Source organism: Panonychus citri, unplaced genomic scaffold, assembly GCF_014898815.1.
Source record: "Panonychus citri isolate SS breed McGregor unplaced genomic scaffold, ASM1489881v1 Contig00105, whole genome shotgun sequence".
NCBI lineage: Eukaryota > Metazoa > Arthropoda > Arachnida > Trombidiformes > Tetranychidae > Panonychus > Panonychus citri.
Genome location: NW_026515510.1, coordinates 37,800 through 108,104, shown reverse-complemented (window position 1 = coordinate 108,104; position 70,305 = coordinate 37,800). Strand labels below are relative to the sequence as shown.

The following is a 70,305-nucleotide window of genomic DNA, read 5'->3' as shown; positions in this document are numbered from 1 at the left end:
CTCTCTCTCTCTCTCTCTCTCTTCTCGTCTTGTATTCAGTTCTCAGGTGAGTGAGTCATGGAAAAGTGTTTTTATTCTTGACATCAATTAATCTTTATCTTTATTAGTATTTATACAAATTCTATATCTGTTTGAATGTTTACACTTGATTTTACATTTTCTTCGTCTTCCCCATCATATCATCAACATGGATTTTAGTAACAACGACTTGTGTAATAGTAATTCTAGTGAGAAAGGTGATTATCATGAGCGATCATCATCTCCAAGTGAACGGGAATCCGTCTCATTACCTCCTCTCAATGCAATGGCTTTTACTATTCCTTTAGATGAGCCTAAAGTTAAATGGAAAGGTAAAAGTTTCAGTATCAAAGATGCTATAAGAAAATTTGCCCCTCCGAAACCCGATACCATTGAGAAACAACGTCCAGTTAAATTGAAATCAAGTGATACAGAAAAAATTGTCTCCAAATCAAAGGATAAGAAAAAAGATGACAAAGGAAAATTACCAAAAGAACCTGAAGGTCAAGTTAGTGATAGTGCTTCTTATTTGATTCAGAGAATGTTAAATGATGAATCTCAACAGTTGCAATGGTAAATTTGTTTGTTCTATTGGTTTTTATATTTTTGTCTTATCACATTACCCAAATAACACGGAATTAATTTGTTTCTTTTTCCATAGTGATGATGATCTGGACAATGAGAACACCGAAGACAATGAAAGATCTGAGCTGAAAAGATCGGACAGTAAACGGAAAACGCGAAACTCTGATAGTAGTGGAAAAAGATGTTCATCGATTAATGGTTGTGCTGGTGAAAAAGATTCTGGTGTTTGTGATGATAAAAGTGAATCGGGAACTTACACTTTAGATAAAAATGATCCTGTTGTTGAAGAAGCGAGAAAAAGGATTGACCAAGTATTTGGTGTTCCAAGTGATTCAGAAGGACCTTTTCCGTCCCCGACAAGTTTGGACCAAGTAAAATCGTCTTTAGCCTCAATCACTGCTCTCAAATCTATTCTTTCATCTTCGAAAACTGATGTTAATATGTACAGCTCATCAACGACAATTAATCGATCATTGAATGATCACCGACGTCAATCAGACTCTAAACCTCCTCTAATCAGTTCAAGTTATTTAAATTCGCGGACTCATGCGAGTTGCCCTTCGAGTAATCCTGGCAGTGATAGTGAATCAAACAGTTATCCTATTAAACCACAGCGAAAGCAAAAGTATTTATCCCAAGATAATGATACCAATACGAAAGATGAGTGTTCCATGTGGACTCGGAGAGATTCAATGGATCGCAGTTCCATCAGGAGCCGAACCAATTCTTTCACCAAGAGATGTTCAAAATCTCCTTCATCATCTCCATCACCTTCACCAATATCAAAAGCAACACCATCAACAACAGTCCCAATCTCACCTTTGAAAAGCTACACAACAGGATCATCAACTAATCTTGTAAATCAGAGACTCGGCCGATCTCATAGTAGCCCCAGAAATGGTCCTGATCTTGATCTCGGTGATTGTGATGATACAAGCAGCTTAAAATCTGAAGCATCGAATGCATCGACTACACCAAGTTCGGGCGGTGGAAAGGGTAAAAATTGTGATTCAAATTCCAATAAAGCTTCTTCCATGCGTTTTAATCGAGCTTTCGCCCTGAGAAGAGCTAAACTTGGTATGGATACTCTTGGTGTTCCACTTAATCTTACAGCTGAACGACAAGCTCATCATTCCTCCATCTTGGAATCTCGAAGTAACCCAAGATCTACTCCTAGTCCTACATTCAATCGTAGTGACGGAGGAAGATTCAGTCTAAGGTATGAATCAGGAATAACCCTATTATCTCCCTATAAGGAAGACAGTTGTTTAAATGAACTGAGTGAGAAAGGAGAGAGAGAGAGAGAAACAAGAATAACATTGAGTTGGCAATTTCGGTTGGTAATCCTTTCCTGAAGTGACAAACTTTTAGATTGTCAATGACCTAACAGGTAGATTCACTTTTTATAATCGGATTTCTGTTAATTGTTCCGAAAGTAAAGGAGAGAATCTATTGAATAGCTGAACTTAGTTTATGTTCCTGATTCATTTGTAATCAGCTTTTTCCATAAAATCATCACAATGAGAAACATAATCAACAGAGAAAACTTATTTCAATTTATCTTTTATGATTTTCTATTTGATTTCAATAATGAGAAAATTGTAATCAAACAATAACAATTGATAACATTCAATGTCGATGTTGAAATTATCTCAATAGAAAATGAATTTTATCTAATCATCGTAACAATTATCATGACAAGTCTTTTATGAGTTGTCATGAAAAATTAAAATTAGAATCATTTAAATTGTTTATATTCAGTTGGTAACTTAAATTGTTGCATTATAATTAAATGTGAAGACAATTGGGTGAAAGAGTAATTAATGTAATTGTTAACAACAATAGAGAGATATGAAGATCGAGAGTGAAAAAAGTGATTTAATTGGGATGATCTCTTAATTTTTTACTTAAATCATTTCCCAATTGTCTTTGCCAAACCTTCAACATCAACAACAATCTACAACAATCAACAACAACTAAGATATTCCATCAAGTGTAAAGAATAAGAAAAATACAAAAAGTAAACATTTCATGAAATCAAATGATTTACTCGTTTTTTTCTGATTATCAACCTAAAGCCCGTCAATCAATTGTTGTTTACATGATTGTTATTGTAATGATCAATTTCATTTAATTATTTTCATCTTAAATCATGAACATAATGAGAGGTGGATGTTTACAATTCGCATTTTAATTATCTATCATGTCCACCCTTTCGAAAAGCTTAATTATCTTTGAATATTTCATTTCATTTCTTTATTATTTTCTTTTCCATGTCAACAATTTAAAATAGCAATTCAACTGACTACTATTGCATTTAATTCAATGATTAAATTGCAAGTTGATTGAGAAAGTAAATTATCATCTAATTAAATTTCCAAAAAAACCAGTTTATCAAGCGAGTCTTTCCAATCCGATTTACCTTGGATTTATCAGTTTCCGTTCAATTTACTGTAAATTTTGACACTTTTTTACCTGGACCACGAAGTTGTTACCTTAATTGTCTTAATTGTTTACATTGAGAGTTCTCTCTCAATGCTGATTTGATTCTGTAAAATTAGATGCAAATCTTAACCATTTGGCAATCGACTTGCTTACCTGTCCATTGTATTAACTGATTTACCTGTTGATTACTGAACTCAATTTAATCAGCTTTCCAATCGTCTTTCATTGTTTTATTAACTTAATTAGTAATCAAATACTTGTACTTGACAGTTAATCAGAATAAATCATGATTAGTTAATCGTTTGAAAACCTGGAACAGACTTAAACGAAGGTCAATTAACTTGAAGTTTCAATAACATTTTATTGTTTCCTTAATTGTTGTTGATAATTTGCATTGGAATTGTTATTGTATGAGGAGATAATTTAGTTTAGAAATTTAATGTTACCAACATTTTATCAATTAGTTGATTGTTTGAACAATTAAAGTAACTGTATTCCATGTTAATAGCTAATTCACTAATCAATTTTTCTTAATTTTAAAAAATGAAAAAAGTGACAATTTAAATTGTCGACTGATTTGATTGTTGTTGACAGTTGAACAACTTGTTGTAGCTCTTTAATTGTAAAAAAAAATAAATTGTCGCAAATGAAATGATCAACAATTAACAATTTTGCTTTAGTTGATTTGTTTCATTTACAAGTGATTGACAATCACAATTAATTAACTTCCACAACAGGTCAATTTAAATGTTTCTAATTATTAACAGAAAAGTAAAAGTTTCAAATTGGTTAATTGCTAATCAATATTATCAATCAATTGTTATTTAAATGATGATAACCAAGTCACAATTAAACAATCAACCAAATCCAGAATAGAGTAACAATCAAGATTGAAATCGTGATCACAATTAATACAGTTGACTAACAATCTTGATTACTTATTCACAATCAACTGTTCTAATGATTTAACTATTAATATTTAACTTGAGCGAAAATATTTTTAACTTAATTACTTATTCACAATTTAAATTTTTAATTCTATTTAAATCAAATTATTTACTTTAGATTTTTTTTCTGGTAACAACAATTATATCAATTGAACAATAATTATTGATTTTGATGAAAAGTGAACGTTAATTTTTTATCCAATTTCCAGCAATTTAGTTATTGATTTAATTGCGATGATAATTTTTCCACCATTTCAATTAACATCATTAGTTGATATAATTAGATTTCTATAACTATTCAACTTATCAGGTATATATTATATATATAAATTGATGATTACAATCAAGCCAAGAATCAATCAGCTATTAATATTAATTGTACTTCCGTTTGCATTTCAAATCAATTAATTGTTGATGCAAAAAATCAGAGTGAAAGCAAAACAGAAAAGATTTGATCAATCAACTATGATTAGCAAATTGTAGTAAAATCAATTGTACATGAGTATTTACAATCACGTAAATATAATAGGGTTTTGTGTTGATTCATTTAAAACAAAACAATTAAAGTTGAAGGTGAGTTAATTGTTACCTAATTAATTAAGTTGAATAAGCAATTTAAATGGCTCGTAAACAATGAAATTAACAAACAACAAACTCACATAGTTGATACTCTTGTCCCATTGACCATGAGATGCTCAATCAACTTATCGTTTCAATGATCACCCTGTAGGAGCTGAAAAAACAGAGAAATGAGTTTACAGTAGTAAAAGTTTATCCCGAGCTACAGGTAATCAGTAAATTATATCGCATTGACCTGTAACAGGTAATGTTCATTGAACCGATATTCCTCTTGGTGATTAACTTTTTTTTTCTCATTTTCCATGATAAAAGATGAACTTTTTTTTTCAGATTATCCAGTCAATGGAACTTTAAATCTCTTCTTGTCTTAATCCAAATAACAAAGTTTTTCTCATGTTAATCTTAATCCTTATTCTGAATCTGAATCACCAACACCATGAAGGAGGTTTTTTTTTCAGGGTGAAATGATTCACTCATTATGAATAACTATTGATAATTATTGATGTAAACAAAATGATAACTTGAAATAATCAAGTAAACGGCCCAACAAATTGCAATAATAATATTTACCGTTATATTATATTGTAAATACAATTGAATTTTTTGTTTCACTTTTGTGGTCCCATCTTGATTTTAACTAAATTCAAGTTAATCAATTTGGTGGATTAACTTGTTTCTATTAATATATTTAAACTTGGCTTCAATGATTATCATTACAATGAGTATCATCATCTTTAATCATAAGGGGTTGTGATTGATGATTAACACAATGTACGTTACTTTTTAAAGTTAATCTAATCTTGTCTTCACCTTAAATTGATAATTGATTATTACGAATCAATTAAATGATTGCAACTGGAAACAAGTGTGTGAAATGGTTAGTTAATGATGAACCTTATCTAACAAGGACCGTTAACAATTTAGGTCAACATTTAGGACAATTTACTAACTTGCATTATAATTAACTTGATTGTTGAACAACAAATACTTTTTCATATAATAACAATATAATCATTGGATTGACCGATTCACCGTCAGGTCAATTTAATGATGATCATTAATATCGATTGTTAGGTTTAATCATTTGGAGTGATTCTTGTAAATTTAGTTAGTTAACTTTCTAGAAAGTTAATTTTCTAGGTTAGTGGTGTCTCAAGATTTCACTAATCTGTTACTTGACATGATTGGAATTAAGCCAAATTGTAATTGAAATTGTTTATTATCGCAATTAGTACTTGATAAACTACTAAATATGTGATTATATTTAGATGTTTGTTTATTTTTTTGGAGGTTACTTGTTGAAAATTATCAACTTTCGCGTGATTAGTGTTGATAATCAACCTTAATCAACATCAGAACCATATTCACATGCTAATAATCAGTGAACAATTAACCATTCACACCCTTTCCAATTGTTTCACCTTAATCATCTTTATATTGTTTATCACTTGCATGATAATAATCATGATAAAAATTGTGTGAATTGATTGCAAACAATTTCATCTGAGACTTGATTGATTAGTTTAATCATGAAACAAATTCATGTTAATCAATATTCAATTCCTCTAATTCATGTGAATACTTAACTCAAACCCAAATTGATTAACTTTAGATTATTTAACTTCTTTGGTTGAAAGTTTAGTTTTTACAGTAGTAGTAATAGGAAAAGTAATTTAAATTAACTACAATTAACTAAATTGTTTCCCATAAAAAGATGATTAAGTTTCGTTAATATAAAGGCAAACCTTTATCTCTTTATTTGGCCAAAATGAAACAATCAAATTGTGATAATTTTGTTGATTGTAAACTTAAATTGCGCTGTAATTTATAACAATTATTATAACCAAATGATTGGTTATTTTGATTTCATCGATTGGGAATGATGATTAAATCAATTGTTATCCGAATTTAAATCAACAAACTTTAACCAATTTACTTCGACCTTTAATGTCTATCATTTGGAGTTAATTTAATTCAACAGTTTAAATCATCAATTTAATAATCACTTTTCATTTCATTCGGATTAACTTAACCTTGAACACAAACACCTACACTTTGATTAAGATTAAATTGTTAATAGTTAATTGTGTCAATTTTCACCTTTTTTTTACTGTTATATTGCAATTTGTTTGTAAATAGTTTGATGACAATCAAATTTAATCACATGAAGTAAATGTTGACATGTTTTAAATCATTTTTCCTCTTTGCTAATTGACTGAATCAACTTTTCTACTTCTCATTACAAGTTAATTGTAATTGTTATCAAATTATCGGAGCATATAATCAAAACAATCAGGCCAATCGTTGATAAAATAAAACACGATTAACAATTTCTCTTTCTGATATCAGCAACAATCAACTAATCCAGTTATTGACATTCTCTATTCATAATTAGTATTATAAAAAAAAGGATCGGCTCATTTAAATGGATTGTCCTTCCAATCGAGATAATTTCATCTGATTATCAGATTTAATTCTTGATTAAATTTCGCTTTTTTTTCCTATTGATTGTTTCATTTTTCTTTTATTGTTTATATCAACAGATTATCGAATAATAATAATAATAAAAGTTCTAACCGGAAGCCTCCAGCAGGTAATCCTAACCATTGGAGCCGTCAATCATCACCAGCACAACCTGGAACAGGAAGTAACACTCGGCAACCGGTGATAAATAAATTACGAAATTTGAGTACTTCCTCTGATACGGAGAATCGATGTTCGTCTCCTGGCCAGTCTCCATCCCGTTCGATCCGATCCATTCCCATACAGAAAAGTTCATCTTTCCATAATCCAAAAGATTCCAGTTCATTGTCATCAGTTTGTCGAGATGTTTCATCTTCGTCCAACAGTTTTCGAGGAATGTCCCCCTTTGCGATATCTAAACGATTCTTTTCAAATAATAACTCGAATCAAATGAATTACAGTGGTACTAAAACTCGAGAGACAAACAGTAGCCTCAATTTGAACAATCAAAATTCAATTTCTAACAATAATCATCACAGTTTACCTCCAATTAACCATAATTATGGTGATAGAAGAAGCAGCATGAGTGAGAGTTTGAATGATTCTAAATTGTCACGATTAACGGGATCACCGACTCGCTCCATCCAAGCCCCAACACCTTTAACATCGGCATCAGCTTATATCAAGCAAGCACCTTTGTCAACACCAACTCGAACCTATTATAATGGAGAAAGTGGTAAAAACTCATCACCAGGAAAAGAGTTGAGTGCCTTAGATAAACTTGTAATTTCAGCGATCTTTCAATTATCTCATAAACTGCGTTACAATTTACGAGCAATTTTAGACAACGAGAGACTTAAATATCCTCCTGGAAGTGAAACTCGTTTAATGATTGAAGATTTACTTCCCCAAGTCGCTGTTCAAGAGAAACGAATTCTCGATAATGGTGAAATAAGTCGAGATCTTTCGAGTATCTTGAAGAATTTGAAGAAAGTTGAACAAAGTTACGAACGTAAGTTGAAAATGGCTGACAGATTCTAAAGACAATTAACCTTTTCTCTTTTCTCTTTTCTCCTGATTTAGTGGTTACCTTGCTTCTCGCTAATGGAAACACCAACTCACTCACCAATTCATTACCAGGAGGCGATCATGACTTTTATGGAGATAACAGCATTTCTTGCACTGATTTTCAAGATGAATATTGATATTCCAACGGACAATCAGAATGATCATCACAATCAAAAGCAACAATAACAAAGAGTCTTCTCATTTTCTGTAATCAATTGAACTGCTCTTTTCTCACCTTTCACCATTTATCATGAAAATCATTCGCTGTGGTTCATATCATCCGTTGTTGCAACTCAATCCTGCCTTTTATCAAAGTCTCGGCAAATATTATCTTCTCCATCATCATGGTGACTGTTATTAGAGTATTTCTATTTTTTGAGATGAAAAGAAAAAGGAGAAAACAAATCAAATGAAAGAAAAGCCTTTTTCTTCATCCACCAGAACCTCAATCAGATTATATCCAAAGTGAACAACAATCACCATCATCAGAATAACATTCAGCACAAATTCAGTTCTTCACACTACCTTGACTCTCTAATCATGATTTTATTTTCCAGATCTTATACATTATAATATTATTATTATCATTTTATCAATCTTATCATCATCATTCTCATTAAAATTATTATTTTAAAGTTTATCAACACTCACACAAACGGTAAAGGTTCAAATTAGCGAAGTTAACAAATCGAGTCTAAATTGATCAATATTTAAGCCATTTATTGATAGAAGAGCAAATCAATTGTTGACAATTGACCAGTTTCAACTGATTTCTTAGGTGATTAGGTTTTACAATTTCTTGGCTCATCACAACTCATAATTAATTGAGTAAAATTGGTTTTCCATGATAATGTTCATCTTGACAAGAAAAAATCGCAATGTTAATCCGGAGTAAATGAAATTTGTCTAAAGAAAAATATGATGATGAAGATGAAAATATAATCGCTGGTCGAAGATCAACTCTGGTTGATTGTCTATAATTGAAAATTGACCAAATATTATTGATATGGAAAAACAATTCAAACTAATCAATTGGTAAGACACAATACTCGAGAAAAGAATTGTGAGAAATGAGATCTAATTAGAATCTTTCATAATCAATTCTAAGAACCAAAGTTTCGATGCTATTGAACTAAATGTTTATCGAGTACAAAGTGTTCCAAGTGTCTTTTTCAATTCCTTATGATTCAATTAGGCTGACCAGTGGTCACTCAACTAGAATCAAGTTTTGAAATTAATGCTCAGCTTATAATGAAGGTTGTGTTTTCATCGAGGTTTGTACTTATTCTTATGCTCTTGAGTTATTTTCTGAAATCTATTGAGATTAGTTAGTAACTTGTACGTACATAATGATTATCGATTTGCACTTTTGCCTCCAGGCCATTGTCTGAATGCGTTACACCTTCAGTTTCCTCTTTGCGCTTAATTGAAGGGATGATCGGTATTTTTGCCAAATATTTTGTCTATTTGCAGGAAAATGATCTTCTCAAAGTTATTATCAACTCGACATGATGTCCGGTGGTTTCCTCTCCTTGGAATCGCAGCACTAAAGTTATCGGAACTTTCGTTAATGGCCATATGAAAATATCTCTTCATCTTTTTTAGTTAGTAACTTGTACGTACATAATGATTATCGATGGTAATACTTTTACCTTGTTAAGAGATTTCAAAACCGCTATCGATTATCACATTAAACACCTCGAATTGGTACAGGAATTAAGTGACCGTGTTGGTGAAGGTCGAGCTTATTGGAGTCTTGGTAATGCTTTTACTGCCATTGGTAATCATAAAGAAGCTCTTAGATTTGCTTATAAATATTTAGAAATATCTAAAAAAAATGGTGATAAATTTGGTGAAGAAACTGCAACCAAGAGTATTTCAGAACTGAAACTTTTACTCAGTGAAAATAAATCTTCTTCCTCTTCAAGTGTCCCCAAACCCGACAATAAACCACCAAAGAAATTGGAAAACAAACGATTCAGCATGGAGAATATGAATCTTTTGAAATTAACTCCAACCAAGAACAACAATAGTTCCAATAATAGTAATGATGATGTTTTCATTCCAAGGATAAGCACCGCTAATTCAGTTGCTAGTGATAGTCGAAGTACCATTCATCCAATGAACAATGTCCACAACGAGGAAGAAGATTATTTCCTCGATCTATTAGTGAGATATCAAGGTAAATGAATGAATGATCAAAGGTATTCTTTAGATCCATTGGAAAATAAAGAAAATTATATACCGAAAACAACCCAAGTGAAGAAAAAAGTTGTCCCGTTGACCAATAACAATAATACTAATGTCCAAAGCTCATCTCGACAACCCTCAAGGTAAATGGCTTCCAATGATCGATCAACAAGTTTAAGTGGTGAAAATAGTAGACCAAATAATCAAGCCAATTCACAACAACAACAACAACAAAATACTCATCGTAACTCTAAATCCTCTCACCCTGATTCTGTTGGTAATTCACAAAGTAGTTCATCGGCTTATTCAACATCCGAATCAACTAATATTGTCCAAAGTTCTAATGGTCAACGGATCCTGGAACTGCGTTGATTGGACATTTAATTAGATCCATTGATCTCTTACCTGAGAATTAAATAAAACAAATATCTGAAAGCCTCTTGGAATAGAACCGAACAGATTACAATTTTTGAGTTGATTTTAATCTTAATCACGAATTTGAAAGATCAAATCATTTTGGTTATTCAAGTTGAAATTCATGAAACTTTTTGATTTCTTTAGTTATTTATAGTTCGGTAAATCAATTTTTTCATTTGTATTAACCATTTGATTTGATTATCGTTAATTGTCAATCATTATTATAAGGGTATACTAATAGTCGTTACAATAGTTAATTGTTTATGTTATTAAAAATGATTGGGAATATTAATTTTCAAGAGAATCGAGATAATCGAGAAAATTAATTAACGATTACAATTTGATCACGATCATGATCAAAGTCACACAAAAATGTCAATTAGATGATAATATTTGATTAGTAAAGTAACACATGATTTATTGATCATGTTGTTAGCAATAATTAACAATCAACAACAATTGAGAATCTAAATGAAGAAAAAAAAAAGAATCAGATTAACTTTTGAAGAGAAATTCAAACAAAAGAGAAATTGTCACATTCGTTTTACTCCAACCAAAATCAACAGAGAATATTAATAGACCAGTTAATTGTCATTGCCAAGAACGAATTTTGATGTGTACGTTAATTAACTAATTGTGAGAAATTAAATTGCTACGAAATTAAGTTAACTTTAAAAAGAAAAAAATTACAGTTGTAGATGAGGAGATTTTCCCCAAATGGGTGGAGCTTCAAATCGGAAGATTTTTTTTTCTTTTTTGTGTCAATTTCTTTTCGTTTCCAATAGTTGATCAGAATGATTTAATTAGTTTTTCAAAATTATTCTATTGTTTTTTAGATGTATTGTTGATCTTACAGTTTTAAGTTAATCTTTTGTTACTCTTGTTATGTTTTAACTGTTAATCTGTAGATAAATTTCACTGTAAAAAGAAAACACCTCAATAGGAACATTAGAATAGCAAGTAGATTGTTACACCTGTACATCTTTTGATATCCCTTTAATTATGGCCGCTGCTACAACAGCTTATTACCCGCCCGAACCCAAGTCTTACCATGGAGTGCGAATATTGGAGCCCATGTATCGAAATGTTGGTCTGTCCGTTGACCAGGTAAGGTTACGCTTTTGATTCGAGCTTTTTGAGACTTGAAGAAAATCATGTTGACACTTTTACTTTTTTGTTTTCACTCTTATGTAAATGTTTTGTTTTGTCTTCTTTTCCCTTCGCTTTCTTTTCTAGGGTAATTTTTGTTTGGTACAATTCACCGGTTTAGCTTTGGCAATGCTCTATTTTCGAGTCACCCGATTATTCAAATTCTCTGATACACAGAAACACCTGATCATGTTACTACCTGGAATTGTTTTGTGTTATTTTTGTTTCGGTTATCAGACAAGTAATTTATTTGTTCTTGCAATGTTATGTTATATTACTTTGTGTGCCTGTGACCCTCGATTTGTCCATTGTGCTGTTCTTGGCATTTCCATGCTCTATCTTTCTTACCTTCATCTAATTCGTCAAATAGAGGACTATGGTGGTTATTCTATTGACATAACTGGTCCAACCATGATTATTGTACAAAAAGTGTCCAGTCTCGCATTTTGCCTGCACGATGGTCGAGGTCGATTAGAAAAAGATCTTACACCGGAACAGAAGCAATTACGAGTTACCAGGATTCCAACACTACTTGAATTCCTATCCTATGTATTTCATTTTCCAAGTGTAATGTGTGGCCCATTAGTTTACTTTAAGAATTACTTGGAGTTTATTGATGGAACCAATTTTTCAAAGCACATTGAATCGCCTGAAGCTGAAAAGAGACCAGCTCACCCAGGCTTTGCTGTTATTAGAAAATTATCCGTCAGTTTCTTTTTCGCAATCATGATTGTCACATATGCACCAAAATTCCCAATAACCAAACTTTATGGTAAGTTTACTTTTCGAAGTTTATGTCGAAAAAATCGTAATTTGACTAACTTTCCTTTTCTTTTCTAGATGATAAGTTCCTTGCAGATTCTTCCTTCATCATGGTTATAGCTTACATGTTGGCAGCCACGGCCAGTGCTCGGTTTAAATATTATTTCGCCTGGAATTTTGGTGAAGCCTGTTGTAATGCCGCTGGTCTAGGCTTCAACGGGTTCAACTCGAAAAATGAATCGAAATGGGATCTACTTGATGCTGTTGATATCCTTCGGTTCGAGGTAAGATTATCCAAGATAATACAAACTTCCTCGTTAATCCCTTTAATTGAACACCGGATGAATATTATCAAGTTGATAATTAAATTTGACAAATTAGATAAATTCACGATCAAAAACCTTGAGCATTGAAACAAATACCTGGTTCGCTGACCAATTTAGTCTTTCGACTGTATCGAACTTTTTTTTTCTTGTTTGAGTAAATTTATTATCCTTCCTTATTGGAGCGAAGGTTAAAACTCGAGACTTTTTATATAACGGAAATTGTTGAGCAACAATTTATATTCAAACTATTCGCCTTTGCTTTCTAATTTAACAAAACAATTAACAAAAAAGATTTTATTAAGTGGGTAAGGATATTGGCAAGTAAACTATTCTATTCAAGGTTAATCTCCATAAATTGACTTAATTTCATCAGTTGATAATATTTACAATGTCTTCAATATGAATTACTTAGTTACATTAATCAACTAATGGCTGATAATTGTTGGATATTTAAATAAGTCTAAATTTCACAACTGATTGTTTCTTTCACTTAATTCATGCTTATAAGTCTCGCTAGTATTTTCTGCATAATTTATTATTCATTATAATACTTATCAAGAAAAAAGAAACTAATTGTCAATATAGTTTTACTGATTTACCTTGAAAATTCAATTCAAATGCTGGAATAAAATGATTCCATCAAGTTGCACAATCACCTCATCTTCCCATCCGGTTTCATCTCTTAATTATGACGATCTTTGCCACGTAATCGATCAGATCATTCAATTATTTCAGCCTGAATTCTGTATATATTTAACATTCCAATTAATCAACTAACTCTTTATACTAATCGTTTCTTCAGCGACAATTAAATTTTGTAACTTTCTATTTTCCTCTTTACCCTTAAGTGTGAATAACATTAAGCGCCTCGAATGGACTTTTGTTCAGTTCGTTACTATTTAATTCGCTTATTAATTAATTTCTCTTTTATTATATTCGATTTCCTCGTTTTCTTTATCGAGTTCAAATAGAATTGAGTGTTTGCTTTTAATGCTTTTACTTAAATCTGAGATGAAACATTATCAATATTGATTATTCCTCTATTTTTACCAACAAATAATATTAACTAATCAACTGAATCCTCTCAACTGATTTAACTTGATCAACACAATTATTACCGATTAAGAAAGTAACACTCGTCTTGTATTCATTGAGAGCTTTTAGTGTAATATTCATCAACGATTGTTAATTGATGAATCTAATTTTGATCATAATAGTTAATTGTGGAAATTGATGTGTGGAAAACATCAGATAATCAATAAATAAATAACAATTGCGACATATCCAATTTATAAGTTGATTACAGAGTAACAAAAAGTTCAATGTTAATCTATTAATATGGAGCCTAATTGTTTACAGATTAGATTAAATTTCATTTGGTCCAATCTCCAGTTGGACAATTGTTTGATGTAATTACCTGTTAAATTGTTTACAGTTGAGTTAACAATCTAATGATTCATTCATAAAATTGATTGGTTTTTGCTTTATTTGAAAAAAGTACTAATTATTTAACAGATGACTTATTTCTGATTGAAAATCACTAAAATTGCAAATCAATTATTTTTTTTCTCTGATTCTATTGAAATTGCGAGTAATTTAAATAGCAACTTTCGTCAGTTAATTGTTAGATATCAACAATTTATGGTGAATGAATCATTAGCCAAAACCAGGGGAAAGTCTGCTAACTAATGTTAGTATTGTCTCTGGTGATTATAATTATCGTACAACGTTAATCATTATTGTTCAGATTCACAATGAGCAATGAAATAGCATTTATCATTTGGTTGCTATGTGATGAAATACTTTATGACTTTGGATTAGTTGGTTAATTGATTGTTAATTTGTTAAAGGATAGAAAATCATCTTTGCAAATTGTTGCATTTATTCAATCACAATTGTAACTAGAACTTTTGGAACTCTGCCTATTCGTTGATCATATTAGTTGTTCAGAGTTTTCGCCATGAAATTCTTGGCATTTTACTCTAATTTTCACTCGTGTGATTAGATTTATTTTCAGTAATCAGCAGATTTTTCAATTTCCTTTCAATATCCTTGTTAGAATGATATTAGAATGATATCTATGATAATTTTCTGTTCTATTCATTTATGAACTTGATTGAACTTTTAATTGTTTTTTCGCCCTTGATTCTTAGAATTACATTGAAATGTTATTTTCAATTCTTTTGTTTTTATTGAGCAAATCAAACAGAACTTTTAATGATTGTCTTAAATTGATTGATAAAATGTTCTGATTAATTGTTTATCTCTCGCTAAAGAGATTTATTAGTTCATAAATTTATTTATTAAATTTATTTATTATTAATTTCACAATTTTACTAATTATTTTTTTCTATTTTCTTGACTTTATTCTTTTAGTTCTCGCGTAACCTTCGAGAAGCTTTGGAGGCCTGGAACAAAACTACGCAATGTTGGTTGAGACGATCGGCCTATGAAAGATCACCTAAATATCGCATGTTAGCGACCTATGTTTTATCCGCCATGTGGCATGGATTTTATCCTGGTTACTATTTAACCTTTTTATCTGGAGCTTTATTCACACAAGGAGCTCGAACAGCCCGACGATGTCTTCGTCATCACTTCCAATCAACACAATGGTTATCATTTGTCTATGATATTCTTACCTGTTTATTCACTCGAATCATGATGGCTTATCTTGTCTTCCCGTTTGTTGTTTTGACTTTAGCCGATTCTTGGAAAATTTACTGTCGAACTTATTTCTTTGGACATTTGATTGTTTTATTTGGAATCATCGTACTTCCCCTGATTGTCCGACCTCTTAAAACTGAGCGAAATGCAGTTGAGAATGGTAATAAAAAATCAAAGTCCAATTGAAATAATTTACTCTGCACTTGCGAGCACGAACAAAAAGTAAACCAAATCAATCAACCAAAAAGAATCAATTCAAAATTGTATCAACTTTTAGACTCAAACGGAAACGCACCTGATTCGATAAAAATATGACCTTAAATCCAACCAGTTCTAAAGTGATCGATCCAAAGGACAAGCAGTTTTCTGCAGCGCTACTTACTGAAAATCGAACTGTGATTTATATCATCTTCCAGTTTCTTTGGAGCATTCAATTATCGAACAACTAATGCGTTAAATCTTATTCTCTTTTTACTCTTCTTCTTAATAACAATTTGATATCATCACCGATCTGCGATTTGTTTGTTGAATACTTTCCATGCAAAACAATAATAAATCATCGACTGTCATCAACTAACGGACAACTTACCTCATCAAAATTCATCAATATCTCAAAATCATCCTTGAAATTATCGCATCAAATTAAATCAAGAAATGCTCATCACTAACAAAAGAAAACGCCAAGGAAAAAACGGAAAAAAAAATTCGCTCATTTTTCTCAATGAATCTTCTTCCAATTCCAACAACTGATTTCTACTCTTTCGATATAAAAGTAAACAAACAACGACAAAAACCCAAACAGATGACCTACAATTAGATCGATGAGTTGATTACAATCATTATTTCTGTGGTCGGAAAGGAATTGATTAATTTAACAGAAATCGTCAAACGAATCAAATTGAATGAACAATTTAACCCAAAATATTCCTGATGCAGAAAAACAAGACTAATCTCAATTAATTTTCTAATCTTTCCTTTTTCCCGCTTGATAACTGAAATTGGAAAAATATCTAAGTATCACAATTAACTTTTTTACAAGAACTGTTCTATTCCCATTCAAATGTCCTTCCAATATATTGATTGTTATCTTTTCTTTGCTAAAAATCTAAGAATGAAATTCATCGAAAAATTCAATACTTTTCAGCCTTTGCTCAGCCCATTGATTGTTTTCTATGTTGATTATTAGCAATCAATTGTAATTCTATTGTCAACAACCCTTTTTACGTGCAATTGCTACGAATAATCTTAATGTTAGTTACCCAACTATTTGCTATTTAAGTGCTAAGACCGTGAACGAATGGACAAAAGCTCTAAATGGCACTAAGATATTTTCCTCTCGTTTGCAGTCAATGTGTTTGCACGTAAACAAAGTGATTGAAGTGTCTGTTTTGATTAAAAATCTAATTTGTAGTAAATTGATCAAATTATTCCTGTAATTAAGATCTGAAGAAATCAATTAAAATGATGTTGATCCATTGCTATAACAAGGGGAATGTGCATTGAAAATTGTTCAAACTTCACCGACTCGCTCCATCTAAGCCTCAACACCTTTAACATCGGCATCAGCTTATATCAAGCAAGCACCTTTGTCAACACCAACTCGAACCTATTATAATGGAGAAAGTGGTAAAAACTCATCACCAGGAAAAGAGTTGAGTGCCTTAGATAAACTTGTGATTTCAGCGATCTTTCAATTATCTCATAAACTGCGTTACAATTTACGAGCAATTTTAGACAACGAGAGACTTAAAATTCAATTTTATCAGCGATGAAAAACAATTTTCATTTTCTATCTCATTTCCTGATCTTCCTTTCGAAAATTATTTCATGATAATAGATGAAAATATAATCGCTGGTCGAAGATCAACTCTGGTTGATTGTCTTAAAATTGAAAATTGACCAAATATCATTAATATTATTAAAAAAAACACTTCAAACCGATCAATTGATTAGACACAATACTCGAGATAAGAATTGTCAATAAGGTTGACAAATTATGGTGAGAAATGAGATCTAATTAGAATCTTTCATAATCAATTCTAAGAACCAAAGTTTCGATGCTATTGAACTAAATGTTTATCGAGTACAAAGTGTTCCAAGTGTCTTTTTCAATTCCTTATGATTCAATTAGGCTGACCAGTGGTCACTCAACTAGAATCAAGTTTTGAAATTAATACTCAGCTTATAATGAAGGTTGTGTTTTCATCGAGGTTTATACTCATTCTTATGCTCTTGAGTTATTTTCTGAAATCTATTGAGATTAGTTAGTAACTTGTACGTACATAATGATTATCGATTTGCACTTTTGCCTCCAGGCCATTGTCTGAATGCGTTACACCTTCAGTTTCCTCTTTGCGCTTAATTGAAGGGATGATCGGTATTTTTGCCAAATATTTTTGTCTATTTGCAGGAAAATGATCTTCTCAAAGTTATTATCAACTCGACATGATGTCCGGTGGTTTCCTCCCCTTGGAATCGCAGCACTAAAGTTATCGGAACTTTCGTTAATGGCCATATGAAAATATCTCTTCATCTTTTCGATTCTAGTGGAATTTATCAACCAGCAATTAGAAACTTGGGTTCTCAAATTGCAGATGCTGATTAGTAAATTGCGAACCAATAAATTATTTATCCCTGTAATTTCGTTATAAAAGTGATCTTGAAACGTTCCTAAAATCTAAAGTTCGAGGTGTTGGACTGTTCAATCATCGTATTTTCGATGTCATCTTACAGTCATTCCAGATTGACAAGACCGGTCGAACACAATAAGAAGACGGTCGACCAAAATGAGAAGACTAAGCCGAAGAGAGAAAATGTTAATTTTATTGGCTTGCAGAATGAGAAGACTACTCGCCAAAAACGGAAAACTACTCGACACAATAAGAAGACTACCTACCAATGGTCTATGTTACAAGCTTAATAGTACATTTTTCTAAATTTTCAAAAAAATTTGAATCTTCGCTTAATTAAAATTTTATCAGGTTAAAATATTAATTTGTTAATAGAAATACTTAATTATTCAAATTAATTCAGAAAAAAACTAGGATTTTCTTAAAAATTGCCAAGCATTTACCCCAATAGTCTTCTAATTGTGGTCAATAGTTTTCCTATTTTGCTGGACCGTCTTCTTATTTTGGAAACAATAAAAATTAACATATTCTCACACCGGCTTAGTCTTCTCATTTTGGTCAACCGTCTTCTTATTTTGACCGACCGGTCTTGTCAAACTGGAATGACTGTATAAGATAATACAATATAGCGTAAAAAGATATTGATTTCTTGATTCAACCTTTATGAGCTCTCTCAATTCGCATGCACCTTCATTCGGCGCCTTGGCATCTCAACAAGCACCGACCTTCGGCCAATTAGCGACCCAACAACCTCCAATCCAACAACAACAATCAACAGGCTCAATCTTTGGTGGATTCGGCGGTCAACCCGCTGCCCTCTCAACATCTCCATCTATTTTTGGCAATTCCTTTCCATCAGCTCCATCATTTGGTTCACCACAATTTTCCCAACGACGTCAATAATCAATCCAATCAACAAAAGAGAAACCAAAATGATTCAAATGAACAAGAAAATCTATCGAGTCAATTGTATTTACCAAACAAATTATTTTAATTAAATTTTTTCTATCACATTGATTTATTGAAAACAATTGACAATCCAATCAAAATTTCTTATAATAATTTCGGAAACAAACAATTGACTCGAAAAAAAAAGGTAACAAGTTAAATTAGTTGACCAACAGAAATGATAATCAACAACAATTAACCATAAATTTTATTAACAATTTTAAAAGAAAATGTAAACAAATCAATTGGATAGAAATTGTTTTAAAAAGTTTGGACTTTCAATCAATGAGTGGACATAAAGTTTCAAAGTTATGATTTGTTTTAATTGTTAATCATCATCTTAATTGTTAAGACATTGATTATCTATGGATGATAGACCCTGAGGCTATTGTCTAAAAATCAGTTACACCTTTTCACTTATTTTCTGTTCGTTGATTCCAATTGTTGCCAATTTTTTCTTTCTTTTTCTCTTCCATCATTATTTTATCTTCTTGAAAGTTACTATCAACTCACCATGATGTCCAAGGAAGAGATGAGCGAGAGAGAGAGAGAGAGAGAGAGAGAGAGAGAGAGAGAGAGAGAGAGAGAGATGAGAAAAGAATAATTTTCTTGTTCTTGCTCTAAGAAGCAAAAAACAAGAGCCGAAAATACTAATGACCAACTTTCTTGAGATTTTTTTCTCGCTTGACCAATACTCTTTTTCTTGTCCACTAGTTTTTCATTCACAATTAACTTTGATCATTAGAATCCACGATTAGTAAATTATAATCTTTCTCTTCAATTGTTGGGACAAAGGATTAAAATGATAAATTTACAATTAATTGATTATAACAGAAAGAAAATGATAAAGTTTCTTGTTAATTTTCTCAAAGTTTTAATCAATATTATCACTGTTTACATCTGGTCATCATATTGGTCAGTTTATGGCTTTTACAAAAGGATAACAATTAAGACCAACACTCTTGACGAGAAAAGGTAATTAACATTAATTAACAATCATTTGCTTGTAAATTGTTCTGATTGTTAATGATCAATCAACGAGTGAGAGAGATTATTAATTTTCCTTGTTGTTTTAGTTTATTGGTCACAAATTTTTTATTACTTATCGATGGTCAGTAAAGTTCATTGATTATCAGCTGATTGATAAATTTTAGAGTAAAATTAGTTGATTAATTTATGGGTTTAATGTATTACATTAAAAGTTGATTGGGTTACCTTTTTCTCCAAAATTTCATCTTCAATCTTTTCAATTCTCTTTCTCTCTCCTTACCTGTTTTTCTTGAAACATTTTCACCAGTATAAGGTTTACCTGTAAAGGAGTGTACGAACATAGTAAAAGATGAAAATGATGATGATGGTAGAAAGAAGATAAATTTACAGTCTCGAGAGAAAAAGAGAGAAAATTGAAGAGAAAGATGAGAAGAAAAAGAAAGAGATGAAGATAGCCTAAAGGTATGTATTGTTAAGATGAAGAGAGAGAGAGAGAGAGAGATGAAGATGAGGATGATGAAGATGAAGAGGGTGAAGAGGAGCGTTAGAGCGGGAAGAAACCTGCTGCCTTCTTATAAGGCGAAATTTTTTTCCTCTCTTGATGTTTGGAAGACACTAGACATTGGACAATATAGCGAAAGGTCAATTTGGACAGAGAGAGAATTGTGTTTACCTTTGACTCTCTCTCTCTCTCTCTCTCTCTCTCTCAAACAATAAAAATGATGAATATAAAAGAAGAGAAGAGAAAATGATGATGATGATGGAAGAAAAAAAGGTTAGGTTAAGAGAGAAAAAGCTATAAGTCACTTTCTACATTCACTTTACCTGCGAATGAATAACAGAGAAAAAAAGAAAAAGAAAAAGAAAAAGAATCAAGGACAATTTAACTTTGGAATAATTTTCTTCTCTTTTTCCATAAAGATTCAATATTTTCTTAGCTTTTAGGTTAACTGGTTCTCTTGTTGATAATCAGCGAATTGTTAATTAACAAATAGATTCATTTTCCATCAATTTTATCAATCGAATTTACTTTTCATTGATGTTTACACATTTTCCGGGTTTTTTTCATCCACCATCAGGTTAACTCTGTTACTGGAAGAGAAAAGAACAATTTTTTTATGTTTTTTCGCCATTTTTATTGGAGAAGAAAAAAAAACTTCTCAATCTTGGAATTAGGTCAATCCAAAAGTTTTTTTTTCTTTTCGAATTGATATTATTTCATCTTCTTTTTGTTTCTTTCATGCACTTTGACCTTTTTTTCCAACGCGTTCATCATTCACCTTTTTCCTTCTTGTACTAAGTGAGAGAAGGAAGATTTTTTTTCTACTTTGAATTTTCATCTATTCTCAGCATCGGTTTACCTTTTGTTTACATTTCTTTTTATTCTGATCATCGGATGAATAACATGATGGAGATTCGGTGAAATGGTGAAGGAAAAAACAGAAATTTCACTTTTATTTTTGTTCGATTGGTTTTTTTTTCTTCTTCGTAACATTTACCGTTTGCTAGAGTTTCACTTTTTCCTGTCAACTGAGTTCCTGTTGACGTTTTTTTCGTTCTTTCTTTCAATCAACTTCTCCATCTCTACCCACCAGTGTATCCACTTGATGATCGGGTCAAAGGTTGGCGATATTGTTGCTGTTCGACTGTAGTTCCAAGAGAAGAAACAAAAATTCAGGTAAGATGAACAATTTTTTTTCTCTCTCATTTTCATTCTCCTTCTCCTCTTCTTATTTTCTGATGATGTAGTAAGATGATGGAACTGGAGGTTGGCCTCTGGCCTAAGACCTTGAAGACCCTTGGGGAAGGTAAAGATGATGAAGAAGAAGAAAAAGAAGAAGCTAAATTTCGGCTTCTTCTCCTTCTTTTTTTTTCTCTTCTTCATCTTCTTATTCTTATTCTTATTCTTAGCTAAGAAAAACACAGTAGGGGGAAAGATAGAAAAGAAAATAAGAGAACCAGATAAGGTAAGAGAGAAGAAGAGAAAAAAAGAAAGACAAGTTGAGAAGAAGAAAGAAGGAGGAGAAATTTTGACGAGAAAGAGAAGAAAGAAGAATAATGATTCTCTTTCTTATCTTTCAATAGAGAAAAAGAAAGAGAGAAACAGAAGAGAAAGAGAGAGAAAGAGTCGCTCTCACTTTGGTTCGCTCTCAGTTCTCTACTCACATTTCTAAAAGATCACATTTGGATCTTTGCTTATCTTAATTCTCTGTTTTTCCAATCAAAATTTTCGCTTTAATTGTGATTCGTATTTCTAATTAATTCTCGTTAATTGTCATTAAATTGTTTTCCATTTTCTTTTTCTATTCTTTTCTAAAAGCTCAATAGAATTTGATTCAATTCTCTTCTAGTGTCAACCTTGTTTTCTACTCTCAATCCAATTGCTTTTTCTTGGTGTTTCCAATTTCTCTTGAAAAAGTGTTCATCATGAAGTGAATTGTAATTTAATTGTGACTTGAACTCTACCTGATTCAACAATTTAACATCAAATTGTTACCATTGTAAAAGGAAAACCAATTGTGTATCTAATAGTAGAAAAAGGAATCCAGATATTACTCATATTTGGGTTTTTCTTTCATTTTCATTTTCGTTTTGGTTTTGTTTTTTTCTATTCTCTTTCTCTCTGGTGAAAATACTCTTACAGTTTATCCTGTATTCCATTTTTGTTCCGGTTCCTTTATCAACCTTATGGTTTATCAATTGTTTTCTATTCTATTATAATGGATCGAAGGAACAAGAAGAGTAAAATCTCAGCAAATTTCAGTAATTATACACATCAACCTGTTCTACCTATACCTTATTCTCATGTGGCTGGGTTACATCATTTTCATCATTCTCTTCATCAGCCTCATCATTTTCACCATCAACCCTCATCCATGGCTGGTGCAGCTTCAGCCTTAATCTCACAACATGAGACATTCGGTGCAACAACAACAACAACCATGATACCCTCAGTAACTAACACTGAATCCTGGTTAAATCATCACCATAACCATCACCATCTCCTTCACCACCACCAACAGCAACAACAACAACAACAACAACTTCACCATCAAATCCATTCACAACAAACAGAACCGGTGACTAGATGTCCAACTAATCCTACCGATGGTACAAATAATAAAATGGAGATTGATACGGAATATACAAGCAATACAACGGTTGAAAATTTGTACCCAGAGATTTTGTCCATCATATTTTCATACCTTGACTTACGTTCTAAAGGTAGAGCTGCCCAGGTATGCTCAACATGGATGGAAGCCTGTTATGACAAGTCTGTTTGGAAAGGCGTTGAGGCCAAACTTCACCTTAAAAAGATAAATTCAACAATGATTGACAGTTTAAATCGTCGAGGGATTAAAAGAGTACAGGTAATGAAATATATATATTGTGTGTGAGAGAGAGAGAGGAAACAAAAACTCAAAGCTCAAATGTTGTGTATTAGAAGAGGAAGAAACAAAAATTACGATTGTACTTTTCAGCCATTTTTATCAATACATATACTGTGAATATATAGAGTGAAAGATTTAGAAGTAATATTAATATCATGAGGAATTGGAGATTTTTTCTTCATGTTATCAGGGGGGAACTTACAAAATTGGACCTGAATTCTCATCTTTGATTATATCAACTCTAAGATTTTATCCTGAAAACTTGAGATGCAAAATTTTATTACCCATTTCAGTTTTGATATAATCTCTCTATCCACTCCAATAACCTCTCAAGTTATTTACATAAATTTCATTTTTTGACATTTTACTTCTCCCTTAATTACTTTCTCTCCCATTATATAGCCTAATCTCTCTCTCTCTCCCACTTTTCTTTATCTCATATGATTCATTATGTATACAATCAATGTCACCGTGAAAATGGCTGAACCGTCAAATCAAACTTCTCAATTCTAATCACTTTGAATGATTCATTATGAAACTATTTCTTCATTAACTACAATACACTTATACTAATATTCATCTCTCTCTCTCTCTCTCTCTCTCTCTCTCTCTCTCTCTATACAGATTCTGAGTTTCCAAAAAGGTCTAAAAGAGCTGACAAACATTAGGAACCTTGAACGTCTCACACTAACTGGTTGTTATAATCTGACCGATTTACATTTATCTCAAGCCTTATCCCAAGAGATGCCTTCGTTGAAACAACTGAGCTTGGGCATGTGTAAACAAATAACCATCAATATGTACGTGTCACTTTGTCACATATTATCAAATACACCAAATATTGAGGTTCTCGATTTAGGTGGATGTAGTGAAATCACGGACGATGCTCTTACTGCCATAAGGAAATGTTTAAGAAGATTAAAGCAACTTAATATACGAAGCTGTCGATATATTACCGATTTTGGTATTTCAAGACTTTGTTTGGATAAATTAACAAATGATTTGAGTGATTGGAAACTCAATTCTAGTGATAATATTTTTAATAGACATAATCACCATAATGATACCAAAGATAAAAGTGCTCTAAGATATTCAAATTCAAAAGATGCTAACGAGCAAATTGATTCCGGTTTAACATCACTCGAACTATTGGATTTACAAGATTGTCAAACTTTAACTGACGATTCGCTTAAATTTATCTCATTTGGATTAAAAAGTTTACAATGTTTAAATTTAAGCTTTTGCGTTGGAATCACCGACATGGGACTTAAATATCTTTCCACCATGACATCATTAAAAGAAATTAACCTTCGAAGCTGTTCAAATATAACCGATATTGGCCTTCGATATTTAAGTGAATCGGGAATCCAATTGAAAATATTAGATGTATCTTTTTGCGATAAAATTGGTGACACTGGTTTAATTTATATCTCACAAGGATTAACATCCCTTGTAACCTTAAGTCTTAATTCATGTCCAATAACAGACCAAGGATTAATTAAGGTTTCCACAAGTTTAACCAATCTGAAAACCCTCAACATTGGTCAATGTAATAAGATAACCGATGTTGGTGTAGCCTCATTAGCGGAAAATTGCTTGAAATTGGAAAATATTGATCTTTATGGTTGCACGAGGATTACCCAAACCGGACAAGAGAAGATACTTCGATTACCTTTATTGAAATATCTAAACACTGGACTATGGCAAGACTTGGAAACACCAGTTTACTTTCATCCTTTTGCACCAAATTCACTGGTTCGAGATCACCATTCACCTGGATGTGTTTTACGACAATCAAATCGTAATTTTCCCTCAGCAAATCAATACAATTCTAATCAATTGCTCAACCAATATAAAAGCATCTACGCTGCTAATTGCGGGGACAATATGTTTCTACGAAACTGTATACTAACCAAACTTTGTGATTCTTGCCAAAATGTCAGTTTCCTTTTAAATCCAACTATACTCGCATCTCCCCTTTACATTGTCCTTAGACTGGATAAATCATGAAAACAACAATCAACGCCAATTAGTGTTCATTAATTAACTCTATTTTCATCGTCATCTTTTTCCCTGTGTATATATTTATCTTTTTCCATCATCATCACCACCATCACCTTCATCGTCGTCGTCATTGATAAACAAGCGAAGGAAAAAAGCAACAACAATCAAGCCAATAAAGTCTTCATTGGGAGAGAAATAAATTTAAAGAAAATCGAATTTAATTTAACTTTTTCTCTACAACTAATTGAAATTATCTTTGCCGATTATTGGTAAAAAATTAAGACAACGCCTTAAATCAGCCATCCAAATGCCGATTTCTCTCTCTCAAATTCATAATTCAATCTAAGATCATTTATCTTCCTGTATCATCGTTAATTGTCACATTTACTAACTCATCATCCAAGCGACAGTTCTTAATCAGCAGCAATTAAGCTATTTTCCATGTTGAATTGTAATATCATTGTTATAATTATGATTCTCTCAATGTTAATAGCTTTTCCAACCATCATCATCATCTAAAATCACTATTTAATCAATGATTTAGTCAAACAAACTTCCACTGTTTGATCAATGATCAAACAGTCACCTCAAGAATCTTCTTCATCATCCTCATCCTCATTTCCATCTTCATCTTCATCTTGATCGTCATAAAAAAAGAAACTTTTTTTCTACTGTAAACTTTTCTCGACAATCAACAAATCAAATTATCCAATTAATATCATTTCTGATATTATTTTGGTTACATTAACGGACTTACCTCTCGAATCTTTCTTTTTGTAAACAACTGATTCTGACTGTAAACTTTGATCAAATGATAATAATGTTTATTATTATTACTATTATTATAATTTATCCTGACAATTAATTATTATACAATTTGTAAATGTGCAAACCAAGTTATTTTGTGTAGAATTAACTAATTAAAAAAAACGCTATTTAATATCAATTGATTTTAATTAACTTTCTTTCTTTCTCGCGAATCTTAATCATGATTGAAATAGAAAACAAAAAATCAAGAAAACGACAAACTAATCAAGTAAAATCAAAGATTTAACTTTAATTGTAGAGTAGAGATCATAAAGGAAATTAAGAAGAAGGAAATTAAATTGTAAATTTAATTATAAACAAAAGAATATAAAAAGTTTCAACTAAACAAAACACGAATCTTGATTATATATGATTAAAAAACGATTTCCATTGTTGGTATCAAGTGAATTAATCACCGGAGGAAATTAAATTGTCACAATTAAGACAAGAAGCAAAAAATTAGCCATCAACAATCAGGGAAAGACAAACATACAGAGAGAGAGAGAGAGACGAACGTTAATTGTAACAATTAACCAGATTGTGGAGCTTCTTCATCAAATGAATTGAGTCTGTAATGAAAGATAAACAATCAAAGGCAAACAATTAACAGATTAATTTTCACGATAATTGTAACAATTAATAGATAATCAAACTTTTCGTTGGGAGGAAAAAGTTAGACAACAATAAGTTGTAACAACTTTTTAAGAGCTAAGAGATTAAGATAAGATTAAGGTAAGATTAAGCTTCTAGATTTAGATTTAGATTGTGATTAGTTAATTGTTGGAATTGTTTACTTACCCACAACATTGACTTTTAGCAAAACAACAGAAAACATTTCGTCCAGAGTAAGTTTGATAATCGTCGCAAGTATCACAAGCGGTTGTATTACCAAGGAAAACAAAGAAAGCGTCACTTGGTGTCGGTGTTGAGATGATTAAGATGGCGACAATTAAGACACCAATGAAACTGAATAAGATTAATTTCTCCATGATTCTTCAAGGTGGAAACGATTTTTTTCGCAAAAGAAAAAAAAACAATCAGATAACCAAAAAAAAAGAGAGAAAAAAGTAAACAATGAGTTAGAAAACAAAGAAAAGGATTGAAACTTTGGGTTTGACGAATTAGAACTTTTTTTTCTCCAAAAAGACAATCGAAATATCCTGTTTTTGTCACAAGTCTGGTCAGAATTAAGTGAACAAGATGAAGAAGATGCTATTGATGATGTCGATCGTAAAAGAGAGTGAGAGAGAGATTATAAAGATCGGCCTGATAGCTGGAAGATAAACTTTCTTTCTGATGTTATATTTGATGTTACGTTTCAAAAGGAAAGTTGAAAAATCGTCCCAACGATTTAAAAATAGAGTCAATTTAATACCTTTCTACCTGAAGGCTTGAATAGTAATTGTGATGATGATGATGATGATGAAGATTAAGATGACAGGTAAGAGAAAATCGAAAACATGTTTCCTCTTCCCCGCCCTCAACTCTCCTCATTTTTTACTTTCTTTTTCGTAAATAATTTCCATCATTAACTAAATTTCATTCTAATTCGTTGATGACAATCAACATTTTCGCCTTCATTAGTTATTTATTGTTATCCATTAAACTCCATTTGAAAGTAATTGACAATTCATTGCGAAAGGAACAAAGGAAAGTTTAATCATTACAACAAATTATCATCATAATCAACTTGTAATCAAATTATGTTAATATATTTTCTTGATTATGATTAAATGGTTTTATACTTTGATTTTGTTTCTCATCATCAACTGTGTATATAAGTGTTTCAATTGTGTATGTTTCTCATTCAAACTGGTTGATTGTTGCTGTTGTTGTTGATGTTATTTAATCTTAATTGTCGTTGACGGGGAAAATTATCTTTCCCAGTTAATTGTTTACCTCTTGTATTCAAGTTGAAATTTTAGATTTTCTTACACTTTTACTGCCAAGGTTTCTCAATGGAAACATTTTAATTTTTCTCATATTGTTCAGTGATTTTCGTTCACAATTAAAGGAGTAATTAGATTAAAGATGTACTTATATCAAGATTTTATAATACTATTACATCAATATAATCTACTGTTTAAATAGAATTAGAAAGAAAAGATTTTAATTGTAGTAATCAAAACGTTAAATCAACAAGGACGAGTTAATTTGCTTATGGAAACCTTGAAGTTTTCTTTCAAAAATCAATTCAAATTGAAACACTAGATTCATGAGAATCAGAAATCAAATGATTTAGATGAAAATTTAAATTTCTTTACGAAAAGTATTAATAATTATGATTGATCAACTATTAAAACTTTTCTTGATTGTAGTTGATGAAGTTTTAGATTGAATATAGATGGCGCTACAAGTTTTCTAATTTTAATTAGTTTTTCGATTCCTTTAATTAGTTAATTGCTACGCGTTATTGTTCATTATCACGATTGAAATTTGTACCTTTCGACGAGAGTGATGATTCATTTATCTATTTTGAAGAATATCTTTTCGTTGGAAAGTCGATCGACTAAAAGTGTTGATGAGATCGCGAACTATTATAATTTGAACTTTAGTTTGTCTTAGTGAAAATTGAAGTTCGATAACTTTTAATATCTGTATTAAGAGAAAGATTTTATTGATAATTAACTTTTCGTATCTTATTAACACTTTATCGGGAGAGAGTTTTTAATTACAATTGTAGACTGGTGTGGAAAGTTTTCTCTAATAAATTTTAGATGAATCGATAGACTAGACAAATAATATTTAAGCGATCAAATTAAATGATTAGGATAACCAAAACAACAATAGAAAGAAACAAAAATGGAAATAAACAAAATTAGAAAGTACAAAAATAAGTCAAAAGATGGCAACACAAATTTCACATGCTTCCGATTGGAAAAAGAAGCAATTGGAATAGAAAATTTTGTACAGTCAACTACCTAAAATTGTCCGATCGGTCGTGGCTCCATCTTCTTAATCGGAACTAGCCCCCATTGTCTTAATTAGAGTGATTATTTTTTTGTAATTAATTCTTATCAAATTGATTTTAAAAAAATCGAAATCAATATTTCTAGTTAAATTGCTGGTCATTTAAAAGATTTAAATAAGTTAAATATTTTTTTGATCGACAAATTTAATTAGTTTTAACCCTTTCGAATTGCCCGCTCTCTAAATCGGCCGTACAAAAAACGGACAAAATTAGGTAGTTGACTGTAATTAGAATTAATAATATAATCTTTATCCAAGTTTTCTCTCACTGAATAAATCATCAAATCAATAACTACAAATTAATTACATTCCAATTAAATCAATCATTAATTAATCATCTGAATTTTTCACCAAAAAATGTTTGAATGGTTATACCAAGAGATTGCTGGTGCATTCAGAGTAGTAAAAATAAACAATGAATGCCAAATAATTGCTGAAAATCTATCAAGTGATCAAAATGAATAAGTGAAGTCAATATACAACAATTAAATGTAAGTGAAGAAGCTATATTAATAATAATAAACTTAATCACAAAAAATTGGACAAATAATTCGGACTTCATAAAAGAGGAAGTGAATAAATTTCAACAATTAATCAATATTGTCAACAAAAACCACCAAAGAAACAACGAAAAAGAAAACATCATCATTGCCTTCAAAAATAGTTCATCTCAAAGACAAAGGGGTATGTCAACCCTAAAATCGACCTCCGTCAAACACAAAATTAACAATTGTTTTAGTTAGAGCATTCAATAAAACCTCTCTAACCGTTTTTAAAAGTTCTAAAAAAATTCTGATTAGGCCACAATCGGCGATCGAAGTTTTTTTGTTTTTCGATTATATCACGTAAACCAAACCGAATTTCATCGTGATTTTTTGCACAACTTCAGTTCTTATTAAGGTCTATCGACTGACAAAAGCTCTCGGGTTAGATATTTTTCTATCTTAGGATATGGACTTGAGGTCATTTTTCTTTCGCTAAGCTCTCATTTCGTCAGGTCACCGTCAGGAATTTATTTAAGTAGATCAAATTAAACCTCAGACATAGTTCTATAGCTGGACTCGAGCTCATTATGCTTCATATTACAAGCATACTAAAATATCAAGAGATCGAAAGTCGATTTCATTTGAATCAAATACCCAACTTTTTGTTGACACGCCCGAAATGGGGCAAATCTCACGATAAAGTCGCACACTTTCAATCTCTTGGTATTTTAGTGTGCTTGTAAACAGAAGCATAGTGATCCAACTTGGGTGATCTAATGACTTTTCATTCCGAAGTTATACGCTCTCAAAGTTGTATGTATCGAATCAGATCACCTGCTGTAGCAGGTCAAAGAAAAAGTTATCGAAAAAAGCTCGAGTCCAGCTATAGAACTATGTCTGAGGTTTAATTTGATCTACTTAAATAAATTCCTGACGGTGACCTGACGAAATGAGAGCTTAGCGAAAGAAAAATGACCTCAAGTCCATATCCTAAGATAGAAAAATATCTAACCCGAGAGCTTTTGTCAGTCGATAGACCTTAATAAGAACTGAAGTTGTGCAAAAAATCACGATGAAATTCGGTTTGGTTTACGTGATATAATCGAAAAACAAAAAAACTTCGATCGCCGATTGTGGCCTAATCAGAATTTTTTTAGAACTTTTAAAAACGGTTAGAGAGGTTTTATTGAATGCTCTAACTAAAACAATTGTTAATTTTGTGTTTGACGGAGGTCGATTTTAGGGTTGACATACCCCTTAACGAAATATTACTCAACGAATACATAAACTACTTGAACGGAAACAACAGCAACAGAAGACAAATTCATTTAACTAGTGATACTCCAAGTAATATTATTAATAATATATCAATAGTTGATAACCCAGAAATTGAATTAATAATAACTAATTGGAAAATTTATGCAACAAAAACAACCACAGAAAATAACGTGAAAGAGGTGGAAAATTAATTAAACAAAATACAGAAGGAAAGTTTATTCTTCAACAAAAAAGAATATCACCAAACTCACTACTATTAACAATAATATCACCCTGCGTAAGACTATACCAATATCTCAAATCACTGAAATGGAAAATTCTAATTAACAACGAGACACTTATTATAAAAATAAGACCATCATATAAAAAGTGCGAAAAATGTCAACACATACACACAGGATACCACCAAACATGCTTCACATAATACTAGTACAATTCAACGTCAATAAATCAAAAAGACTATCGAAAATGCTGCTTAATCTCGCTAAACAACAAGAATCAACAATAATATGTATTAATGAACCTAGTTTAACATTAACCATAAACAACATTAAAAATGACAACCATATATGGTACAACAACAGAGTACTAGCACTCACATCAAAAAACATTACAACCACGATGATTGAAGATAATCACAAAGATATGATCAATATAAAGATTAATATTAATAATTATGTAACAAATTTCATCGCAGTATATATTCAACATCAAAACAAAAACAACTATCACACAAAGAACGGTAACATCAACAACCTCTGGTACAAAATCAATCAATTAATCACGACCAACCACTCATCATCACTGGGGACTTTAATATCGATCATCAAATATGGAGTCCACTGACAAGCAGATATATTAATAATGTTAATATTAATAATCAATGGTCTTAAATCAACAATAGAACCAGCGATAGAAAAACCAACATACAACAGAAATGGAAACAAATCATGGATAGACGCTATCATGGTCAACAGTAAAATTGTTCATTTTACAGGCAAAATAGTTGAACGGCAAACTAATGACCATAATATGGTAATCTCTACAATCTATCTACCAAAGAAAACAAAAGAGATAAAAAAGAATAATCAAAATTAGAAATTACAAAATGAGAAAACTTATTATTAATGGTAATACTAATTAAATTCAAATTTAATTGAAAATTGCGAAGACATAATAAAATTTACAAATAATAACGGTTACTGGGCAGAAATATCAACTAATCATTTCAAAAATAAAAATAATAATCAAATTAACTTCAAAAAAGCAATCGAAGACTCAAAGAAAATTTGGAAAATAATCAATTCAAAACTTTTAACAAAAAGAAAAACAATGATACAAAAAAACAACCCAGAACAATATGACAAATACAAAAACTCAATCATGGAACAACTTAGCACCTTCACCAAAAATAAACCGAAACATCATGACCCTGAAAAACGAGAAAATGGAAGAAAACTTGGAAAAAATGAAATCAAAATAATAGATAAATTAATTAAGAAAAAATAAAGCAGCTTAGATGGAGATGATTTCACAGGTCCAACCTTCGAAAAATTTTACAAAACCAACAAGAATCAAATAATATTAATTATAAACGAAATACTCAAATTCAGTTGGATTCCAAGCTCGATAAGAATCTTTGGTATTGGACTAGTACCAAAACCCGATAATAAAAACATTAGATCTGTCTACAGCCCAATCTATCCACTGAAAATTGTCGACAAAATATTATCAACAAGATTACAAACAATATTACCAAAACTCATCACACGGAAGACAATATGCATTTGAGAGCAAAGAATAAAGAAAATTCTATATGGATGTCCTTAATAATATTATTAATAATCCCGAAAACTCCATCATCAAAATCGATTTACAAAAAGCATTTGATGAGGCAAATCCCAGAAATGCGATCAATGAAATAAACATACATGAAAGATATACTATGGACCATGAACCAACAAATCAATAAACAATGGACATAATGCTCGTAAGAATGGGACATAGAGAGAATACCGTATGAAATAAAAATAAACCACAAAACAGATTGGACAACAGAAATGGAAAACAAGAAAATTGAAGAAAAAATCGCTGAAATAATGAAAAAATGCTCGCTGGAAACAAAATCAATCAATTCTATCATCAATCCAAATGGGAAAAATATAAATCAACATCTATATGCTAGACATCAATGGAGGAAAAGAATCAATGAAATTAATATTATTAATGATACACCTTGTTGTGAGATCAAAAAAAAATTACATCTACCACATATTAACAGAAAAAAATCACCTAACAGAATTACTTCAAGGAGAGATAAGCTGGAATTGGGACATCACAGAATCTGAAGACTTAAATCCGCCAACAAAAATCAACCTATTGATATTAATATTCGATATAATCAAATTAAACCACTAGACTCTCAAAAACACAGATCTAAATCAATTAGGAATATGAAAAACTACATATATCTTTTAAAAATATTCCCTGAGATAATCATATTAAGATTATCTAGGCTCAAACCTACGTTTCTGTAAATCTACAGTCACTAAATAAATACCTGTTATATTCAAGTTGAAATTTTAGATTTTCTTACACTTTTACTGCCAAGGTTTCTCAATGGAAACTTTTCTTGATTGCAGTTGATGCAGTTTTAGATTGAATATTTAGATGGCGCTACAAGTTTTCTAATTTCAATTAGTTTTTCGATTCCTTTAATTAGTTAATTGCTACGCGTTATTGTTCATTATCACGATTGAAATTTGTACCTTTCGACGAGAGTGATGATTCATTTATCTATTTTGAAGAATATCTTTTCGTTGGAAAGTCGATCGACTAAAAGTGTTGATGAGATCGCGAACTATTATAATTTGAACTTTAGTTTGTCTTAGTGAAAATTGAAGTTCGATAACTTTTAATATCTGTATTAAGAGAAAGATTTTATTGATAATTAACTTTTCGTATCTTATTAACACTTTATCGGGAGAGAGTTTTTAATTACAATTGTAGACTGGTGTGGAAAGTTTTCTCTAATAAATTTTAGATGAATCGATAGACTAGACAAATAATATTTAAGCGATCAAATTAAATGATTAGAAAATGATGATTGATTAGCTGCAAAAATTTAATGAGATTCAGTTAGAGTTAAGAGTAATTATGGGTTGATTAAAGTTCATCATGAGAGTTGATTAATGGTCCTGATAATTAAAAGAAATAAACAGAAACATGAATTAGATAAGATATATGATCAATTTAATTGTTTTCTAATTGTGATTACTGACCAAAGTCCAAGCCAAAAAGTTGATGGCTCTCTGGTAGAGATGGATAATTGTCTGAACAGAATTCAAATAAGTTCTGGAAATTGAACTTTTTCATTCTCATCGAGTTCAATTCGTTCGTTGCGAATCTTGAACGAGATAAACTCCAATCTGACCAGTCGCGAGTTCCAAGATTCTCAGGTAGTCTGATGATAGAGAGAGAGAGAGAGAGAGAGAGAGAGAGAGAGAGAGAGAGAGAGAGAGAGAGAGAGAGAGAGAGAGAGAGAGAGAGAGAGAGAGTTGAATGTAACAATTAAGAAATAGAATTGAACTTCAGTGTTCGGATTAGAGAATCGTAGTTACCCTTCTTTCGCAAACGACGTCCAAATGTTCATCATAATCGAAGAGAGAATTAAATCTTCTTTTGAATAGTCGTTTGGTTGAATTAAAGGTTGACCGAAAACGGGACTGAAATCATCATTTTGACCAAACGGCGACCATTGGATCTTATCGTCGATCATTGATTTCCAAAGTTTTTGACTTTGGTAAAAAGTATAAACTTTTGCTCGACCCGTCGAAGCTAAATGAAAGGCCAACAAGTATGTCGGACAATAAACGTTAACAATACTAATTAAACGATGATTGATTCCGTAATAATTATCGGGTCTCAGATCATGAAGTAAACCGTTAAAATATTTGTGACCGCCAACAAATGATTGACCTTTAACAAACGTTGAATTGGTTGGCCAAATGGGATTGACTTCCGATCCGGATATCGATAAAATATTTCCTGGATCACTTGAAACCCCAACTAGTACATTAACATTTTCATTGAATTGACCACTGGTCAAAGCGATCTCAGGTTTGATTGGTAAAAAGTCATCACCATAAACGGGTGCAAATAAAAGTTTATCCGCTTCCGGGTATTGACCATGTTGGTACTTCGATAGACAATTGATAACATTTGTTACCTTCGAACAACCAATTTTGTTGAGAAAAATTTTCGACACATTAGAAACTTTCCAAGAATCTAAATCGTAGATTGAACCACTTTGGATAATCGCGTTTACGAACAAATTTCTCGAATAAGGTGAAATGATATGAGCCGCAACCGAAGCAGCTCCAGCATCGTGACCGTAAATGGTCACTTTTCTAGGGTCACCACCAAATCTTAAAATATTATCTCGAATCCATATCAAAGCCGTTCGCTGATCCCATAGACCCATATTCCCGTGAATATCATGTTCAGGTAAATGAAGAAATCCAAAAACACCAAGTCGATAATTGATCGTTACAATAACCACATCATGGATAACCGCTAATGCGGTACCATCGTAATTGTCTGGTTGATTAGCTGAACCATAATTAAATCCTCCTCCGTGTATGAAGACAATAACAGGTCGAACTCTGTCCAAGGTCAAACCTTGGAAATCGCCTCTCGAATGGGTCGTGAAAATGTTCAGAACCAAACAATCCTCCGAGTAGATCAAATTACCTTTCGAACCAGTTAATTGGCCCTGAGCACAAAATGGACCCCATTTGTTGGCTATTAGATGATTCACATCAGTTGACCTTGGAAATGACCTTTGAAACCGATTAGTACCAATCGGAGGCTCAGCGTATGGAATCGACAAATATTGATAAACTTTAACACCTCGGAACAATTTAACTTTAGGTTTGACCGCCGTTCCTTGAACATATAACAATTTCGGATCATTTTGGACATTCAAACTAATTTGTTGAAACGATTCACTTGTTGAATAGATAATTGTTGCAATCAAAGTGATAATTAACTTCATTTTCATCAATTTAAAACTTAGTTAATGATGGATAATCAATGAGTGATCATAATCCATTGATAATGTAATTAGAAAATCAATCAAGTCTAATAGATGGGGCCAGTTGAAAAACTTTCAATCAAATTAATCAATTAACCAATTTACTAATTGTTTACACAGTAAATCATGTTAACTCAAGTATCACAATTAATCTAGAGAAATCTATTAAATTATATACAATGGTTTGTATTATTATAAACATTATCGTATTTACATTTTCAATATTTGATTACATTTACTCATTTAATGATTATTATGATAATTAAGAGTATTAATTGTAACCAAATGAGACTAATTATTATTACAATTGAGCACAATTGATTTTCTGTTTTTCTTTGATCAAAATAAACACGGGAAATTATTGAGAACTAGTTAAGGAGATACATTATCATTAATCCACTAATTTCATGAGGATTTTGTTTGGTTTGGACGAAATTCATTAAAGATTGTGATTCTTTTTTATTTTTCTTTTTTTCTTTCGTAAGTTGATTGTTGTAATTTAGTTGATTACTGATCACGAAGAAAAACACTTTTTCCAACGTTTTTTAAGTTATACTTCCAATGGACGTTTAAAAGGACATCAGGGACACATCAACAATTAGAAGACAGCAAAAAGAGAGCGAGAGAGAGAGAGAGATTGGATTAGTGGAGGATAATCAAAGTCCTATTTATAAATCCCTTTGTTTTTGTTAATCACTTTTGTTTGATTGTATCTTAAAAATCATAAATATAAATTATGTTTGTGTAATCAAATATATACGTAATTGTGAGTTTAAGCAAATCCAATTTGATGAGAAATGGCAAAATGAGGAAATAGAGATTAATTGTTGGTTTGATTTTCTCTTCTATTCTCAACAATTTCTCTTGCTCTCTTTTTGTTAAATGGTCTTTGTTTTGATGATCATTTTCTTCAAATAATTTGCTTCTTTAAATGGATGGAAGTAGATTGATGATGATAATGATTGTAATGATGAAGATGAAGATGATATGATATTTGACAAAAATAGGGTAAAACATGGATACCATCAAGAGCTATCCCTTTGGTCATCTCCCCTGTCTCTGCTGTTACTATTACTATTACTATTGCTGTTGCTATTACTGTTGCAATTACTGTTGTTGTTACTATTATTGTTACTTGTCGTGGTACTGGTACTTGTGGAGGTGGTACTGTTGATGCTGTTGATGTTGTTGGTGGTATTTGAATTATTGTTATTGTTGTTATTGTTGCTCTCTAAAAGGTGTAGACGTTTTTCCAGAGGTAACTTGTCAAAGAATTGATGATTCAATGCTTCGGTCAATGTTATCCGACTGCTTGGTTCATATTGCAACATTTTTCCTATCAGATCGAAAAGTAATCTATGATCCTCATCATCACTTAATAAATATCTATGTAAGGGTTTACAGTTTTCTCTAACATAACGTCCAGCTGATGATTTATAATCCCAATCAAGTCTTCCATGGTGATAATATTTGGTTCTATTGAGAATATATATAAAGAGAAAATTAAAAGATAAGTATAGAAAATAAAAATGACCATTAATTAATTTACAAGGATAGGGAATGGTAAACATGAAAATAGAGAAAATGAGAATTTAAATTGGAAAGAAATTGAGAGTAGAAAAAAGTGAACCAAAGCCAAGGTGGATGCAAAAAAAGTCTTCAAAGATGTCACCAAATAATCAGGATTGATGAAACTACAAATAACAATTAAGTAATAATAGCATAATCAATTAGTAAAATGTTACTACTAGGAAATAGCAAGCATGGTGGAGATAATTAAATTAGAAGAAGTGATTAGCAAAATTAAAGAGATTTTTTTGTCATGAATTATAACGATTTGATTCTGTGTTAGACATTTTTCCTTGGCCAGGTAGAGATCGAAAGTTAAACGCATACATACACACGCACACACAATCGATCAGAAATAGAACTTTTTTTTTTGGACCACAAGACATAAATCGATACATTTGATTTTGTTTGTTTGTTTGTTCGTTTGTTGATTCTGTTTTGAGTTTTGGGTCTTACGATCGGCGACTTACTTCGTTTTACGGCACATTCTATAAGGCAAAGGTCCTAATATTCTTTCCATCATTGCCAAATGTTCACGATTGTCATGAGTTTGAAATAATGTTATTCCAAGATAAAGTTCGAATAGTATACAACCAATACTCCAAACATCACAGGGTTGAGTCCAACCTAATTCGAGTATCACTTCGGGTGCACGATAATGTCGCGTTGAGACTATTGTCGAATGATGTTCATCGTCAAAAGTGGCTGATCCAAAGTCGATCAGTTTGATATCGGTGTTTTTCACTCGTTTGACATCTTTCTTCTATCACAAAGTTATCAACCATATAATACATGTAATAATTGTAAGAATATAAGAATAGAAAGAGAAAATGGAAGAGAGAAAAGAAAGATATATAAAAAGTAAAAGAAAAGGATAAAGGCAACTGATTGTTTTGCATAAATTGCTCTGATTCGATATCCATGAAAATGGGTAAGAATGAATGTTTTGAATGGAAGGAGAGAATATAAAATAAAAAAAAAACATCAACTTGATGAATAGTAAACATCATTTTGGATCGACTATTAACCTTTTCTTTGCTTTTCTTGGAAACATAAACAACATCAAAATCGGAATCAATGAATAGGATATTCTCCGGTTTTAAATCTGTATGTGTAAGGTGATTATCGTGGAGAACTGTGAAGAAAGAGATAGAGAGAGATAAATAGAAGAGATTAATAATCGGGATTAGGAAATAAAGATCAGCTGATTCAATTGATTTCTTACACTTAACAGAGTAACATAATTGGTAACCAATGTGACGAACTTGATCAATAGGATAAGGTTGATAATTATTATCTTTCTGTGGAAGGAAAATGAGAATTGGAATTAGTGAATATTGTCCAATATGAATTAGTGCAAAAAAAGGATAAAATGATGATAATCACCAAAAAGTCAAAAACGCTTAAACCAAGCATCTCGAATGCAATACAAATATGGCCATGGTAATCAAACCAATCTAACATTTTTACACAAAGACTTTGAAAAGAGTTATCGTTGGACCAGGAGGAGAAAACAAATGGGTAAAAAAGAGATTTGAAAATACAAATTAGTGCTTTGAATATAATTAGGACCTAATTTTAATTACTTACTGTTTACAATGTGGATCTGCTTCAGCTAATTTTTCGAGAACATTAATTTCCAGTCTTGCAGCTTCTCGGTATTTGTCGACATTTTTTATTATTTTAAGAGCCACCATTTGATCACTATAATAAGAATATTAATAGAAGATAATGAAAACGTGTTAGAATTTTAGGTGTGCATTTGTGGTCATGGAAAGTGGAACGGTCAATACCTCCGAAGGTCCAAGACTCGAACGACTTTTCCAAAGGTTCCTTCACCAAGGGTCGAAAGTATCTTATCTAGAAACGGAATAGAAAAGAAAATGAGAAAAAAGAATCCAAATTGATGAAAAGATCTTTTCATAAGTAAATAGACAAAAGTAAAGGAGAGAGAGAGAGAGAGAGAGAGAGAGAGATTGATTGACGTTTACATGTATATTGTAACCATTGCACGTTGTCATGAAAGAGGAAGAGAAAATGATGATAAAAGGATAGAATTAATTTGAACCAGATCGAGACCGATAATAGAATCTTGATTAATTGGTTCAACTTTAATTCTTTATCCCCTTGATTGGATGTTTATCTTTTCCTTTCATTCTCTTTCCTTTTGTTTTCTTTATCCACTCTTACTCAATACTCTCTCATCTCTTGCTCTTTCGCTATCTCTGTCGTTTTCTCCCTCTCTCTCTCTCTCTCTCTTTTTACCAAATGTAAGTGCAAATAACACACGCTGGCAATAAGCAATTTCTTTCGTAAAGGAGGGAGAGAGAGAGAGTATTTAAAGATCAAGATTGTTATCACATCGAAAAGATAAAGGAGAGGTAAAAGGTTGAATACGTTAGATAAAAAAGGATAAGAAATGAATTACATCTTTTTTGAAGAATGTCTCCTCGGCGATATATAAGATGTCCATCTTCATCGTCATCCATATTTCTTCGACGATACCTTCTTCTCTCTGGTGATAAGTTTCTACCCTTTCTGGTTGCTATGTAAGGAGAACGCGATCGATAATTTGACATGATGTTCCAAAAGCCAAAACCAAAAGGCAAGAAGAACCGAGGGAAATTTTAATTACAGTGAAAGCCAAACACCAACCACCACCAGCCGAGAACAGAGAGAATCAGCACAATAGTTCAGACGGATCAAGAAAGTGACAGTAATTGTGATAAAAGGTGGAGATAATGATAGAATAAAGATGAGGTTGGGGTAAGAGAATAAAGGAAGGAAAATATCAACATAGAAAAAGAGAGGGTAAAGAAAAGAAGGGGATGAAAAAAGAACAAAGATGAAAATGAGAAAAAAGAACAAATTGAACCAGATGAATGGACACAGGAGAAAGAATATTGATGATAATTAGGATTGGAAAAGAAAATCAAGATGGAGTTGAAAGGCAATTAAATAAGCCAAACAAGAGAAAGAGAGAATATCAAAGTTTTCAAATGAGAGAAAAAACCAATGACAAGAAGAGATTATGATGGAGACGAAAAGAGAAAAAGTGAGAAGAAAAAAAAAGAGAAAGGGAAAAATTGGAGAAAAAAGAAAACCAAAACCAGGCCAGAAAAGAACTCAATGGAAAACCAATTTTTTAGACTCTAATCAGAGATATGGAAACAATTAATTGTGTTAACAACAAATGGAAAAGATAAACAGGTAATATGGTGACAATTAGGTGACTTGTTAGAAAGTTAATTAACAATTACATCTAATTAAGAGATACTTTTGATTTGGAAAATTGATCAACATTTTGTTTTCTTTTTTTCCAAAAAAATTCTCAATGCGCAGTATCGAGAAAAGAATAACAGATGGCAGCACATTTTCTTTTCGCAATTAATTTGAATTGTTTTTCTTTTTCCATTTAATGTAAACACTTGAGTAATAATTAATTTCTTTCGTTTAATTTTAATCAAATTAATTAACTCCAATCAAGTGGAAATTATGGATGGTCGAATAATTAAAGATCTATGTTTTGTATGGAACAAAAAGAAAAGGTTAGTTTGTTTTTCTTTTTTTTTCTTTTCTATTGTTTTGGTTTTGTATTTCTTTTTTTTTTGTTCTCTTCTGGGGTTAATTGATTTTTTCAATTTCTTTTTGATTGGCAGGTGGAAATTAATTAATCCATTGGTTTGTCGTCATCAATTATCAATGATTTTCTTTGGTCTCTCGTTGATCTGGTGATATGTTTCTCTTTTTCTCTAGTATAACTGATGATTTTCATTTTCTCGCCTTCTTCTTGGCAGAGTTGTTGGTGGAAAATAAATTCTCTCCATCTCTTGTCAGCAAAAAAAGAAAACCAGGAAAAGAGAAACATCATCACCCGTGATCATTTATTACTTATCTATTAATATCTATCAAATTTAGCTGATTGGTGTGATTTCCATCAAGAATAACATATGAAACAATTTGGTGTACTAACTCAGAGAGCAGTTAAAGAAAACTAACCAAGAATGTGTCGATCATAGTCAAGGATTACCTGATGAAATTAAGATCAATTGGAAAAGTACTTACAATTAAACTCTCATTAACTGTACAAAGGAATCACTAATCAGGTAAATAGCAAATTGTCTAATCAAGAGTTAAATATTATATATATTGAATGTTAATATCTTTTCTTTTGTTTGATTATTAGGAAAGAGCTTGGATATTTCTGATGATTTGATTTGCATTTGATTTGATTTAATTGATACCAACCTTTGAAAAAACTGTAATCCGATTGGAAAAGCGTGGCAATTTAATTTGATCAATAATCACAATGTGAAAAAAAGGAGAGAGAAATTAACAAAAACTTAGGAACAACAATTAACAAAATAGACAAGCCAATAGATGAACAATTGATTGTGGGCAGTTAAACAAGTTGAATTCAGATTAATGTGGTGAACTTTACAAACACATACAAAAAACTCAAGTTGATTATTATAATGATAATATTTGGTCAACAATTAAGGAAAATCAGTTAACTGGAAGACAAAGACAAAAGATAACCAATGATGGAGTTACAAAATGCAACAACTGAATTAAGTGATCAACAATGAAAAGGAATCAAAAAACTTAATGAAAGGCAAAAATGTAACAATCTAATCAATGATAAAACATAAACACACACACACTATGTTTTATTTTGTTTATTAATGATGAAGGCGATGATCATGATTAAGATGATAACTGTTGTTTAATGTTGATGGTAAATTGTTGACGATATAATCAACAACAGTATTAAGGTTGGGCCTGATTGTGTCTTGGGCCGGGCAAATGTATCGGTGTGGATAACCTTAGAGTAAATTTGAATTTCCTCTAAAAATATAACCGAAGATATATTCTTGATGATGATTAAGAAAACAGCATTAGCATATAAGAGAGAAATCAAAATAAACAATTAACAAAGTAAACTCCAAGTGTGAAACAACAACAACAACAACAAAAATATATTAATTAATTAGACAAAAAGGAAAAGTTAATCAAGAGAATGAAGAAGAAAAAAAAAGTTTGTTGATTCAACAATGGGAACGATGATTAACAATTTGAATAAACTTTTCTACTGTTCATTGAATTTACACCGTTTGGTAGATCGAGTTGTGGAAGTTAATTATTGGTGATAATTAAATCGTAGTGATTAAGGATTAGTGCTAAGGGTAAATGTCTTTAAAATTGTTGTTGTTTTGTCTCTTTAACTTGAAGATGAAAAAAAACATTTAAAGGAAAACGTTTTCTTCCTCATTTAGCTTAAGCTTTTTTACATTTGGCTCTCTGCCTGTGGGATGATGATGATGATGATGATGTTTATTATGGAGAAAAGATGAAGAAAGAGGCGAAAACTAAAAAGAAAGAGAATAAGATGATGAGGAAGATGAAAGATGCTAAAAGAAAATGATTCTCATCTTCATCATCTTCCTCTTCACCCTAAAACAGATTCAGCTACATTCTAATTCTTGTTTGTTGCTCAAGAGGAAAGAATCAAATTCATTTCTAATTGTACAATGATAATAAAATAAAGTCATAGAGTAACATTTTAATTTGATGAGGATGAGGATGAGGATGAAGAGATGAAGATGAGAGAGAGGGGATGAGTGCAAATCCTTTCTTTTCATATGTGATGAGAGAGTGAGAATGATGAAACTTGTGGCATCGACTTATCCCGAAATAGATATTAACAGAGATGATGATTGAGATGATGAAGATGATGAGGATGATGAGGATGACGAGAGGTGAGGGCGAAAAGCCAAAAGAAAAGTCATTCGCCAGTCTCTTTTTGATTAACTTCCTTTCTTTTTATCTTTGTTTTTCCTTCCTACTAATATTTATCATCATCATCATCTTCATCTTCATCTTCATCATTATTATATTCATCTTCTCTTGTCGTAGTCAAGTGGTATAACCCCAGTGTCCTGCCTTCTCATTGGTCAGGTTAATGCTTGGTGGTTGCGGTTCGACTCCCGGCAAGGGCAGTATACTGGTACTTTGATCCTGTACCAGGAGGAGGTCGACTAATATATATGACCTTCACGAGGGTGTCACTAGAGGGCACTCAGTCATATGACAGTCGTAAAGACTTCAAGTCTCTAACTTGAACAATCAAATCAAATTATACACTTTATCTAATGGAAAATTTAAAAAACAAAACAATCAACCAAAAATAACCAGACAAAGGAAATGGTCAAATCAAACTGATATCACAGAATCCGAAGACTTAAAACCAACAACAAAGATTATCATTCTATTATTATTATCTCCATGTATTAATATTAATATTCGATATAATTTTCATCATGTACATATATCCTTTAAAAATATTCTGTGAGATAATCATATTAAGATTATCTAGGCTTCAAACCTATGTTTCTGTAAATTTACAGTCACTCAATAAATACTAATATTTATCATCATCATCATCTTCATCTTCATCTTCATCATTATTATATTCATCTTCTCTTTCTGATAGTCATGAAAGGATGAAACTGAATTGAAACGAGATTTCTTGATTAATCAACAACACCTGATCTAAAATTAATCCTTGATTAATAATGACAAACAATCACAATTTGATTCAATGATTAACATTGATCATGAAAAGTTGATTGAAATAAACTTATCAATTACTGATTTTGTTGCTTAATCGTCACGGTTCGAGTTAAAAAGTTGATGATTTACTAGCAGTAAATCAATTAACCGTCAATCTAATTACAATTAACTTTTTCGCCATCTTGATTCACTGAGAAATATCAGTAACATGTTAGCTAATAATTTACAAGAATAACCAAAAAATTAACCCTGACATTTAAATACAATTACAATGTTTAAGTAGAATTTTTTTCCAAATATTATTCATGAATTAACATTCTCATCCTCATCCTCATCCTCATCTTCATCTTCATCTTCATCTCCATCCTCATCTTTGCTTATAAAGAATAATTAAAATTATTAATAAACCCATTGATGATGATTCTCCTCATGATGAGATACAATTTTTTGTTTTCTTTCTAATTGTCTCCATTCATTAATTACTTTGTTAATTAATTACACTTTGCATTTTAAAATTTTCTACAGTTAATTGTGTATATATATTTTTTTTACGAGAGATGATGATGATGTTGATTAGTTTAATTAGCGATTATGGTGATTATAATGTTGTTGTTTCTATCGATGAATCAAGTCGTAGAAAAAGTGATTTAATTTGGTCAACTAATTGTGATAAATCTCGAACCAGTAGGTAGTCTCGAATTAATCTTCTCGAATCATCGGAAATGTCCCGATATTCTTGGGCCATAATCTCTTGTCCGATGTGATCTTCGGGGGAAATCTCTCGATACCACATCCCTAATTGTAATTCGCACAACAATTGACGTAAATGATCCTCGATCTCTCGAAATTCATCAATCAATGAACCATCATGAAGAACTTGATCAAGATTAATTTGTTCTAAACCAACAGCGAAATATTGTAAATACTTGAAGCTTTTCCTTAAAGCATCGGGTTCCTATCGAATGAATCATAATCAATTAGTAGAATTTATTATCTGAGAAGAAAAAATGTTCGAAAATTATTTGTATGTTTACCTCGAACTGTTCAAACTCTTCGATTATCGCTTGAACCTCCGGCAGCCATTCCAATCGTAAATCGATTACTCCAGATTCAAAATCTTCGTCTCCCAAGAATTTAATCTTTACCAAAGAAATTAGATCAACAATTAAGAATATTTTTCTCTCAGGTGAACAATCAATTCTATTATTGTTAACACAATCTACTTATTGATTAACTTTTAAAAGTAAAACTATCGATTTTAATTGTGAAGATAATAAATCAAACATGATTACCTCTAAATCAGTTGTAATCCGCTATTAACTGTTGGTTGATTTAAAAGCTTGATTTATGGGAAAGAAAAGTTTATCAATACAATTGTCTAACTATTAATACAAGGACATTTTGTAACAATTTATACAATCAACTAGACAATTAATGAGACTGTTGATTAAAGTGAAATTGATTAATCGTCAGGATTATCGATCTCAATTCCCAACAATTAATCTGATTACATGTTTTCTTTTTGTTACCTTGATGGTAAATTGATTGTGTCTTAATGATCAATTGTGAAAGAAAATATTTCATGGTAATAAAATTAGAATTAGGTTATTATTATTACTAATACATGAGGTTAATTGTAATAAATTGTAAATTGTAATTCCTAATGATTAGTAATGAGAAAATCTTTATGACCTAAATCTTTGTAAATAATTAAAGGTTAATAAAGGTAATTCAAATTTCCAATGGATATTGATTGTTGTAAACAAAAATAAATGTTAGTCCAGTAAATCAATAAATTAACAACAATTAACCCAATAACCATTAGATTAATTGACTGACAAGGTTTACAATTAACGGGAAAATTGAATAATAATAATTAAAGTTAAACTTGTCTATGATTTCTGGTTGATTATTATCATGAACAATTTACTGGTTGTTAATCATTAACAGATATTCAATGAGCTGGTTAACAAATTAAAGTCTAAACTGTAATCTGATTGTTGATTATCAAACATGATTTAGAGTTAATTGTTTATCAGGTAAGAGGATATTCATTGGATAGAGATTAAGGATTATGATGATGAGTTTTGACAGATTAAGGATTGAGGCTTTCGATTGTTTTTTTTCTCGCTGATTGTGAACAATTAATACTTACGAATTGTTGTCTAATATTTTCCGATAATCCTTTCGTTGTTGAGGCCCGACGAGTGATCTTTTCGTAAATGTCTCTAACTGAAGGTTGACTTTCTTTCGTCGGTGATATGTAAATAGGAAGATTACATGGATTGACCCAAGGTGGATGAGCAACGGATTTAGATGGATTAGTGCCAAGAGGTTGTTTCGTCATGTTGATTATTAATCTGTTGTTGTTTCTCTTGTTGATACAATTACAGAGAGTTACTGACAATTATAATCTGTGAATAAACTGGAGAGAGAGAGAGAGAAGATAAATCACAACAATTAAGCAGAATTAAAGGTAATTGAGAAGAAGAGAAGAGAATTTGTTTTTTTTAGAATTCACTGTGTTCAATTGGATGTTTCATGGAAAATCAGTAATGTTATTATAACAAAGAAGATGATAACAAGATGAGTTGAAGAAGATGAAAGAAAATAAGTTAATTATAACTGTAACAATTAACGAACTTTAAAATATAATGAATAGAAAACACGAAGAAAAAAAAATTTGGTTACTTTTTCGTTCTCAAAGTTTTGTGGACTCAAATGATTCTCAATGTTGTTGGATAATTAAAGAGTTTCTATCGGGTCACAATTAACTTAATCAGTTTGAGTTTGTTGTGTGTGGAAAGTTGATCATGAATGACCGGCGAATGGTTTGACTGAATGGTAACAATTAAGAAGAAAATTAAATTACCAATTGAATTGAGTTTCTTTCGAAAGGAGCAAGAGTGGAAATCGGTTGATTGGTTACGAAGGAAACCAAAGGAATAAACATTTTCAATTCTCTTCTCGTTTTGGTAACAAAATATTCACTTAAATCATCACAATCATTAAGATTTTTTCTCCAATTATTTATAATTACTGATCAATCGATTGATTGCTGTTAAATTATTATCGTAATTCAATTTCATGTTTTAATTTTCACTTGAAACAATTCAACTCAATTGGAAAACATCAACACCCTAAACAATAATTTTACCTTTTGCTTTATCTTCAATTAGACTTACCAACCTGTGGATCTGTCAGTTGATTTATCTGGTTGATTAAATCAACTAATTGTCATTTATAGCCTTTGATAATTAACTATTATTGGGGTGATTTAAATTACCTCAGAGATATAAAGTTAATCTATCCGATTCTCAAGAAATCCTATTAACTAACATTCAATTGTGAACTTTGATTTTTGTGACATTTGCTGATCATTTTAAAATTTATACTAATTGTTCAGTTAATTGTGACTGTTTGGGTGTTAATTGTTTCAGGGAATCATGAAATAATCCAAACATCCTAATCAACGTTATATTTTTGTAATTTTCAAGTTAATTTAGATCAATGAATTTACCGTTACTTTCAAGGGAATTAATTAACTATTGAACTTTGATGAATATTAAATTAATCATTAATCAAAATCGCTTTACTATTGATCTGTTGTTTAATCATTTCCTCGTAGTCATTGATTAATTGCTGGGAAAATGTTTTCATTTATCTATTGAAGAGGAACTAAAATTAAAATTAACCTCTAACTTGATTACTTTTAATTGTCTTTTAAATTACAATTCATTCTAAATTAACGTAACCAATTAAAATTTTGATCGATATGAAATCGTTTTGTTTATTGTTTGTATCTCTTTTGGTGCTTAATATTGGACTAATTAAGGTAAGTCAATTAAATTGTTGTTCCAATAAAATTTATTCCAAGTCTTTATTACCTAAATCATTTCGATTGGTAATTAATGAGCCTTAATTAATTGTTTCCTTTCGTTGAGAGCAATACATTGGTGTTTAATTGTTTCGAAAGTTTCGTAGTTTAGTTTCTCGAAAATTGTTCTGATCAAATGAAATCTTATTCATCTTATATTCATATGATTACATTTCCCCCTGAAATCAATGACTGAGTAATTTAAATCATCTTCTGTAATTGTGTTGATTGTTTTCTCTCTGTTTAGGCTGAAAATGATCAGTCAAGTCCATTGGAACCACTTCGACGCTTAATTGTTGGTCAAGTATCTCGATTACAACGATTAGCTCCACAAGTGAATCAACCATCACAAGCAATTAACGAACAATCTGAAAGATCAATGTATTCATCTTCACGAATCATGGACTCAATTAACAAAGGAATCGCCAATGGATACAAGAAATTCAAAGGAGCAGGATCATGGAATTGATTGAATTTTAATCAAAAGCAATTAAACATTTCCATGGACTTGAGATCTTTATTTTAATTCCTCTCAATCTAATTGGTTGAGAAAATTAAAAAAAAACAACAATAGATGAAAAAAGTGATTAGTGACTTTTTGATGTGTCAAAATTAGTTGATTAGCTTAATTGTTTCAAAACAAGCAATTCGATTAAAGTGATGAGCAAATGATCATAATGAGAAATTTTAATTGATAGAAATTGAAAGCTAAGCAATTAAAAAAGTTGATTAATTTTTCTCATCGAGATCAGAATGAACTTCTGTTGATTCCTCAGCGGATTCTGAACGTTCCGGTGTTTCCTGGAAATAAATTCTGATCGCAACGAATAGATATTTCATCCGACCCTGCATTGGACTACCGATGAGGGTTTGGTCAACCGAATGTTGAAAAGAAAGGCCAACATCGTGATGGACGAACGGAGGAATGATCAGAGTTTCGATTGTTGCTATTCGTCTCTTAATTAGTTTCTCTCCAATTTGGGATGATTGGAAATTCTTATACCAATCGATAATATCCTGATGGAAAGTCTTCTGATCGAAAGCAATTGAGGATAAAATTAACTCGGGATTATGAGTGAATAATGACAAATCGCTGTTCGATGCGGCCATTAATCGTCCCATTTCGTTTGGTTTGGTACAATAGATTCTCAAAAATCTGACCATCTTGTCGATATCCTGTTTGACCCACCAAGTCCTTCGAGTTTCAAGATTTTGATTCTCAGTTTCTGGAATTAAAATTAAATTAGTTAACATGTAAGATTAAGATAATCAACTGATTGGTGATCATACCTCTCACTCTTATATCGACGGCTTGAGCATTACAAAAGTTTAGATCTTGATTAGCGATTAACCATTTCGCCGATTTATCAATTAATTGTGAAAATTTTTCTTTCGTTCTAAACGATTGTGATTCAGTTAAATCAAATTCGGGAACAAAATCAACGAGAACAATTTCATCTTCCAACCAAGAGCCGATCTGGAAGAAAACTCTGATTCCAATGAGAAAATTGGTAAATCGATTCATGTCTCGAGTCGTTTTTCCATCGGAAATATAAGTAGCGTCAATATGATAGTTCCAATCATCATTAGCACCGATTTTAATTGTTTCGATTTGTAAGATTTTCCCGTTAATCCGACCACCTTGAATCTCTTCATTAATTCCCTCGATTAGATCCTCGAGTTGTTCAAAAGACTGATCGGCTCGGCGATTGGGGACAAAATCTTTATACCAAAAGATCACATCATCGGTACAATAGTTAACGGTCTCTGACCTGCGAACCCAAAGTCGAAGAGTGTAAACATCGGCAGAATATTCAATCTCCGAGACGACAGAATGATGATATTGAGGGACAGTTTCACAGCTGATCACTTCCCAGGAGGGATTCCGGTGAAGCCATTCATTGGCGAGATTGACTAGAGAGCTGATTAAAAGAATCGAAAATTAAATTAACTGGAGAACAAAAAGAAAATTAAAATTTCGAATTTCGAATTTCGAATTTACCTGAAACTGTGATAAACAGTTCGATCTTGAACCTTTTTACAAAACGACGGGATAAAATCGACGAACGTAAATACAGTTGACTCATCGATGTGTCCATCTTTGATTATCCGATTTTGAGGTGACCTTTTGTCCTTAAATCGATCAGAATTTACCTTTCGTAAACCTTTATGGCCTCGATAAACAATTAACGCCATTAGCACAAAATGTTGATCACAATTAAACAGGAAAGATTTAATTTGTTTACAAGAAAATGATAACAAAACAATCAACTGAAATGGTAAACAAAGATGACCGGACAATGGAAATGATCAAGTCAGACTGACCAGTGAGATTGACAAACAGAGTCGATTCAGTTAACCCACATAATTAAAGTGAATCTAGTCAAGTTAAACTAATCATTAAAAGAGTCAACATAACAATCAGTTGTAGATTTCTAACCCAATTGATTAAACACTTTGTCTAATGGAAAATTTAATTAACTCGACTGTTCGTCATAGTGACGGTTCTCATGCTCTAAATAATTGCTTTCAATTGACTTGTAATTATTTAGACGATTATTGATTATCTTTAATCATCGAGCTCGAAACCAGAGAGAGAAAAAAGAAAATCAATTGAGGCGAATGTGACTCCATCTATTGTCTCATCTGTCGAACGGAAAATTTTCATTTCATATTAATCGCGATTGTTAAATGAAAGGGAAACAATTTAATTGTATTAATGAAAGTAAATTTATTTCTTTTTCTAAATAAAGTGTTTGTTAGTTACAATATTATTCTTGATAAAAGATAAGTTTGTTTGTTTTTTTCCTAATGAAATAAATAAAATGATAACATTGTATGATTGGAAAAAGTTTAACATAGATAATGAATACAATTAAGATTTAATTGTAATCGTAATTGTATTATTGTAATTGACTTTCATTCATTGATACATTTTAAATGAGTATGAGGAAATATTAACAATGTATTTTCAAGTTTAGTTGTAAGTGAAGATGAAAAAAAAAAGAGTTGAATTTATACATTTACATGTGTTTGTGCGGTGGGGAGATTTACGATGTTTTAATCAACTTCCTCAATGGTTGGTCCTTTGGCTCCAGCGGAGGCACCAGGGGCACCAGCGGCACCAAAGTCTGGCATTCCACCGGGCATTCCTCCGGGCATTCCACCAGGCATTCCACCGGGAGCTCCACCGGCACTTTGGTACATTTTGGTAACAATTGGATAGCAAACATCTTGAAGCTCTTTTTGTTTATGTTCAAATTCTTCCTTTTCGGCAAGTTGATTACTGTCCAACCATTTGATTACTTCATCGACCTTGTTAAGAACTTTAGTTTTATCATCTTCGGCAATTTTAGCGTTAGGCTCTTCCATTGTGGATTTCATGTTATAACAATAACTTTCAAGAGCATTTTTAGCGGCAACACGTTCTTTCACTTTGTCATCATCTTCCTTAAACTTCTCAGCTTCATTAACCATCTTTTCAATTTGTTCCTTAGTAAGACGACCTTTATCATTGGTGATGGTGATCTTATTTTCACGACCAGTACTCTTATCAACAGCGGTAACATTTAAGATACCATTTGCATCAATATCGAATGTCACCTCAATTTGAGGAACACCTCGAGGAGCAGGTGGAATACCGGCCAATTCAAATTTACCAAGAAGATTGTTGTCTTTGGTCATTGCTCGTTCACCTTCATAGACCTGGATTAATACACCAGGTTGATTGTCAGAATAGGTGGTGAAAATTTGTGATGTTTTGGTGGGAATGGTGGTGTTTCTTTTGATAAGAGCTGTCATGACTCCACCAGCGGTTTCAATGCCAAGAGAAAGAGGGGTAACATCAAGAAGTAATAAATCTTTAACTGTTTCATCCTTGTCACCACTAAGAATTGCTCCTTGAACAGCAGCTCCATAAGCAACAGCTTCATCAGGGTTGATAGATTTGTTAAGCTCCTTACCATTGAAAAAGTCTTGTAGAAGCTTCTGGATCTTTGGAATTCTAGTTGATCCACCAACCAATACAATTTCATTGATTTGTGCTTTGTCAATTTTAGCATCTCGAAGAGCCTTTTCAACAGGGTCCAATGTTGATCGGAAAAGATCAGAGCAAAGCTCTTCAAATCGAGCACGAGTGATTGTGGAATAAAAGTCAATACCCTCATGAAGAGAGTCAATCTCGATACTTGCTTGGGTTGAGGAAGAGAGAGTTCTCTTGGCTCGTTCACAAGCAGTTCTCAATCTTCTTACAGCTCGTTTATTAGCAACAATATCCTTCTTATGCTTACGTTTAAATTCCTCAATAAAGTGGTTAACCATTCGATTATCAAAATCTTCACCACCCAAATGAGTATCACCGGCGGTTGATTTAACCTCAAAAATACCATCATCAATTGTTAAGATGGATACATCAAAAGTACCACCACCAAGATCAAATATGAGGATATTTTGCTCACCAGCACCTTTCTTATCCAAACCGTAAGCAATAGCAGCAGCGGTGGGTTCATTGATGATTCTCAAAACATTAAGCCCAGCAATTGTACCAGCATCTTTAGTTGCTTGTCTTTGACTATCATTGAAATAAGCAGGAACAGTAATCACAGCATTGGTTACAGTCTTACCCAAATAAGCTTCAGCAGTTTCCTTCATCTTGGTAAGAACCATAGCAGAGATTTCTTCAGGGCAGAAGGTCTTAGTTTCACCCTTAAATTCAACCTGAATCTTAGGTTTGGTATCCACACTAATTACCTTGAATGGCCAATGTTTCATATCAGCTTGAACACTTGGTTCATCAAAACGTCGACCAATCAACCGTTTAGCATCGAAAACAGTGTTAGATGGATTCATGGCTACCTGATTTTTAGCAGCATCACCAATTAACCTTTCGGTATCAGTGAAACCAACATAACTGGGTGTGGTTCGGTTTCCTTGATCATTAGCAATAATTTCAACTTTTCCATGTTGAAAAACACCAACACAGGAATAAGTTGTTCCAAGATCAATACCAATACAAGGACCAGCAGACATTTTCAATTAAACAAAATTTCTTGATTTCACAAAGCAAAAGTAAACGTTCACAAAGAATAATAATTAAATAGTAAAGAGAATTAACACTTTTTAATTGAGAGTAGGTAAAGTAGAGAAAAAAACACAGAGTAAGAGTTTAAAGAGCGTTTGTTGAGAGTAAGTTAATTGTTCACAATTTGATTCAATTTCTTCAATTGCTTGTTGCTGATTCACTCGCTCTTTATATAAGTAAAACTTATTTTCTCTCGAATATTCTAGAGGCTCCGCCTTCTTTCCAGTCGTTGCCATGGTTACGCTCGTTACTTTTATTCTCTTTCATTCTCTCCAAAGTTCTTCAAGATTCTAGAAGCAACTGGAGATTGATGATTAAGGTTAAGTTCAACGAATTGTTACTAAATTTAACTGAGTAGGTTGATTATTCTAATTGTAATAGAATATTTTTCCATGACAAACTGAGGAAATATTTTTCTTTTACTCTCATAATGATCAATCTCAGTTTCTTCTGGATCATCACCTACGTAATTAGTTGATTAAATCACCAACCAACTGATGTAACAGAGGAAAAAGGTAATTGTCCATCAAGAGGAAGAGAAGGTTTTCTTTTTTTTCTCTAACCTTTATTACTTATTTATGTAAGTTTTGTTTTAAATTAATTTCTAAATGTGAGTAAACCCTTGTGCTTTTTTTTGGTTAATTGTATTAATTGTTTATTGTCTCTTCCGGGTTTTAGTATAATCATCAACAACGGATCTTTTATCGTTTTGGTTTTGTTTTAAGAGAGTCATTTCTCATTCTTTTTTTTCTGTTTGGTTGCTGCAATGGTTTTGGATTTCCAAATGGTCTCTCTTGGAAACTTGTATAATTGGATTGCTTTTTTTTACTGATGCATTCACGGGAATGCACCGTTGTCATGAATGCTGATTTAGATTTGAAAGTCAATGATGATTTACATGTATATTGGATCCTTTTGTCCGGGAGCAAACCTTTGGCTGAATGATGTCTTGTCTTGACCAATGTGTTCTGCACTTTTCTGGTCATAATACAACGAGTATGCAATATAAAGAGCGCAATCATAGAGATAATAAACGGACAAACTAGTAATATTATCAACGGGGTATAAAAAGATGAAGAATCAGGAGGAGAAGAAGCCGGTAAAGGAGTTGAAGAAGAACAAGTCTAAGAAGTCTATGTAGGAGTTTGAGGAGAAGTGATCGGTCGAGGAGTACGAGTGGGTGGAGGAAGTGGAGGTCTCAGAGAGATGATAAGTAATCAAGTTGTCATCTTCTCATTTTATCAATGGGCCTTGTCTTTCAACCATAACGATAGATAATCAATAAGGACCAGAATTCACTTCGCAAAAACGCATTGTGTTGAGGTATAATACACGAACACGTTGCCATTTTTCACGTGCAACAGGTACTCGTAGGCTCTATAAGAATAAGCTGGAGCAAAATGAACTACGTTAGGGTTCGTGTTGAGAGCTCGACTCGATGGATCAGTTGTGTAAAAATAATTTTCAGTGAAAAAGAAATAAGAAGTTTTTAAACTGTTGTTAAAAATCGGGATTATATTAGGTAAACAACTAAGTAATGGCCAAAATTTTTTCGAGCTTATATTTGGCTTGATGTTAGAAAACTTTAGATTTTTGATTAATAAATTTAGTATAATTAGAGAGGTTAGATAATAAGCTTTAACATGATACATAAACGATCCTTTTATGATGATTAGTTTAATTACAATTAAATTATATCTAAAGTGATAGAATCATAATCATTTACCATTGATTTTCCATAAAGAGCCGATTTTCATGAAGTTCTTGATTTAGAATCAAATGATTATGATTCTATCACTTTAGATATAATTTAATTGTAATTAAACTAATCATCATAAAAGGATCGTTTATGTATCATGTTAAAGCTTATTATCTAACCTCTCTAATTATACTAAATTTATTAATCAAAAATCTAAAGTTTTCTAACATCAAGCCAAATATAAGCTCGAAAAAATTTTGGCCATTACTTAGTTGTTTACCTAATAAGATGACAATTAACACCAAGTATCGATGAGAGAAATATACAAATTGAAGAAAAACTTGTCAATGAAATTAAATGAAACATTTTGTTCGAGAGAGGAAAATATTACAAACAATCTACTCTTCATTGTATCCATTGGATATCTGAACAATTTTAAAAAACAATTCGATTGCTTTTAAGGACTTGAGAAACTGGTTAATTAATCTATTAGTTAGATTAATTTCTCGACCAAACTCATCATCGTAAGGGTCAAGATCATCACATACGAAATTAATTGAATAAATCACTTAACAAATGGGATAACAATAACAAAGGAAAAAGGTAATTGTCTTCATTTTTTATTGTCTCTTCCGGGTTTTTGTATTTATAACCAATAGCAGATCTTTCATCTTATAGATTTTGTTTCAAAACATTCATTTCTCAATCTTGTTTTCTGTTTTGTTGTTGTAGTGCTCTTGGATTTCAAATGGTCTCTCTTGAAAACTTTTGGATTAATCGAATTGACTTTTTCGCTAAACAATTCACGGGAATGCACCGTTGGCATGAATGATGATCTGGATTTGAAATTTAACGATGATTTATAACGGATTCTTTGGCCCAGGAGCGAACCTTGCAATGGATGTCTTCTTGTCTTGTCAGTTTTGTCGTTTACTTTTCTGGTCACAATAAAAACAGTGATCACAATCACAGAGATAATTAAGGCGCTAACTTGTAATATTATCAAAAGGGTATAAGTAGATGAAGATTCAGGAGAAGGTGGAAGTGGTGGAGGTGGAAAAGGAGTAGGAGGTGGAGGTGGTGGAGGTGGTGGAGGTGGTGGAAGTGTCGCTAAACCGATGGCGAAAGGATTACTATAAGTGATCAAAGTTTCTTCGTCTCTTAGTTGAAATTGAAATTGTCTAAACATAGCAATAGCTAACTGATAAGGACCAGGATTCACTCGGTCGCACCTGAGGAAAACCACTGACTGCTGAGGCGAGACAGAACAATGACTAGTAATGGAAGGTGTTATGGAGTGGACCAAAGTAACGGTCAAGGGGAAAATGTTTGAATGTAATGAATGGTAACCAAGCAATTCGAAAACCAACTCAAAGCGCGGTCTGTCAGGCCTGTAGTCCAATTGAATATTAGTTGGAGTGAAACATGGATTTACTGTGTAACCTGTGGGCAAAATTTCTCTGTTGGAATGATGATGAATTAGAATTAAATCAAAGAAATAGAGAAGAGACTATTTAAATGATTACCTTGAATCAGTTGAATTAACCTCTCCGATTGAACATTCACCCGATGTTAATGAATTTCCTGGTGTCCATTGACAATATCGGAGAAAATTATCATTTTCATCATAAACTTTGGTTGTAAAACAATCAATACATGAATTGTTTAGGAAAGGACACAAAATAATTGAATCAGTGTAAGTATACTGATCAAGTGTAATTAAAACTCGTGGATGAGTAAAAGCGTAGTAATAAATTTGTGAATTTCTGTTATTTACGTTAACAATATTAGGATGATCGAACACCCTTTCGATCGGATGGATTATAGAATAATTTACACCAATAAAGTGAATTGAATATCGATATCTGGTAAATCCAAGGTCAGCGGAAAGAACGAGAAAAACGAAACCAGGAGTAAAATCGAGAGCCAGTGGAACGAAATCAACTAATTGAGTCCAAATTCCCGTTAGAATACCACCGAGATAACTTCCTCTAAAATCGCTTAGTCTCGTTGACACTTGTGTTCCGTCGTTATAAGATCGTCTATAACACCCTGGACCAGAAGAGTTGTACATATCAATCCTCCAAAATGTTGTCATATCATGACATTCGTGCAATGGCCTCTCAAATCCTTCGATTATCGAATAAAATGGAATTAAAATAAGATGATCTCTTCTATTAATACTAGAAACTTTTACTGCAATGAAAGCGGAGAACGAAGCATTTCTCATGGGAGAAAGTGAATATACAAATCGAACTTTTTCAACTGTACCATAAGTTTGTTCAAAATTAACAGAATCTAGTTCGCTGTAGTGATAAATAACCCGATCCAAATTAATCCTAATATTTGATATTCGAGAGATGAAGTAAATTGGCCTTAGATTGCTTACTGATAGTCGGCCAAACGAGTAAATATAATCACTTAACCTGAAACTCTGAAGAATTTGTAACGAGCCAACAGTAGGTTCAAATGTCGAAGTTTCCACAACACGATTACTTATGGTACGATCGTCATGAAAATGGACCAAATCAAATAACGGTAAAGGGTGAGAAGAATTCGTTACAGTGAAGTTTGATCTTAATCCCATTGCATACGACGGAGAAGCTCCTTCGTAGGAAGTCCAACGGAATACACCAGGGACTAAGTCGTTAAAGGGTTCAGAGGATATCGCAAAAAAATATTGTTCTGTAAATGTAAAATAAGCGTACACGTGACTGTTTCTTTTCTCGTGCAACAGGTACTCGTTGGGTTTACAACGACGAGAATACGCTGGAGCAAAATGATTCGCGCTGCTTCCCTGACCAACGGCTTCAGGGTTCGTGTTGAACAGTAGATTAGAGGAATTAGTAGGGTAAAAGATATCGAGATAAAAGAAATAAGGATTTGTTAAACTGTCGTTCAAAATTGGAATCCAAACATTTGATTCGTGGATTAGAAGATGACAATTAACACCAAGTATCGATGAGAGAAATATACAAATTATGGAAAAACTTGCTAAGGAAATTAAGTGAAACATTTTGTTAGAGAGAAGAAAATACAAAAAATTGGATATTTTTCTTGTTCTAATTGTGGAAACATGGATTATATTCACTGGATAATTATCGAGATTTATATTCGTCCTCGAATCCTAATGTTCACAATTTCTTAAAGTTATTTACAAATACAAATTAAATTCGTCTTAACTTTTGGTATTGGTACTGGTTCTGGATAAGATTGAATCGCAATTGGACATGAAAACTTGCTAATTAATCTAAACTACAGATTAAATGTGAATTCTGTTTACCAAAGAGTTGTTGAGGAATTATAATTGCAATTATTGTCATTATTTCCTTTGACAAATTTTGTTGTCATTCTTGATTAGTATTTGTTACTCTTGATTCTTTATTTTTAACTACTGGTTATCGCCTTATATTATTATACATTATGTGTATATATATGCTATTATTTATTTGTGAGATTAGACCAGGTCACAAATGACCTTCAACTTTGAAATATACAGAAATGGAAATCGTACTAATTTTCTTTTAACATGGTTAGGATATCGATCATTCTGATAAAATCAAGAATGAATCTTTCATCTTTTAGGTTTTATTTTAGGAGATTCTTTTCTCATTCTTTTTGACAGTTTAGGTGTCACGATGGTTTTGGTTTTTAGATTAATTGGATTGATTTTTTTGCTGATCAATTGACGGGAATAGATCTTTGGTATGAATGCTGATAGAGATTTGAAAGTTAATAATGATTTATAACGGACTCTTTGGTCAAGTCGCGATCCTTTGGCTGGATAATTTTTTCGCTTGTCCATTGCTTCCTTTAGTTTTCTGGTCGCAATATAAAATACAACGATCCCAATGATAGAGATAATGAAGGAGCAAGTTAGTAATATTATCAACAGACTATGAGAAGGTGCAAATTCAGGCGGTGAAATAGGAGGAAATGTAGGAGGAGGTAGAGGCGGACGAGTTGTTGGAGGAAGTGGAGGATAAGTAAGAGGTGGAGGAGGAGGTGGAGGTCGAGTTGGAGGTCGAGTTGGAGGAGGAGGAGGTGGAGGAGGTGGAGGAGGTGGAGGAGGTGGAGGAGGTGGAGGAGGGGAATCAATGATGAAAGGATCACTGTGAGTAATCAAGTTGTCCATGTCTATTGTTTCAAATGGACCTCGTCGTCTAGGCATAAGAATTTCTAATCTATATGTACCAGGATTCACCTGATCGCAGTTGAGATAAATCGTTGACTGACGATACCGAACAGGTGAACAATGACTATTAAAGGAAAATGTTGATCGGTCGACTAAAGTAATATTCAATGGGAAAATATTTCTATATCTTGAATGGAAACCAATGAGATCGAAGTTCAAATCAAAGTTCATTCTGTTAGGCCTGTAGTTTAATTGAATATTAGTTGTCGTGAAACATGGATTTACTGTGTAACCTGTGGACAAAATTTCTCTGTTGGAATGATGATAAGTTAGAATTAGGTAAACAGGTAAGAGAAATCATTTATACTTTTACCTCGTATCAGGGGATCGTAAATTAGGGATTGAACATCTACCCAATGTTAATGAACGTCTTTCCCATTGACAATGTCGAAGAAAATTACCATTTCTGTCATAAACTTTGGTTGTAAAGCAATCAATACATGAATTGTTCAGAAATGGACACAAAATGATTGATTCAGTGTAAGAATACTGATTAATATTAATTATGACTCGTGGATGAGTGAAACCGTAGTAATAAATTTGTGATACTGCTCGATTTACATTACCGATATTATGATGAGGGAACTCCGTTTCGTAGAAAAGGGTTGAGTCAGAATAATTTTCATCCACAAAGTGAATTGAGTATCGATATCTGGTAAAGTCAAAGTCCGCGGAAAGAACGAGGAAAACATAACCAGGAGTCGCTTCGAGAGCCAATGGAACGAAATCAATTATTCGAATCCAAGAACCATCGAGAATACGATAAAGATTAGTACTTGGGAACTCTCCTACTATCATAGATACTTCTACTCCGTCTCTTTGGCTTACACGAAGACACCCAATATCATTGTAAATATTATGATCCCAAAAAGTTTCAGTAGTTCTACAACCATCTAATGGCCTTTCAAAGTAATTGATTATCGAACTAAACGGAATTAATGCAATATAATCTCTTTCAGAAAGACGATTAGAGACTGCAATGAATGACGATAATGAAGCATTTCGCATGAGAGAAACTGAATTCACAAATCGAACTTTGTCAACTTCACCAAACCTATGGTAAAATAAAGGGGCATGCAGTTCTTTGTAGTTATAATAAGAAATTCCCGGGTTAATTATAACGTTTGATATCTGAGAGATAAAGTAAACTACTCTTTCTTGTCTAGGAAATTCTATAAGGTTGAACGAGTAAATTCTCTCATTAACCTTGAAACTCTGAAGACTTTGAAATAAGCCAACGGTGCTGTCGATTGGAGAAAAAGTACTACGAATGTACAGAAAACTTTGATCGGACAAAACAAATGTCACAAAAGAAAATAACGTTGCAGATCGTTGAGGAGTCGCTGGAACATGCGTCAAATCGAATTCGGTGGCCAATCCAATTCCATACAATGAAGTATTGAATCGAGTCCAACGATGCAGCCCGTTGACTTCATTGGGCATGTCACGTACTGAAAAAAACAGTGAATCGAGACCAATATTATAATAATGAGCGAATGATTGAGAGGCTTGCTTAGTGTGCAAAAGATATTGATTGGACCCAAGCGAATAAGAATAAGCTGGTGTGAAATAAGTCGCGCTTCTTTCTTCGCCGACTGCCCTAGGGTCCGTGTTGAGAATTTGAGTTGACATTAAGTAAAATCTATCACCAATAGCAAAGAAATAAGGATCTGTTAAACTGTTGTTAAAAATTGGCATCCAAACATTTGATTCGTGGATTAGAAGATGACAATTAACACCAAGTATCGATGAGAGAAATATACAAATTATGGAAAAACTTGCTAAGGAAATTAAGTGAAACATTTTGTTAGAGAGAAGAAAATACAAAAAATTGGATATTTTTCTTGTTCTAATTGTGGAAACATGGATTATATTCACTGGATAATTATCGAGATTTATATATTCGTCCTCGAATCCTAATGTTCACAATTTCTTAAAGTTATTTACAAATACAAATTAAATTCGTCTTAACTTTTGGTATTGGTACTGGTTCTGGATAAGATTGAATCGCAATTGGACAAAACTTGATAATTAATCTAAACTACAGATTAAATGTGAATTCTGTTGACAATCAATGACAATGTTATATTTGGGTCTTATGTTGGTCTTAGTTAAGATTCAATTATTAACTTGATGATTAACACAAATTACAGATTGAATGTGAATTCGATTTACTATAGAAATGGAAAATTAATCAACTAACTCTGGTCAATTTTGTTGGTTAAAAATCAGAAATTAATTCTAATTGGTTCGAGTTTAATTGAATCATTTCTATCGTTTTCAAACTTTTGAGTTTTACTGAATAATTGCAATTATCGTCATAATTTCCATTGACAAATTTTGTTTTCGTTCTTGATTTAATTGCGTTTCATATGAACAGTACGATACTTGTATTTGTTACTCTTGATTCTTTATTTTGAACTACTGGTTATCGACTTTTAAAAATAACCTGAACGGTTCATTTCGAATGTTCGAAAAGTTTTTATTAAACCTAACCCATGAATATTTTGTTTTTATAAATTTGAAATCACTTCATTCTGTTGATGAATTCTTGTGAACGAAGCCAATTATTCCAACCATTAGTCATGGATAGTTTTCGAAGAGGTAATTAGATCAACATGAACGAATTGATTAGCAATAAACAAAGGATATTCTTCAATGAACTTGAACCCCTCCCGATGATCACTATGATAAAGGAAAACTACTTGTCTATATAAACTAAAGGCCAAATATCGAGCAATAGAGCCCATCGTTACAAAGTCACGTTACGAGTTCCATTGAGTAAAATTGGCCGAGTGGCCAATTTCCCAGTTTGATGCTATTTTCCATAATCTATTGATTTAATTGAATTTAGTTTCTAAATGTGAATAAACCATAGCACTCTTTTGGCTAATTGTTTCTTCTGGGTTTTTGTATTTATCTGTGAGATTAGACCAGGTCACAAATGACTTTCAATTCTTAAATATACAGAAATGGAAATCGTACTAATTTTCTTTTAACATGGTTAGAATATCGATCATTCTGATAACATCAAGAATGAATCTTTCATCTTTTAGGTTTTATTTTAGGAGATTCTTTTCTCATTCTTTTTGACAGTTTGAGTGTCGCGATGGTTTTGGTTTTTAGATTAATTGGATTGATTTTTTTGCTGATCAATTGACGGGAATAGATCTTTGGTATGAATGCTGATAGAGATTTGAAAGTTAATAATGATTTAAAACGGACTTTTTGATCAAATAGCGATCCTTTGGCTGGATAATTTTTTCGCTTGTCCATTGCTTCCTTTAGTTTTCTGGCCGCAATATAAAATACAACGATCCCAATCATAGAGATAATGAAGGAGCAAGTTAGTAATATTATCATCAGGCTGTATTGATATTTAGAAGGTGTGGAGGAGGGGAATCAATGATGAAAGGATCACTGTGAGTAATCAAGTTGTCCATGTCTATTGTTTCAAATGGACCTCGTCGTCTAGGCATAAGAATTTCTAATCTATATGTACCAGGATTCACCTGATCGCAGTTGAGATAAATCGTTGACTGATGATACCGAACAGGTGAACAATGACTATTAAAGGAAAATGTTAATGGGTGGACTAAAGTAATATTCAATGGGAAAATATTTCTATATCTTGAATGGAAACCAATGAGATCGAAGTTCAAATCAAAGCTCATTCTGTTAGGCCTGTAGTTTAATTGAATATTAGTTGTCGTGAAACATGGATTTACTGTGTAACCTGTGGACAAAATTTCTCTGTTGGAATGATGATAAGTTAGAATTAGGTAAACAGGTAAGAGAAATCATTTATACTTTTACCTCGTATCAGGGGATCGTAAATTAGGGATTGAACATCTACCCAATGTTAATGAACGTCTTTCCCATTGACAATGTCGAAGAAAATTACCATTTCTGTCATAAACTTTGGTTGTAAAGCAATCAATACATGAATTGTTCAGAAATGGACACAAAATGATTGATTCAGTGTAAGAATACTGATTAATATTAATTATGACTCGTGGATGAGTGAAACCGTAGTAATAAATTTGTGATACTGCTCGATTTACATTACCGATATTATGATGATCGAAGACCCTTTCGTAGACGTGGGACCTTACAGAATAATCTTCTTCGACAAAGTGAATTGAATATCTGGTAAAGTTACTGTTAGAGGAAAGAACGAGGAAAATATAACCATGAGTCGCTTCTAGAGCCAATGGAACGAAATCAATTATTCGAGTCCAAGAATCATCGAGAATACCTGAAAGAATAGTACCTGGCAACGTCCCTACTATCATAGATACTTCTACTCCGTCTCTTTGGCTTACACGAAGACACCCAATATCATTGTAAATATTATGATCCCAAAAAGTTTCAGTAGTTCTACAACCATCCAATGGCTCTTCAAAGTAATCGATTATCGAACTAAACGGAATTAATGCAATATAATCTCTTTCAGAAAGACGATTAGAGACTGCAATGAATGACGATAATGAAGCATTTCGCATGAGAGAAACTGAATTCACAAATCGAACTTTGTCAACTTCACCAAACCTATGGTAAAATAAAGGCAAATATAGTTCTTTGTAGTTATAATAAGAAATTCCCGGGTTAATTATAACGTTTGATATCTGAGAGATAAAGTAAACTACTCTTTCTTGTCTAGGAAATTCTATAAGGTTGAACGAGTAAATTCTCAGGTTAACAGGTATAGGTAAATAACATAGAATTGGGTCTAAATTTTTTATCATCATGTTTTCATCTTAAACTTTAAACTTAATAACTTTTTTGTTTTTCAATCCTTAACTATAAAATTTTCAAGATATTTTGTTAAATGTTTGAATTACATTTAATTGAAAAAATCAAGACGATTGCATGAAAACTTACTGAGATATTCTCAATTTACTAGTCAGTCCCATAATTTTTCCGCACACGTTATAATACGAAATTCCCGGGTTAATTATAATGTTTGATATCTGAGAGATAAAGTAAACTGGTATTGATAGAGAATCCCATGTTACAAGGTTGAACGAGTAAATATTCTCATTAACCTTGAAACTCTGAAGACTTTGAAACAAGCGAACGGTGCTGTCGATTTGATAAAAAGTACCACGAATGTACAGAAAACTGCGATCGGACAAAACAAATTGCACAAAAGAAAATAAAAACATAATTGGTGGAGGAATCGTCCATTCGAATCTTTTGGCCAATCCAATTCCATATGATGAAGTATTGAATCGAGTCCAACGATTCAGCCTGTTGGCTGTGAGCGTGTCTTGTACTCCTAAAAACGCAACAAAGGGATAAATATCACGAATATTATAATAAGCGAACGATCGAGAGGCTTGTTTAATGTGCAAAAGATATTGATTGGACCCAAGCGAATAAGAATAAGCCGGTGTGAAATAAGTCGCGCTACTTCGTTCACCAACGGCGTTAGAATCCGTGTTGAGTAATCGAGTCGACGTTAAGTGAAATCTATCAGCAGTAGCAAAGAAATAAGGAGCTGATAGATTGTTGTTAAAAATCGGAATCCAAACATTTGATTCGTGGATTATAAGATTAGTATTAACACCAAGTATCCATGAAAGAAATATACAAAATGAAGAAAATCTTGTCAGTGAAATTAAATGAAACATTTTTTTCGAGAGAGGAAAATATTACAAACAATTTACTCTTCATTATATCCATTGGATTGTGTTTACAATTGTTGTTGTACTTTTTTGTTGCCAAAACACAATCAGGATTATATTCATTGGATAATTATCGAGATTTTTTTGTCTTCGAATCTTAATGATTATTTTTAAAGTAGAAATTATTAATACATTAGTCTCTATTTTGGTGTTCGTTTGAAGATTCAATCGTGATTACGACTTGAAAAAGTTGTTAATCAGTCTAAACAATTTAAATCTAAAGGAAATCATAACCTGGTTTAACATTCACAGTAATACGTTAATCTATCAAGATTACGATAGATTCTGGGTGGATCTTGAGTACCGGGTTCAATTTGTCGGTAACTAGCATTTGGTGCTAATATGGTTGCATGAGCTCGACGGTTTAATGTTCTTGCACTGATTATCACCACAGGACTGACGTGAAGATCAGGTACCGAGTTGGAAGGAGGTGATGATGTAGAAGTTGTTGTTGTTGTTGTTGTGAGAGTTATTGGTGCTGTTGAAGAGGAAGACGCTGCTGTTGATGCAGAACTTGAGTCTTGGGTTGACGATAATGTTGATGACTGATTGGAGAGGCGACTATTTAATGCTCGAGCAATTTTTCTCATATTATACCAATGGATCCGAATTCTGTCAAATCTTGACCCAGTCAACAGAGGAAAATTTTTTGAGCAGTTTTTACAAATTTTTGACTCAATTTTGAGTGAAAAATTTTTCGAGTGATTATATTTACTATTTTTTGAGTAAAAATTATGTGAGGAAGTGCATATTCAGTCAAAAAAAGGATTTATAAGGACAAGTTTTTGTTCAGAGTTTTAATTGAAAAGATTCAATTTTATTGAGAATCAGTAGAAAATTGGTTAATTGGAGATCATTTGAATTTGACGTGATTTTTCAAAAATATATGGTAAAATTGAGATGAATTTATGAGTTTGATTTTTTTCTATCAGGTTGAATAGATTCATTTGAAAATGGTAATAATTGAGTAAAAAAATAGGATTACAATGTTTTGAGCTGAAGTAACAATTTGTAAATATTTGAAAATTAACAATTTGAGAAAATTAAATTTTTTGAATCGAGCGCTTCCTTGAGATCAATTTAAATGGTGGAGAAAATTCACTTTTTAATTTAAGAAGACTTTTATTATTGATTCTCCATGATTGGAATGACCGAAAAACGGCCATTTTATTGGTACAAAGGGAGAAAATCGTCTCCATAAAATTTTGCATCATCATCTTCATCATCATCTTCATCATCTAAACAACCAATAGGAATGACCAGGTACCACGTGAGAGGTGGTACCTGGTAATGTTACATTTAAAACTGGTTGCAACTAGTTTGTTGCATTTCGTCCGGGGTACATGAAAAGATCAACGTCCACGTTGATTTACAATTTAGTAGAATTATCATAATTAATGAAGGATTAGTTAACATTAAATATTGACTATTAAAATATGAAAGGTGTTAGTAATTAATGATGTCCATCCTGGAATTCCGATAACCAATGTGAAATGTTCTGTCCGTTTTTGACCATCTCTCGTACAATTTCGGCTGAAGGTATTGGTATATTGTGGTCTGTTAATTTTTGTATTTCCATATAAGCCTTGAGTGTTACTCTTGAATCTCGTTCTGGAGAATGACCGATCGTGACATGAGAATCATCTTCTCGACGTAATTTTTGAAATTTGTAGAACAGGAATTTGTCAATGGATACCAGACCAATTGGTTGTTTACCTGGCCATAACTCTTGAAGATCAACGTGTTGAATATTATAAACTCTGAGTCGAGAGGGTGTCAATTGTAGTTTTTGCAGATCGTCTTTACCTTGGGTTATTAATCGTCGACCTCTGGAAATTTCTGCCACTTGCATTGCAATCTCGTCCAAAGTTAATCCTTTTGTTAAATCATTGATTTGTAGTCCAGTGATTCGAGTGAGGGGATTTATAATATAATGATTTTTCACCTGGGCATAATAAACAGTTTGGATACGTATTTCTGGGCCAAACCAACCGGATAAATGGACACTACCTACTCCACCGTGACCATCTCCTTCAATGTCCACAGCTAATGTTTCCTTTTTGTTTGTTTTAGGGCCAATTGGTACATAATTTTCTAATTGTTCGGGTATTGGGTTATTTAAATTTTTCCACCAAGGTTTTCCGCCATAAGCTGCTCGTAATTTACGTCGACGAAGTTTTCGTTGTTCTCTTACATAAGCATTTTTCTTTGATTTAGATTGTACAACGGCGGTTATGGTGACCTGATGATCAGTTTTAAAAGGAAGCTCGGGACAATTTTTACGGAAGTGACCAAGTTCACTGCAATATGAGCAATAATTACAATTAATTTTCATATGATCAGAACGGAAACACAAAGAGCAATGATTTTCGGGTATTTGAATTAGTTGAATCTGGGTAGAATTTCTGCTATTTTTATAATTTAATAGTTCAGTGTATTGATTTAGTTTATGATGGGCCATTCGTATTTTATCAGGGTGATTAGCTGTTACTGTTAATTTAGTGTACTTATTCATCTCCTTCGGTGTTCCACTGATCTCATATTCAGGTGAAATAATTTCTGGTCTCCAAACATGGCCAAAGTAACTGGTGAATTTGGGTGCAAATATTGATAGCACAAGGAAACATTGTCTGAAAATTGCTTCTGATGGCGAGGTGAATGAAATTCGATCTATTTTAACCGCATTTCGTCGTTGTTTAGCTTCCATTTTTTGTTGAAATGCTTCTAATTTAGGATTTGGAGCTGCATAGTTATTTTCCCATCCCGACGCCATCCTATTTGTAAAGAGAGAGAAGAGAAAAGAAAAACTTAAATTATTCATTTACCCCAAATCACCGGAGTTTGAATAATAAGATTTTAACCCATCACCGGATAATTTTAGTTAATTGAATTCCCATCACCGGGAAATGATTATATTTATTTGTCTTGGCTGTTTTTTATCCCCATCACCGGGGTAATTAATTTACTGCCCCAGCACCGGAGCTTAAATAAATTTTAATAACACTGATGTAGTGGAATTCTAGTTTCTACAGTTTCATCTTTCTTGTTGCTTTTTTCTACAATAATTGAATTTATAGATCGTTTTGGAATTGGTATAAATTTACAACCTATCAAGCAAGTAAGGAAACTAATTGTAATAACTAATGGTATCCAGATCCATTGCGAGATATTTATTTTCCAATTTATTTTTACGTTATTTATACTATTTTCTATTTTAGATTGAGCTTCATCAATTAATGTAAAATCGAGTGGTTCAATTTGTAATTCATGAGCTGATGGTTGAGTTAATCGTAGATTGATTGCATGTGTATGTTCTGATACTGGTGAACCTTGACTGTGAATTTGAAACTTTTGGACTGTATATTCTAGGTCATCAATAGTAAAATTAGTATATTTTGATAATCTTATCACATTATTTGGACAAATATATTTAATATTACTATATAAAGTAATTGGGTGTCCTGCACAATGTATTAAATACTGCTCTCCCATTTGTTTAACTTGAATCGTTTCTGCGTATGTGGTAACATTAGGGCTATTGCTGAAACAAACTTCATTCTTCCAAAGTTCAATTTTCTTCAAGTTTTCTTTACAATTCGATACTTTCTTAAAGATAGGATTATGACCTTTCAAGTCCTTCTCGCTAATCTCACAGAATCGATAATCAGTGATGTTGACTAATACATATTCTGGACCTTTATATGTAACTTTACAAGTGTGTGTATTATTTTTATTATATAATGTAAATGCATCTGCTTGAAATATTTGGTTAGTGGTATCTCGTAAAAATGTTGTAAAATTTACCATTAATGTTGGAAATCTTTCGTTATTGTATACATTCACATTAACATTTTCAATTTCATCTAATGAACATTCTGGTGAGCAGGGTAAAATAATTTTGAAGTATTTAAAGAAATTCTTATCAATCCTTGGTTTAGCTTCTCTAATTGTTTCATTAAAATGTTTTAATTGATTAAGCTGGTTATTTGCTTGCGTTACTGTATCGGCGGCTTGAAATGTTATTAACGGTAAATATTGAGGCAGTTGATTCACATCGAAAGAAATTAGAAATAGTTGTTGGCTTACATTATGTAATTGTTCAAACTACTTTTTTATCAGCTTCTTATATTCTTGGTTAGACTCTGCGATGGATGTTAGTACTGGTTGTATTTCTATTTCGGGATTGAAAATGTGTTTATATAAATAGTTAACGCCACTAATTACTATTCCACCAACTATTATTGTGGTGGCTACAGTTCCCGCAGTGATTATTTCTCGTCTTATTTTTATAATATTTTCTTCTGGTTTAGTTGTTACATTCGGTATATTACGAATAGGATTTATGTAATTTTCATCAATAAATGATGAACAATGTTCTTCAAATTTGTCCAGAATTTTCCTTACATATTTACACATGGCTGGATTATACTCACATGTAATGGATTCATTTCTTTCCTTGTCTGTTTTTAGAACAATTGGGATTTCTTTACATGGGTTTGAAAATGCTAGTATGACAGAGACTTGTTGAGCTGAGTTCTTGGGTGATAGTCAGTTTTTCTCCATAGAATAGGTTCACCAGAGATAAAAGGAGAAATCTCTAACATCTCAATTCGTGTAAGTATACTTAAGATTGTTATTAAATTAATTAAATTTCTATGAAAGTACGGCTTGAGTTGATTACTATGGGCTCGTCTTATTTTTTCTTTTTTATCAGTTCGTAATATTTTATAAGTGGTTTCTCCTTGTTTCTCTATCACCTTATATGGTCCTTTAAATTTTTGCTTCAATTTCTTTGGTCCCTGAAATTGTTTGTACATAACTTCATCTCCTACTTGATAAGTTCGTAATTTCTTTCGATCATGTTGTAATTTTTGATTTTCTTTTGAGTTCAAAGAGTAAAGCTTCGCTTGATCCTGAATCTCAGACCATTTTTTGATTGTTGATCTTAAATCTGAAGGTAATTGCTTGAATTTTGGAGTGTTTATTATAATATCAATGGGTAATTTCGGTTGACGACCGTATAGTAAATAAAAAGGTGATGCTTTTGTGGATTGATTAATACTTGTATTGTAAGCGAATCCCATCACCGGAATTAAATCGCTCCATTTTCTAGTATTTTCTTTTTTGCAATAATGTGTCAACATCGAACAAAGGGTTTGATTAACTTTCTCTGTTAATCCATTGGTTGCTGGGTGATAAGCAGTTGAGAATGACCATTTACTTTCAAAGAATATTTTAACTTGTTCAACTACTGAAGAAATAAAATTTCTACCCTGATCTGAGACAATTGTTCGAGGACAACCGTGTCGAAGGAAAATAGAATCAATAAGAAAATGGGCTGTTGATTCTGCGGTCATATCCTTTATCGCTTTTACCTCAACCCATCTAGTGAAATAATCAGTACATA

General features: G+C 32.0%; 9 protein-coding genes and 1 long non-coding RNA gene across 18 annotated transcripts; 4 read left to right on the top strand and 6 right to left on the bottom strand.

The window, feature by feature from the left end:
- Positions 1-16: 16 nt before the first annotated feature.
- LOC128389173 (uncharacterized) lies at positions 17-8,745 on the top strand. Its single transcript, XM_053348712.1, has 4 exons — positions 17-591; positions 680-1,822; positions 7,118-8,049; positions 8,121-8,745. The coding sequence occupies exons 1-4, from the start codon at positions 188-190 to the stop codon at positions 8,240-8,242; spliced, it is 2,601 nt and encodes an 866-aa protein (XP_053204687.1). The 5' UTR covers positions 17-187; the 3' UTR covers positions 8,243-8,745.
- Positions 8,746-11,500: 2,755 nt separating this feature from the next.
- LOC128389175 (lysophospholipid acyltransferase 6-like) lies at positions 11,501-17,103 on the top strand. The gene is made up of 4 exons (XM_053348715.1): positions 11,501-11,819; positions 11,949-12,633; positions 12,702-12,907; positions 15,326-17,103. The coding sequence occupies exons 1-4, from the start codon at positions 11,715-11,717 to the stop codon at positions 15,800-15,802; spliced, it is 1,473 nt and encodes a 490-aa protein (XP_053204690.1). The 5' UTR covers positions 11,501-11,714; the 3' UTR covers positions 15,803-17,103.
- Positions 17,104-21,724: 4,621 nt separating this feature from the next.
- LOC128389174 (F-box/LRR-repeat protein 14-like) lies at positions 21,725-26,512 on the top strand. 2 transcript variants are annotated; one of them, XM_053348714.1, is made up of 3 exons: positions 21,725-21,862; positions 22,505-23,555; positions 24,201-26,512. In XM_053348714.1, the coding sequence occupies exons 2-3, from the start codon at positions 22,905-22,907 to the stop codon at positions 25,584-25,586; spliced, it is 2,037 nt and encodes a 678-aa protein (XP_053204689.1). In that variant the 5' UTR covers positions 21,725-21,862; positions 22,505-22,904; the 3' UTR covers positions 25,587-26,512. The 2 variants fall into 2 exon arrangements, with proteins under 2 accessions (XP_053204689.1, XP_053204688.1); XM_053348713.1 differs by lacking the exon at positions 21,725-21,862 and having other exon boundaries at positions 22,226-23,555.
- Positions 26,513-34,021: 7,509 nt separating this feature from the next.
- On the bottom strand, positions 34,022-36,243 carry LOC128389187 (acetylcholinesterase-like). The gene is made up of 3 exons (XM_053348727.1): positions 34,741-36,243; positions 34,402-34,583; positions 34,022-34,317 (listed from the first exon to the last, which is right to left on the bottom strand). The coding sequence occupies exons 1-3, from the start codon at positions 36,180-36,182 to the stop codon at positions 34,286-34,288; spliced, it is 1,656 nt and encodes a 551-aa protein (XP_053204702.1). The 5' UTR covers positions 36,183-36,243; the 3' UTR covers positions 34,022-34,285.
- Positions 36,244-36,385: 142 nt separating this feature from the next.
- Positions 36,386-43,059, bottom strand: LOC128389188 (serine/threonine-protein kinase Doa-like). Of its 7 annotated transcripts, none has more exons than XM_053348732.1 (9): positions 42,033-43,059; positions 40,213-40,329; positions 39,578-39,644; positions 39,375-39,488; positions 39,171-39,285; positions 39,010-39,085; positions 38,813-38,919; positions 38,255-38,547; positions 36,386-37,691 (listed from the first exon to the last, which is right to left on the bottom strand). In XM_053348732.1, exons 2-9 carry the CDS (start codon positions 40,271-40,273, stop codon positions 37,241-37,243), a joined length of 1,284 nt encoding a protein of 427 aa, XP_053204707.1. In that variant the 5' UTR covers positions 40,274-40,329; positions 42,033-43,059; the 3' UTR covers positions 36,386-37,240. The 7 variants fall into 7 exon arrangements, with proteins under 7 accessions (XP_053204707.1, XP_053204703.1, XP_053204705.1 ...); XM_053348734.1 differs by lacking the exon at positions 42,033-43,059 and adding an exon at positions 37,765-37,909 and having other exon boundaries at positions 37,526-37,691; positions 40,213-41,056; XM_053348728.1 differs by lacking the exon at positions 42,033-43,059 and having other exon boundaries at positions 40,213-41,041.
- On the top strand, positions 41,186-42,445 carry LOC128389191 (uncharacterized). The gene is made up of 3 exons (XR_008325424.1): positions 41,186-41,332; positions 41,444-41,890; positions 41,971-42,445. It is a non-coding gene; the product is annotated as an uncharacterized LOC128389191 (long non-coding RNA).
- Positions 43,060-44,918: 1,859 nt separating the features above from the next.
- LOC128389190 (uncharacterized) lies at positions 44,919-47,492 on the bottom strand. Of its 2 annotated transcripts, none has more exons than XM_053348737.1 (4): positions 47,049-47,492; positions 46,513-46,782; positions 45,392-45,496; positions 44,919-45,312 (listed from the first exon to the last, which is right to left on the bottom strand). In XM_053348737.1, the coding sequence occupies exons 2-4, from the start codon at positions 46,702-46,704 to the stop codon at positions 44,956-44,958; spliced, it is 654 nt and encodes a 217-aa protein (XP_053204712.1). In that variant the 5' UTR covers positions 46,705-46,782; positions 47,049-47,492; the 3' UTR covers positions 44,919-44,955. The 2 variants fall into 2 exon arrangements, with proteins under 2 accessions (XP_053204712.1, XP_053204713.1); XM_053348738.1 differs by having other exon boundaries at positions 47,230-47,492.
- Positions 47,493-48,748: 1,256 nt separating this feature from the next.
- Positions 48,749-50,766, bottom strand: LOC128389189 (uncharacterized). The gene is made up of 3 exons (XM_053348736.1): positions 50,237-50,766; positions 49,525-50,156; positions 48,749-49,460 (listed from the first exon to the last, which is right to left on the bottom strand). Exons 1-3 carry the CDS (start codon positions 50,428-50,430, stop codon positions 48,964-48,966), a joined length of 1,323 nt encoding a protein of 440 aa, XP_053204711.1. The 5' UTR covers positions 50,431-50,766; the 3' UTR covers positions 48,749-48,963.
- A 310-nt stretch (positions 50,767-51,076) lies between these two features.
- Positions 51,077-53,463, bottom strand: LOC128389186 (heat shock cognate 71 kDa protein-like). Its single transcript, XM_053348726.1, has one exon. The coding sequence runs from the start codon at positions 53,260-53,262 to the stop codon at positions 51,295-51,297; it is 1,968 nt and encodes a 655-aa protein (XP_053204701.1). The 5' UTR covers positions 53,263-53,463; the 3' UTR covers positions 51,077-51,294.
- Positions 53,464-58,587: 5,124 nt separating this feature from the next.
- Positions 58,588-61,040, bottom strand: LOC128389181 (uncharacterized). The gene is made up of 2 exons (XM_053348720.1): positions 59,522-61,040; positions 58,588-59,458 (listed from the first exon to the last, which is right to left on the bottom strand). The coding sequence occupies exons 1-2, from the start codon at positions 61,009-61,011 to the stop codon at positions 58,588-58,590; spliced, it is 2,361 nt and encodes a 786-aa protein (XP_053204695.1). The 5' UTR covers positions 61,012-61,040.
- Positions 61,041-70,305: the final 9,265 nt, after the last annotated feature.

Coding starts and splice junctions, on each gene's coding strand:
- LOC128389173 (XM_053348712.1), top strand. CDS start 188: ATGGATTTTAGTAACAACGACTTGTGTAATAGTAATTCTAGTGAGAAA. Junction 1,823..7,117: donor GGAGGAAGATTCAGTCTAAG/GTATGAATCAGG, acceptor TTATATCAACAG/ATTATCGAATAATAATAATA. Junction 8,050..8,120: donor AGTTGAACAAAGTTACGAAC/GTAAGTTGAAAA, acceptor CTCCTGATTTAG/TGGTTACCTTGCTTCTCGCT.
- LOC128389175 (XM_053348715.1), top strand. CDS start 11,715: ATGGCCGCTGCTACAACAGCTTATTACCCGCCCGAACCCAAGTCTTAC. Junction 12,634..12,701: donor CCCAATAACCAAACTTTATG/GTAAGTTTACTT, acceptor TTTCTTTTCTAG/ATGATAAGTTCCTTGCAGAT. Junction 12,908..15,325: donor TTGATATCCTTCGGTTCGAG/GTAAGATTATCC, acceptor TTATTCTTTTAG/TTCTCGCGTAACCTTCGAGA.
- LOC128389174 (XM_053348714.1), top strand. CDS start 22,905: ATGGATCGAAGGAACAAGAAGAGTAAAATCTCAGCAAATTTCAGTAAT. Junction 23,556..24,200: donor GAGGGATTAAAAGAGTACAG/GTAATGAAATAT, acceptor CTCTCTATACAG/ATTCTGAGTTTCCAAAAAGG.
- LOC128389187 (XM_053348727.1), bottom strand. CDS start 36,182: ATGAAAATGAAGTTAATTATCACTTTGATTGCAACAATTATCTATTCA. Junction 34,584..34,740: donor ACGTCGTTTGCGAAAGAAGG/GTAACTACGATT, acceptor CTCTATCATCAG/ACTACCTGAGAATCTTGGAA. Junction 34,318..34,401: donor ACTTTTTGGCTTGGACTTTG/GTCAGTAATCAC, acceptor TTTAATTATCAG/GACCATTAATCAACTCTCAT.
- LOC128389188 (XM_053348728.1), bottom strand. CDS start 40,363: ATGTCAAATTATCGATCGCGTTCTCCTTACATAGCAACCAGAAAGGGT. Junction 39,086..39,170: donor TAAGCGTTTTTGACTTTTTG/GTGATTATCATC, acceptor TTCCTTCCACAG/AAAGATAATAATTATCAACC. Junction 37,692..38,254: donor AGAATGTGCCGTAAAACGAA/GTAAGTCGCCGA, acceptor TATTCTCAATAG/AACCAAATATTATCACCATG.
- LOC128389190 (XM_053348737.1), bottom strand. CDS start 46,704: ATGACGAAACAACCTCTTGGCACTAATCCATCTAAATCCGTTGCTCAT. Junction 45,497..46,512: donor AAAATATTAGACAACAATTC/GTAAGTATTAAT, acceptor TCTTTGGTAAAG/ATTAAATTCTTGGGAGACGA. Junction 45,313..45,391: donor AAGAGTTTGAACAGTTCGAG/GTAAACATACAA, acceptor TTCATTCGATAG/GAACCCGATGCTTTAAGGAA.
- LOC128389189 (XM_053348736.1), bottom strand. CDS start 50,430: ATGGCGTTAATTGTTTATCGAGGCCATAAAGGTTTACGAAAGGTAAAT. Junction 50,157..50,236: donor ACTGTTTATCACAGTTTCAG/GTAAATTCGAAA, acceptor TCTTTTAATCAG/CTCTCTAGTCAATCTCGCCA. Junction 49,461..49,524: donor CGTCGATATAAGAGTGAGAG/GTATGATCACCA, acceptor TTTTAATTCCAG/AAACTGAGAATCAAAATCTT.
- LOC128389186 (XM_053348726.1), bottom strand. CDS start 53,262: ATGTCTGCTGGTCCTTGTATTGGTATTGATCTTGGAACAACTTATTCC.
- LOC128389181 (XM_053348720.1), bottom strand. CDS start 61,011: ATGTTTCACTTAATTTCCTTAGCAAGTTTTTCCATAATTTGTATATTT. Junction 59,459..59,521: donor TTACGATCCCCTGATACGAG/GTAAAAGTATAA, acceptor TCATTCCAACAG/AGAAATTTTGTCCACAGGTT.